The sequence below is a fragment of the Eschrichtius robustus genome, chromosome 6 (assembly GCF_028021215.1).
Source record: "Eschrichtius robustus isolate mEscRob2 chromosome 6, mEscRob2.pri, whole genome shotgun sequence".
NCBI classification, from domain to species: domain Eukaryota; kingdom Metazoa; phylum Chordata; class Mammalia; order Artiodactyla; family Eschrichtiidae; genus Eschrichtius; species Eschrichtius robustus.
The window spans coordinates 143241810-143313218 of NC_090829.1; the positions used below are offsets into that span (position 1 = coordinate 143241810).

Sequence of the window (71409 nt, forward strand, 5' to 3'; positions counted from 1 at the left end):
TCTATTCAGTGCAGTGTTTTTTTTAGCATTTTCGTACTTTTGAAATGGCCCCAAGCAGAGTGGGAAAGAGCTGTCTAGTGTGCTAAGTGCAGGAAGGCTGGGCTGTGCCCTATGGAGAAGCGTCCTTCAGGAGTGAGTTTTAGGGCTGTTGGCCATAAGTTCAATGTTAACGAACCAACAATATATACCCATAAGGTGTCTTTAAACAAACACGTACTGAACAAGGTTATGTGGTGATGGGTTGACAAAGACCAGTGGCTGGCAGGCACCTGCCCCTATTTGTCCCTTAGGAGCCATGATTCAATATTCACTAATTCAGGGTTCGCGATGACTTTGTACAACATAATTGCCACGAGTAACAAGAATCAACTGTATTTTTGAACGTTATCTAACAAAAACATGTGCTTTTCTTTTTTAATTACAAGTTTTTCCATAATTTTAACACAAATTGACATGATGAAGACAATGGCCATTTTCTCCAGTCACCTGTTACCTTTTGGGACCTGCTGGATTTGGAGAATTTGAAGAATGAGGATGGGTTCTTGTTCCAGGCAGGAAAACATTTACCCAATCTCTCTCTCCCACTTGTGGTCACAACGCCAGGGACGGAGATGCTTGCTAGTTAAGGAAGCAGCTCTGCCACCGTAAGCTCACGGGGATTTTAGGAAGACAGCTTTAGGGGAAGAGATGCTAGACTCATGTTTGGGAAGGCAGGTTCTGAAAACTCTTGGGACACTGGGCAGAGAGTTCTAGAAGAGAGTTGGGTCTCGGGGTCTGAATCTGGGAGAAGTGGGAGGTACAGGCGATGCCCACTCAGGAGCTCACCAGGGGTCCCCTCCTACAGGACAGGCCGGGGGGCTGGCAGGGCGACCAGAAGACCACATCCGCCCAGCACCCACCCCCTCCCCCCGGGCCTCAGACCCGCCCCCTCCCCCCCCACCTCAGACCCCCCCCCTCCCCCCCACCCCACCTCAGACCCACCCCCTCCCCCCGGCCTCAGACCCCCCTCCCACCCCCGCCTCAGACCCGCCCCACCACGCAGCAGCTGCTCCAACATCCCGGCCCTACAAGGTAACGCAGATTGGCTCGCGGTGGCCACACATCGCCAGAGCCTCAACACACGTTTGGAAAAAGAATGCATAATTTATTTGTACAATTTTTCACACTTGAATTTTACAGTTTAAAAAAGATACAAAACAGAAGACAAACAGCGGTCACATAAATTAAGAGAAGCACTAAAGAAGGAACGCCTTCTCACCATGACAATGCTTTTTAAAATCCGCCTCGGGGAGCAGGCACGTGAGGATGGTCCCTGCGGTTGCTGCTGCCCGAGCATCCTGCGAGTGGATCGTACAGCCTTCCGTTCCAAGGTTAAGTCCTAGCACAGAATCACTCAGTTTGTTCTTGGAAACACCAGTGTGTCTGAGGAGGGGCAGAACCTCACGGCCCTGCGTTTATGCTTCACACTTGGCAACTGAAACGTGACCTTCCCTCCAGGGAAACTTTAGGGGCTGGAAGGGGCCACAGGGAGTCCAACACACTCCTCTCTCTCCTTTGTCACAAGCACAGATGCTGTGCTTTAGCGTGTCATTTACAGAGCATTAAATTCGGAGCCAGGCACTTTGTAAAAGCAGCTCAAGTCCGCTGCTGTTCACACAGGCAAAGACAACAGTAGTTTCAGAGAGCCAAGTGTAGAGCTACTTAGAGGATCACGGCTCAGATTCCATGAGCACTGAGGTAGTAACATGTAGAAACTTTACAGGAAACAGTGTATCTTTAATCAGCATCCCTGATTGCCCTGGGTCACCTCAATTTCCATGTGATTAGCAGGACTTAAGAGGGTCAGCAGGCACCCCACTCGGGGTGGGGACCACAGTAGGGGGTGGGGCGTAGCACAGTCTCCGGGGAGAGGGACAGGATGGAGACATGGGGTAAGGCTGGTCTCCCTGGACAGAGCCCCACCCAACAGGCAGGGGCCCCCTGCCCCGGCAGTGCTCAGCACTGAACACATCTGCTCTGAGGGCTCCGTCTACACCCTCACCACCGCCCCCCCCCCAACAAGAAGGAAAAATGGTTTCAGTGCCCTGACAAGTGGCTATCAAGTCATCACCCATGAAGGGCTGGTCCCTTTATTTCCAGCCACCTTCCAGGGCTGCTAAGAAGGCACTAAAAAATGATCAGCAAAATCCCTCATGGGGAGACAGGCCCTGGGGCTACCCCAAGTGGCCCTCACTGGCTATGGCCCCAGAAGGTGGCCCCTGCAGGTTCTACCTGGCTTCCTCCCTTCCCATCTCAAGCCGTCCAACAGCTGAGAAGTCAGCAGCCCCATGTGCATCCAAGAGGGGCCCCTGGAGTGGGGCTTGGAAGGGAGGTCCCCGTGGGACAGACCCTTTCCCTCTTCTCTGCACTGACCCTGCGTGCCCACACCCAGCTGGGCCTCCCCTGTCGGACGAGGGGCCCGGGAGCGTGGGCCCAGGGTGGGGGAGGCCACGTGGCCTGCAGAGAACTGTGGAGCGTGCCAAAGGCAGATAGGTTCACTATTTAATAAAAACAAAAGGACCTGGGAGTCATTTCTAAAAATAATTATGCACGGCGATTAAAAATCAGCCCCTTCATTTTCTTGTGGAATGGTGTCAAGGACCCAGGCTGTATGGATTAGCTGTTTGCCTGTTCAAAAAGGAAAAAGAAACGATGTTATTTTCTTGAGACAAACAAAGGTAGAAAATTATTTTTTCCCCTAAATGAACGTGAGGCCCTTATACAGCAATGAGTAAGCTTAATAAGACAAAGGGATATTGTTTTTCTACAGCATGAAGGTCAAGGGGTTAGGCTGACAGTGGAGGACAGCATGTGCAAAGGCCCTGAGGCATAAGGGGGAACGGGGTGTGTAGGGATCCAATCATTCAGCACAGCTGGGACACAGGCCTCTCTGGGCAAACCGAGCGTGACCTTAGCCACTGAAAGACATCAAGTGTCTAATTAGTCCTGCTTTCTACCCCACTTTCTCTGCTGCTACCCAGCCCTCTCGCTCCCCGCTCTGGCCGTGCTGAGCCACCGGCAGTACCTTAACACACCTTGCCTGTTTGCTCTCTCATCCTGGAGGGACAGTCTCCCCTTGGCCTGGCTCACCTCCCTCAAGGGGTCCGGGCTGCCTTCTCCTCCCAGCCCCACCGCAGCCCCCCAGCTTCCCTCCACCACATAGCCCGCCGCGGGTCAGAGGGGGTCATCTATTTCCAGCACTCGGCCCTTTGTGGGGTGGGGACTGGATGGGCCCCATGGCCACTTGAAGGTGTTAGGTCCTACGGTTTCACTCTCGGGAGATGCAGGCTGGACCTTATTGGGCAATGCCCTCTGGTTCTGCACCTGGGTACCTTTGCAGACTTGAGAGGGGACAGAATAGAACTTTTTCTTCCACCAGGAGCCTACCCCTAGCAGGAGCCGAAATCTGGGAGTTCTGCCAGTCCCGAGGCCCGTGCGATGGACAGACACCTGGTCCTCACCCAGGAACCAGGCAGAGCCCAAGGGCTGGGCTCCGTTATGCATTGCAGGCCAGACCAGGAGCCTGAGGTGGCAGGGTCCCCGGGAGCCCCTGCGATCTTTCCCCTCCTCACCACCTCTCCTTGTACCGGAGAACCCCAGCTGCTCCCCTGCCCCAGGGCGTACTCGATAGCCCAGAAAAGGACAGGGCAGAGTCACGGCTGGCTGACCTGCCTCTCCCTGCTCTCTGCCCATCACCAGAAGTTTGATTCAGTGACGCCTGGGTGGGTAAACAGAACCACCTGAGCCAGAACTAAGCATGGTCAGCAGAGCACAAGGAAGCCCATCACAGTCAGCTCCGGACCCTGCAAAGCTGAACCCCAGACGTTTTCATCCAAACACCAGTGGTGGGCCCTGGACAGTGGGGGAGGGGATGCCACCTGGCACGGGGACCGCACCTCCTAGGCTTTGACACAGCGAGTCAGAGAACCCACTCAGGAGGACGGGAAAGTTACCCTCATTTGTTGATAAATCCAGTCTGTAAACACGGTCACGTTTCCGTACACTCCTGGTCGGTAAGCCTTAGCACAGCCAGACCCCCAGCTCGTGTCCCCGATCAGCCACCAGACGCTGCTCTTCAGAGTGACCAGAGGGCCTCCGCTGTCACCCTGGGGGACACAGCAGGTTGCAGAGCAGAAGTGAAACCACAAGCCGTACATCACAGAGGGCAAGGAGGTGGGGGTAATGGGAGGGTCTGCAGGTCTCCTCCAACGAGGTGATAGTAATATAATCCCCCAAAGAGACTGTACCAGCGACGGATTTTAGTCTGCATCAGTTAATAGTTACCAAATAAATGGCTGTCCATACTTTTAAATAGTCAAAATACTTATTTCTGTGGCACTGACACTTGGACCACACAGCGCCTTCCGGAGGAAGCAGCGGCGTGCATTGTTGGCGGTACCAGGGCTTTCGCACCGTCCATGGCCGTCACTTCCCACGGCCACCCCCCGGGCCCCAGGTCGGGGAGAAGGCGCTCCTCACGGGCCCCGTGGGAGCTACGCAAGGCCCAGAGGCCGAACACAAGCTGGTCATCACCTGGCAGGAGTCGACGGTTCCCTGCAGGTACCCCGCGCAGATCATGGCCGGCGTGATGAGATCGCCGTACACTTGCTTGCTGTCGCACCGCCAGGGCTCGATGAGCTGCACCATCGCCGCGTTCAGCCCATCCGAGGTTTTCCCTGCCACAGAGGACGGCCTGGCTTTCCCAGGGAGCCTGGACTCCCTCCCGGGGGCATGGAGAGACCCCCCACGTCCCTCCTCCCATACTGGCTCCTGGGGCACCGGGGTATCTTCCAGCTGCTGGGGCCTGTGTTTAAAGCGGCTCCAGATTTGGTTTTGGGGGCAGACTGCCCGCCTCTGGGGCTGGGGAGCCCCACCTGTGTCCTAGAGTCATGCTCTCCCGTCACCCCGCCACTTGGTTCCCTGGGATCAGTTTTCCTCCTCCATTGCTCCCTCTTCTCTGGACCGTTCCCAGGGCCACCCGAGGGGCCCTGTGTCTCCACCTCAAACACCTGGCCGTCCTCAACCCCACACGATCCTCCACTCTGACCACCCGCCCTCGGCTCCCGGCAGGCGGAAACTTCCTAGACGCTCGCTGGGACTTGCGCTCTCTGTCCCCCAGTTGCTACCTGGATGTCTTCTGGGCTCCGTGGGCTTACCGTGCGTGCTGAAGCAGTACCTCTCCTAGAGGGCTCCTCCACCCAAAGCCACACCACCCCGTCCTCCGGACTCGGGAAATGGTCCCACCACCCACCGGGGGGCTCAGGTCACAGCCGGAAGCCGCCTTCCCGTGACTCCTCACCCTCTCCCTGCTGACACGCCATCCATCAGCAGATCCGGTGGCTCTGTCCCAAACGTGCTCCCACACCACCCACCCTGGTCTGAGCCGCCTTCTTGTCTCGGAGGACACAGCACTGGTCCCCTCACCATGCTGTTCTGTCTGCCCTCACCCCTAACCCTTCCGTGACTCCCTACGCAGCTGTCAGATCAAGTCACTCCAGTATCCTCATCATAGCCTAGAAGGCCCTATGCGAGCTGGCCCCAGCCTGCCCCCTCACCCTGGCTCATCGTGCCCTGGCCACACTGGCCCTTCTGTTCCTAAGGCACTCTCGTCATGCAGATCTTGGCTCAGGTGTCCTCTCTTCCGAGAAGCCTTCCCTGACCACCGCTCGCTGTCGCAAACCTCCGCTGTTCGAAAGCACCTAGTTCAGTTATTCATTTCCTGTCTGAGCACATCCTGCCCCCACACATCCATAGGAGAATGTGAAGTTCCTGCGGGCAGAGATTTTTGTCTCATTTTGTTCACTGCTGCATTCCCAGCTCTTGGTAGGTGCTCCACAAATCGTGGCTGACTTTCCCTCTTGTCTTGGATGCTGGGAAACCTTGCTCACAATTGGAAGGCTCAACCCAGGAGCTTTCTTTAGACCAGATGCCAGGACACCCAGCGCCACCACCATCCTCCCCTACCCCCCCAAACCACCCCGCCCTTGAGCTATTCACCGTGCTTTAAAGGATCCCTTGTAGGTGTGCCCTAAACACTTTTGGAAGGATGTAAACAATATATAAATGTACGACTAAGCCCATCCAATGCTCCATAAGAATTCAACAGCAAGGATCCCTTCATTTGAAAAACGTTATCTGAGATGAAAGCAAATTATAACTGAAGGCAGCTGGGCCAGCCTGCGTCAGGAGGGTCTAGTGCCTCTTCCCTGTCTGTGGTGTCAGGGCAGGAGGACAGAGCCTCTGACGCCTGCAGCTGGCATTGCCAGTCACACAAGCCCATCCTCACGGAGTCCGTTATCACTCGGCCATCAAAGGCAGGCAGACTTCCGGGCGGCCTGTTAGCGACCATGGGATACAAACATAGCGGGCCGTGTGCCCCTCACATTTAGGTGGCCTTCACCCTTCAAAAAGCAGTTTCCGCACACTGTTCCATTTGGTCTTAATAAGGGCATGGGGTAGGTAGGGCAGCTAGGATTTTCCATCTAGCGCGTGCGGAAACAGGCAAAAAGACTGGGTGAACTGCCCAAAGTCGTCCAATCATTTAGTGGTGGAACCAGGATCAAAACCTAGACCTCCCGCTTCAGGACCCAGTGCTCTGCTCCTGAGACCCGCAGATCCCCTGCTGGGAGCCTCACCTTTCTCGTAGGTGGACCCCCACCCGGAAATCCAGCAGGACTGTGTCGGTTCCAGCATCATGCCGGGGTTGGGCAGACACACTGCTTTCACTCTGTCTGTTTCAAGAAGGGAAAACAACGTGAGCGGTTCCGGTCTAACTGAAGGCCTCGGGCGACAGTGTCTGCCTGGATCTTCCCTGGGCCTGGGACCACCAGCCTCCTGCCCAAGGAGACTTCTGGATTCCAGTGTGTCCTGGCATCCCCTTTCCTGTCCCTGCCAGGACCCTCCTTCTAACAGGCAAGACGTCCCCCTCTGGAAGTGAGGGTTTTGGAAGATTGAAGATCAACAGTCCTGTGATGCAAATAGTTGACACTGGACGTGGTAGGGCTGCATCAGACTAAATTGATAAGGATGAAGGTAAATGATTAGCAATTTATAATTAAACTCACAGCAGGTGCAATTGCAAACCAGCACCGAGTGAAGTCTGACCCACCAGATGCTGACTATGAAACAACTTTTCTAGACGTTCATGTGTGCTGATTAAGTCGTCACCGTGCCGAGGAGGGAAAAGTGCCACAGTGAATGCATCCCTCAGTGGCCAAAGGCACATTTTGGGGTGACTCGGCCTCTGCTGAGCCCTCTTCTAGCAGCCAACCCCTCCCCTGGCTCCACACACTACAACTCAGTGCAAATTCCCTCCTTCTGGTCATCACGGCACATTTTATTTCCAGTCACCCTCTCCTTAAGATGCGGTCAAAACTGTGCACATACGCTGGGCTGTAGGAACACAGCTACGCACCGTTAAAAGTCAGAGGCGTCTGCAGCTTCATAAGAGCGATGTCATTGTTCTTGGTCTGGGAATCGTAATTTGGGTGGGAAATCACTTTTGCTACTCGGTATCCGTTTCCATAGAACATGAAAGATTGTCTCAAAATTCCTGCAAAGGCCGTCCAAATCTTGGGATTGTTAAGAGGTCTGGAAGACAGAGATGAACACCACTCAGCATGTCAGAACCACAGACATGAAACGCTCATCTGACGGTCTTCAAAAGTCATCCGCCGGAGCCAAGGTCTCCAAGGTGGCGTGATCTGTCAAAAGCCCCAGGACAAGACTGGCCAGGTGGTCTCAGGCCCTTCCCCCTCCCCACCTCACACAGCCTCCCACTCCCCTCCTTTACCTCATCAGTGAATCCTATTCCTCCCGTGCTTCCGCGCCAGCCTGCAAACCCTCGCAATTCCAAGAACGCTTATTCCTGCGCCTAAGTGCCTTCCTGAGGTTTGAAACCCCATTTCTGCGTGGCTGGGTCTTACTGACTTTTACATGCTAGAGCATTTCCTGACACACAGTAGGTGCTTAATAAGTGTGTACTGATGAATAGACTCTGAGTCTAATAGCCGTCCAGGCATTACCTTTATCTGGGTGTTTCCCTTCTAAGAAAATCCTAAATCCTACAGCCCATGGAATAGGGTGGATGGAAGGAAGGGAACGCTCTTGGACAATAAACACTGCTTTCTTCAACCATACAACAGCCCTTGGAGCAGCACACCTGTCTTACAGGTGCAGATGCTACAGTCAGACACCTCGAGGGAACTGTCTGAAGCCACTCAGCCAGAGAATGGCCAAGCCAGGCCCAGCCTCACTCTAAAGAAAAATAGCTCTGATGAGTGACGCTTTTTCAAAATAGCCATGTGACCAAAAAACAAACAAACCAAAAAAACCCTCCATGTTTAAGAAAAAAAGGAGGGGCAACAGTATCTTCTACAAAAGCTAACACTATAAGTGATGGCTACCCTTGCCCCTCCCCCCCACCTGTATGGGCAGTGCTGTGGCCCAGGGTGTTTAATGGACCAGAGAGAACCTTCCGGCATGGCAGCGTGAGGTCTGAGTGTCTCTGAGTGCACCCTCTCTGGGGACGAGCACCCAGGGGAGACCAGGCCTCCCAAGAGGGCAGGGGCCTCAGGAAGGGTGGGACAGAGCTGAGAAGGCTGTGGGCTAGAAAGAGTTCTTTTTTTTTTTTTTTTTTATAAATTTATTTGTTTTATTTTTGGCTGTGTTGGGTCTTCGTTGCTGTGCACGGGCTTTCTCTAGTTGCGGTGAGCGGGGGCTACTCTTCGTTGCGGTGAACGGGCTTCTCATTGCGGTGGCTTCTCTTGTTGCAGAGCACGGGCTCTAGGCGTGCAGGCTTCAGTAGTTGCAGCACGCAGGCTCAGTAGTTGTGGCTCGCGGGCTCTAGAGCGCAGGCTCAGTAGTTGTGGAGCACAGGCTCAATTGCTCCGCGGCATGTGGGATCTTCCCGGACCAGGGCTCGAACCCGTGTTCCCTGCCTTGGCAGGCGGATCCTTAACCACTGCGCCACCAGGGAAGCCCCTAGAAGGAGTTCTGATCACAGCGTCACCCCAGCCCCACACGGCATCCCTGCGCGAGTAATGGACACACGCTGAAGGCATGGGCTTGGCCACGCGCTTCACGAGTCATTTGACCTTCCCAGCGAGGCAACGACCTGGGCGCCCTTAGAATCCCCACTTGCCCGCAAGGAAACCGGAACTCGAAGGAGTCGGAGACTTCACTCAAGGCCGCAGGGCCCAGAGCCTCCGCCTCTCGACCCCGGGACCCGCCCCCTCGGGACTTACTCCTCCACGCAGTGGGCGGCGGTCACGATCCACTCGGGGGTGATGATGGAGCCTCCGCAGACGTGAGTGCCCTGCACGTGCAGGCTGACCTGCCAGGGCCAGTCCCCCGGGGCAGCGCTCGACCCGCCCACGATCCGGCTCTGGCGTCTCGTCTTCCCCGAGACCCCGCACTCTGAGGGCGACAAGCACAGAGCAGCCGGCCAGTGAGCGAAGCAGGGCCGCCCCCTCCCGGCCCCCTGACGCCCGTCACACCGAGTGCCCAGACGGCCGCCAGGCCGAGGGTCCTGCCTGGCCGGCGGGTGATTGTTGTCTCCTCTTGCTGCTGTTTGTTGGGGGTCCGACTTTCAGAGAATGTGTCCTGGTCTCTTTGGGTTGGGGGGTGGGGTGAGAGGACAGCCCTCCAGCCCCCCCTCCCCCCCGGAAGCACCACTTCTGCTGGCACTGTGTGCCCCTGCTCCTTGGCACTCGTGCGATTCCATTGGCGTCTCCCGTACACCCAGGGGGTGGGGCCTGGATAACAAAGGCCCTGGCACCCCCTCGAATGCTCAGAGGCCCCAAGATTCCTGAACAGAGCTAAGCAGGCTTTTCTCATGTGTGCTGCTCTCAAGCTGCCAGGAGGTGGATGGCATAGCGTGCGCGGGAAGGCAGGGCAGGCACAATGCTTTCTCCGTACCTAAAGAAACTTGAGCCAGCCTGGGTGGGAAGGTACCAGCGGGACCACTGGGGCATGCGTCCACCTAGGGGCGTCTGCTAGCTTCACCTGTTCAAACTGAAAAGCCAAGCTTCAGGCCTGAGACCCGTATGGGAAGAGGGTGGGGCTGTCCCAGAGGAGGGAGCCCACGGACACTGTCCTGCATACCAGTAGGAGGTTTGGAAACTATAAATAATCCAAACACAGGGATGGGGACACCCACAGGCCTCCAGCTCCAGCGCGGGGATGCCCTAGAGTGAGGTCCCGTCAGTTTCTTGAGCTTGCCCGTCCTCATGGGACAGCTGCTTCTTGGACTTGAGGCTGAAGGCGTCTCAAGTGCATCAGGATTCAAGAAAGGAGCCCCTTGGGCCGAGTGCTGGGCATGTCCTGACCTGTTACCCCACCTCATCTCTCCACATACCCCAGAGACACAGGGAGATACGTTTCTATAAGTACCAAATGTTTCCTATTTTAGAAACACAAAAAGGAAAACCAAGAATCACTTACCTATGCAGCGTAAAGAAACCACTGTTTTTGAAGAACAGACATCACTACAAAAGAAGAGGGGAAAATTCTGGTCACTCTAACAAACGAGACACCTGATTCTCAAAATACTTAGAAATAAATATTTTCTTCCACTGTTCTCCCTCTCTGCCTCCCCAGACATAGAAGAGTCCACAGTTGAAGACTTGAATAAGGAAAGTAAATCTATATACATAGGGGACAGTAGTAAAGAGCAGACACAGAGTCAAAGTGCAGGGTTCATATCCAAGCTGTGTGACCTTGGACAAGCTTCCTAACCTCTCTGTGCCTCAGTTTCCCCATCTGCAGAATGGGCTAATATAGTACCAACTCATAGGGTGGTTGTGAAGATAAGCACACATCATATCAGCTGTTATTATTTTTCCTTGGGATTTAAAATCATCCTTTAATTTTGTAAGGAAGACGTTCGTAAACTTCCAGGTTCCTATAACTGCTTTACGTTTACTGCACAGGAAACTATACAGTCACTCATTTGCCTGGGAACAGAAGAAAAGTTACTCATTTGGGGGGCAGACATTCCAGGTTACATATGAAAAAGAAACAACCAATGCGTTCCACTGTACACTGAATTTTCCCCCAATATGCTGAGGAGAAGAGAAACAGCCCTGACACCCACATGTTCGAACCTGGCCATGTTCTCTTGAACATAAACAGTTCCCAGGGCATCAACATGGGGCCAGACCACTGTTACATGATGGAGCAGGATGCAGGCACGCCCACCGCACAATCCCATGAACCTGGTCCAAACCACACAGTGACCAACAGGCCCCTATGCTGGCTGACACGAGTGGCCGCACTTCTTTGCCAATCCCAGCCATAGCCTGGCTTCATGCCTGCCACCCACCTTCTAAAAAAAAAAAAAAAACCATTAAGGTACCAACTACAGAAATCACCCTCACTTCCGGACAGCATCCAATGCAGGGCAAAGCCCTGCTTCCTGGAACCTTCCCCAAAATGACTCAACACAAGCCCACATCCTGTAATAAGTCCCTTCTCACCCCGTTCCATGGAGACACCCACAGTTCCAGGACAAGGCATGTCCTGGTGGTCTCTGGCTGGGGGGCATTGGATGCCAAGAGAAGACACGTTCCCATTAAGAGAAGATGCTTTCTAAGGATCATGAGGTCATTCTCCTCTGCATTTTCCTCTGCACACTGTGCAGCCATCAGCATCAGGGCACGAAGCAGCCACTCAGACAAACCCTGCGAGGACTCAGGTATCAAAGAGCAACTTCTGAAAGCAAAGAGGAGAGAAGTTCTCCCACCGCATGCCAGGCAATGACCTTCTCTTCTTTCCTCCAAACCCTGCAGCCACCTTGTGAGTTACCGAGAGGTGGCAGCCTTCCCTCCCCTGCTCAGCCCTGATTCCACGTAACCAAAGACGATGAAGAGACAGTCGGGGGCATTTACAAAGAGCCCAGGCAGCTGTGTTTAGCTTCTCGGGAGGGCAAACCACAGCCTGCTGTTTTGATGCGCACACCTGGCCGTGTGCACCCTTTCTCCTGGGCTCACCCTCTCCCATTCCTGGGGACAGCCAGACCAGGCACCCCAGGCAGGAGTCAGCCCCCCTGGCCACCAGGAACGCAAAGCTGCTCCCAGCCTCCCAGGAGAGGAGGGGAAGTGTGACCCGTCCAACCTCCCCTAAATGCAGCATCTGGCACCTGGCCAGCAGGGGGGGTGACGGCCTGGCTGGCCACCTGGGGATGGGAGATAGGGACCTGGGAGCTGAGGAAGACTTAAGCAAGAAGGACACTGTGTATCTTTCACGTTAAGGAACATTCGGATAGTAAAAATGATCCTAGGAAGACTGCAACCATTTTAAACATATGCAACACAAAATGAGTAGCTCAAGCCCAGCCCTCTCCCCCACCCTCCTAACCAGTTAAGCCATCAGCCATGGGACCAGCTCAGGTTCATTTCCACCCACCAGACGCACTGTGACCCGCCCAGCGCTGCAAGTGGGCCTCCAGGTAGAGGAAACATTGGTGCACTGGACCAGCCGCTCGCTCCCAGGCCCACCCCTTGCACAGCATCCTCTGACACGATTGCCTGGGCTGGGGGACCAACCACCCCTGCTGCCTGGGGCTGAGGGGCTTCTTGGGAAGCAGGATTTCCAGTGTGAAACTGGCAGAGTCCTGGGCAAACCAGGATGAGTTGATCACCCCAGTGGGGACCCTGAGACATTCTTTTGGACTCCTAGACACACACCCTGACACACAGTAAGGTACATGTCTAATGTCCGGAGAGAGAAAAAAATCAGGAAAGAGGAATTTCAATTGTGCCATGTTACCCAATACCATGGAGGGCAGAGGGCAGAGGGCAGAGGGCACAAACAAGACGGCAAATAGACCTTAGCCACTTCCCTAGAATAAACCCAGAGCTGCTGAGAGGGACGGGTCCTACTTAAAGTCCAACCTCCTCCCCATGAGAAACTCAGACAAACCCACAGCTGCAGCAGAGAAATCAAACTCTGGACAATGATTCTCCCTGACGTCTCGTGCTCGTTCCCATTACACAGTTTTTGAAAGGAAAGAGGAAATCACCATGGCCAACAGGCACGTGAAAAGATGCTCAACATCACTAATTATTAGAGGAATGCAAATCAAAACTACAATGAGGTACCACCTCACACCAGTCAAAAAGGCCATCATCAAAAAGTCTACAAATAACAAATGCTGGAGAGGGTGTGGAGATAAGGGAACCCTCCTACACTGTTGGTGGGAAGGTAAATTGGTGCAGCCACTATGGAGAACAGTATGGAGGTTCCTTAAAATACTAAAAATAGAGTTACCGTATGATCCAGCAATCCCACTCCTGGACATATATCTGGACAAAACTACAATTCGATAACATACATGCACCCCAATGTGCATTGCAGCACTATTTACAATAGTCAAGACATGGAAACAACCTAAATATCCATTGACAGAGGAATGGATAAAGAAGATGTGTTACATGTATGCAAGGGAATATTACTCAGCCATAATAAAGAATGAAATAATGCCATTTACAGCAACATGGATGGACCCAGAGATTATCATACTAAGCAAAGTAAATCAGAAAGAGAAAGACAAATACCATATATCACTTATATGTGGAATCTAAAATATGACACAAATGACCTTATCTAAGAAACAAACTCACAGACGTAGAGAATAGACCTGTGATTGCCAAGTGGGGAGGGAGGTGGGGGAAGGATGGATTGGGAGTTTGGGATTAGCAGATGCAAACTAGTATATATAGGATGGATAAGCAATAAGGACCTACTGTATAGCACAGGGAACTATGTTCAATATCCTGTAATAAACCATAATGGAAAAAGAATATGAAAAAGAATGTATATATAACTGAATCAGTTTGCCATACAGCAGAAATTAACATAACATTGTAAATCAACTATACTTCAATGAAATAAATTTTAAAAAAGAAATCACCAAATTAAATACCTGTGGTAGAGTTTTTTATAGAGATCGATATTGTTGGCACTGACATTCAGCTTCATGAAGCTTGTGGCCCCGCTGTCATCCACTATTCCTTGGCTAGAAAAAAAACTATTCCTGAAGAAGACAGAAAATCTTATTTAAAATAATGGGGTTTTTTGTGAGCATTCGTAAATCCTACGTTATAGCTATATCAGTATATGACATTCTGGTTACGAGGAACACCTTAGCATTTGGGAAAACAAAAACACAACTTCCAGTCAAGTGACGCTGCGTTATAACCATCTTTCCATCCGATAAGCCTGAAGTGTCAGGGAAAAGTCCTCCATCAGTTGTGTTTCTAATCTAATCTGGATTAGGATAAAGAAGCAGTAAGAATAAGGATGTGTGAGTACATATAATGTAACAAAATTACACATGTTAAAATGCTCCCAGTGATAAAATACAGACCCTGAACCACGATGGGGCCTCACTACGTCATTCACAGTGACATACGCTGCTATTGGGGGCTGGCATTTTGAAGTATTTCACTAGCTAAGATGCCAACTTTCTTATCAAGCGGTAATTCATTTTGAAAACTGGCATAAAGGCAACACACTAGAATTGCACAGAAGTCACACGGTGACACCCCCAAGGAAGAGACGGTGGCAATGAAATTGCACAGCCTTTCCCCTGGGAGGCCAGACGGCTGCCACGCGTTGACAAGGATGGTCTGGCGTGTCCCTGGCTGGAATCCCGAGGAGGGGGCACTCCCACCCCCCTCTCCCACCTCCTCTGGTGGCTGCATGAGGAATGAATTCTCTAATGGATAAATCTGTTGATCAGCTCTCTTCTGTTCAAAGGCCTCCAGCAACTTCTGCACTCATGCAGTGAAGGTTATGCAGATCTATTCCCTCCGACCTTCCCTGCAGCCCTCCCCTCTCGCCTCCACCCAGGAGGTGAGTGGAGTCAAGGCTTCGACCCTGCCTGGGGGCTCCTTAGGAAATGAGCCACCCAAGGCCCTCGGCCAGCACCCTGGACCCTGGTGACCACAGCACTGGACAGCCTCGAGTAACCAGGAGCGGATGGAGGCCCCAGAGGCAGGCCTGGGGGGGTGCCATGGAGGGGGATGGGGCAGCGTGGTGCCCACAGTCCCCTGCCGGTTTCCCGGAGCAGCTTTGGAAAGGAGACAAAGGTTCGTGGTGCCCCTGTGTTGGCACTTCCAGGGAGGGGCAGAGGGAAGCACTGATCTTATGTTTCTGTGCCTGTCACCATCATCACGGAGGCCACGGGGCTCGGAACTCACGGGTAGCCCATGTCCTGGCACGCTGCTCTCCCGTAGTTGTCACTCCAGTCATCCTGGCACACGGGGTGCCAGGACTTCCTCTGAGCTGAGTACACCTGAAGGATGAAGTTGGGTCCGTAGAGACGAACTGCAGGAAGGGAGATTCTGGTGAGTCTCAAACCATCGTCCTGTCCGCCACATGAGCCCCACCTTCCCTGGGACACAGAGGCCCTGGGACCCAGAGGCAGGGCTGGGCTCCCTCTTCCCAAGGCACCAGCTACACATGAGGGATGCCGAGAATCCAGCCTTTCCCCGCAAAATATGCCCTAAAGAGCTGAAAACAGGTATTCAGACAGAAACGAACATTGTACACCAATGTTCGTGAAAGCATTATCCACAAGAGCCAAGAGGTGGAAACAACCCAAATGTCCATCTACTGATGAATGCACAAAATATGGTCCATCACATAATGGAGTATTATTTGTTCATGAAAGGGGATGAAACACTGACACAATACAACACCCATGACATTCTGCTGAGTGAAAGAGGCCAGACACAAAGGCTCACACACTGTATGATCCCATTTCTGTGAAACGTCTAGAGAAGGAAATCTATAGAGACTGAAAGTAGATTAGTGGTCGCTTAGGGCCTGGCATCTGGGGCTCATTCTGCTGTGGAATGACCAGCCTCGGTCTGATCATTTCCTACGGCTTCTGTGATGAGTGATTCCACACACCATGTGAGTGGATAAGCAAACTGTAGGACATCTAGACAATGGAATACGATTCAACACTAAAAAGAAATGAGCTATCAGGCCACGAAGAGACGTGGAGGAACCTTAAATGCACATCATTCAGTGAAAGAAGCATCTGAAAGGGCTCCATCCTGAAGGATTCCAATTCTAAGACACTTGGGGAAAGGCAAAACCGTGGAGACAGTAGGAAGATCAGTGGTTACTCGGGGATGGGGAGTAGGGGATAAAAAGGTAGAGCTCAGAGGATTTTTAGGGCAGTGAAACTACTCTGTGTGATACTGTAATGATGGATACATGTTAGACATTTGTCCAAACCTACTGTCCAGATGTATACATTGTACATTTATCTGCAATACCGGGTAAACTTTAATGTAAACTAAGGACTTTAGTCAATAATAATGTATCAATATCGACTTATCACTTACAATGCATGTACCACCCCAGTGCAAGATGTTACAAACAGGGGCGACTGTACGTGAAGGCAGGGGTGGAGGCGGGGAATGGGAACTCTGCTCGTTCTGCACATGTGAAACTGCTCAGGACTCCGTGCAAAGGAACACTGCGAGTGCAGCAGAGGGAAAGGGGAGGCTCACGTCCCAACAGAACAGTGACTTCCAGGATGTGTCATCAAGTCCTGAGGAGTCAGCTGGACGGTAACCATCGGGGAAATGGGCACATTAACAATGCAAACACATGTTTACTTTTTCGTACAAAAACTCTGTGCAAGGAGAAGCAAGATACTCTTATTAGTTGCCCCTAAGGAAAAAACATGATTGGCTGATGAACAGGCGTGTGTGTCTGTGTGTGTGTGTGTCTGTCGCATCCTTGTTTCCTGTGTGTCTTCTTTACTGCTCACACAGAACGTGTCACTCCTGACACGGCTGGTCACCAAATGTGTAGGGGGTTTTCTCCACACCGAGCAATTCTCCACGACACCAGCTGGGCATCCTACAGTTTAATTCTGACACTCTTTACCTGGAGATAGTGTGAGATCCCACAGGTTGAGGGCTCAGTCCCGCAAGACTGACCCCCCCCCCACTTCAGATACCAACCCCAAGTCCAGGTTGTCTCCTGTACTTCTGACCGACCAGCTAGAACTCAGAGGTTCCCACGACCCCCTCCTCAGGTTCAGTTAATTTGCTAGAGCAGCTCACAGAACTCAGGAAAACCGTTTACTTACTGTTTACCAGTTCATTATAAAGGATAGGATAAAGGACACAGATGCACATCCGGAGGAAGAGAAGCATAGGGCAAGGTATGTGGGGAGGGGCAGGAGCTTCCGTGCCCTCTCTGGGTGCGCTGGTCCCTTCAAATCTTCATGGGGTCACCAACCCGGAAGCTGCCCAACCCTGCGCTTTAGGGATTTTATGGAGGCTCCATCACGTAGGCATGCTCGATCATTAACTCCATTTTCAGCCTCTCCCCCTCGCAAGACAACGGGGTGCGGAGCTACAGTCTAAGCTTCTAACCGTGGCTTGTTCTTTGCCATGATCAGCCCCCATCCAGGAGCCATTCAGGAGCCCACCCAGAGTCACCTCGTTTGAACAAAAGACACTCCTATCATCCAGGAAATGACAAGGGTTTTAAGAGCTCTGTGTCAGGAACTGGGGTCAAGGACCCAATACTAGAACCAAAGATGTTCTTGGTGGTCTTATCACTTAGGAATCACCAGAGTTTCAGGAGCCCTGTGCCGGGAATCGGGGGCAGAGACCAATACATATTCTCTATTATCTCACAGCGTGTGAGTATATATTATGTGTGAATATGCGAGTGTGTGTGTGTGTGTGTGTGTGTGTGTTATGTGTGAGTGTGCAAGAGTGTAAGTGAAATGGGGGAGATGAGATTTTTCACTGCATACCCTTAGGGACTTCCTGAATTATGATCTATTTGAGTACATAAACTCTTAATGTATTTAAATAAATACAACTTCAGTATTAAGAAGAGAGAGAGAAAGTCTCTCCAGGTAACATGAGTTTGTCTTGCTAGAGTTTATCAACACATGCACGTGCACAGGTAGAAAAGCATCAAAGGTCATTCCGCCTGATAGCTAAACCACGTCTGCTCAACCTCAAAAACTCCCTACTTTACTTAAGAAAATGGTGACAAATACATTATCACCAAAATAAAGGCAAGGCACTCTGTCGACAGTTTACAGAGTGAGAGAGTCACTGCCAAGTGCAAACCCTCTCCGGGAAGGAACTGCAGGAGCTCGGCGCTTAGAGGCCAAGACACCAGCGTGGACACGTCTCCATGCAGGTGGAGCAGAGGCTGAGCTCCGGCCTAACGCCCAACCCTGAGGATGCCACGGCCAAGTCCACACTGCATCTCACACAGGTGCCCTGACCTGGAAACGGGATGTACGGGAGATCCATCCTCCCCCAGGATGGCTGCAGAAGGAAGGTAGAGGGGGGGTAGAGCCCGGCCTTTGTCTGGCATCACCTGCATTCAGAGTTAACAGCTCCCAGAGGACGCAGCAGGCTTTAGGCTCTGGGTATGGCCCTCAGTGGGTATTGGCACAAGCCTCGTCCTCAAGCATCATTTTCCCTGGCGTGACCACTTTACCACCCATGAAATAATTCATTGAAAATAATAAAGGCAGAAGAGGTGCCCACCCCATGACAACAGACATAGATCACTTGAAAGGCAGCTTGTTTAGAAAACGCAGAGCCCACTCCCAGCTTTATGTTTTAAACAGTTTGCCTGTTTTAGTGACTTCCTGTGGCAGCCGGGGCAGGCACGTTGGCCTGGCCCTGGGCTGTGGTCTCCCTTCCCCCATGCTGTGCGATGCTGGTGGAGGGCTGGCGCTCGCCCCCTCTGAGCCTGTCTCCTCATCTGAAAACCGGGCTTAGACGCAAGGCTCGGCCTCCAGGAAGGGACTCAGTTGTGGAACGCTCGACGTTCGGGACACGGGTCTGACACCGTCACGCCTGCCCTGCTGTGGCCCCTGTGGTGGGGCAGAGCGGTCCCCTCCCGAGGCGGCCGGCATGACCCCGCCACTCACCGCACCGGTTCTCGTCCTCGCCGCTGGGACAGTGCAGGATGCCGTCGCACCAGTGAGAGGGGCTGACGCAGGTCCCTGAGGAGCTGCATTCCATCCCCAAGCACTGGTCCTCCACTGGCAGAGAAATGGAAGGGAGATGTCCGTCAGGCTGAGAAACCAAGAAAATCTCCCAGCACCCAGGTGACAAGAGGGAGTGAGCTTTTCCTCCTTTAGTGTAAAAGGAGGGGATGAGTCCTTGCCAACAAGTACGTCACAGGAAGCGGGGCTGGCCGCAGGGATCCTGAACCCCTCGGGTCTGTCACTTTGGTCAGGGGAGGACCCCTAGCCTCGGATCTGGACAGCACCCGCCCTCTCTGCCACACAGGTGAGTCCTGTGATCCACAAACCCTGCCCCTGGCTGATGGAGGAGACCTGGCTGTGGGTACAGGAGGGGCCTGTGGCAGCCACTGCTGTACACTGAGACACAGGGACCAGGTGTGGCCCCGAGGTGCTGCACTCACTGTGCTCATGAGTGCCAGGTGCCACCTAGCACCCTGAAGCAAGGGGTAAACTCAATGTGCCTCTCCCATGTGTATCAATATCACACCCAAAGGGCATGGGATCTTGACAACCCACGGATTAGGAGGAAGCATGCAAACGAGACTGGCCGCTTCCGAGAAAGGTTATTCATGCATCACGTAACCAAACAGGAGGAAAGAGATGAGAAATTTCACCAGGGGCTGTCGGTGAGCCCCCAGCCCAGAGAGGAGGGCCACTAAAGGGCCGGCACACCACGACTCGGCCCTGGCCTGCACTTACAGAGCTCCCACAGCCGCACAGCAGCCAGGACTGCTCCCGCCAGCAGGGCCCCCAGGGTGAAGGTGACACACAGGACTTTCTTAGTCCCTGGAAGAAAAGAGTCGAGTAAACAACTTAGTCGCCAAGTTTCTTAGAAGTTAGACTCTCAAATGTATATGGTATATCCTATCAAGGAATAATAATTTCTTATACATTTAAAAATGTGACTTTTCTCTTTAAGAACGTATCCTGGGAGGTCTTACTTCTTCCACAGCACTGAACTTCAGGCTTTTTTGAGAACCGAAGCAGGAAGCCGTGATATGAAGCAACATACATTAAAATTAAGCTCTTCAAAAAGTATGGCCTGAAGGTAGTCAAATAAATGCTGAATGTAAAAAAATGGCTGAAAAAAGGAAACATACCTTGTTCCGGTGATTATAAGCATAAGCAAAATACTAATAATGCTCTTCAGACTATCATCTCCATGTCAGTGGTACCCAAGGCAGCAGGAAAAAAGCCTCTTCCTCAAGGTGGTTTAGGGAGGGACGGGACAGAGTCACACTGACTCATTTAACAGTCACTGGTCACATGTGGCTATTTGCGCTTCAATTAATTATCGTTAAATGATATTAAATCGTTCTGTAAATTCAACTACTCAGTGATCCCATGTGACCAGTGGCTACTGCACGGGACTGTGAAGAGGCCGGACATTCCATCACTGCAGGAAGTTCTACTGGGCAGCGCTGGCGTCACTCCTGGGTCTGGGGGCAGGAACTCTGGGCTCACATTTCAGCTAAGAATACAAGTCTTTGGAGAAGGTCACCAGCGCTCTCTAGTCAAAACAAACCAACACGCCATTGTTGGTCAGAGTGTAAGCCAAACGTCATGCCAAGGTTCAGAGGAAGGCACCCACCACCGCCGCCCTCAGCAGTTCCTGTGCAGAGAGCAGCCCCAGGCCCAGGGCTCCCTTGGGATAGGCGGAGAGGCGGAGGGAAGAGTCGGGGCGAAGGCTCTCACACAGAACCTCCAGCTCCTTAGTTCATACAGGAGGACACCCAGGCTGCAGAGGTGGAGTGCAGGGGGGCCTTGCGCCCCACCTGTGCACATTCTTGCTTCCAGAGGTCCACCAGACCGAGACATTCAGCTTCTGGAGTTGATAGACCAGAGCTGACCCATGTGATCAGGGCTCAAAGCCTCGCCTCTCATTTTGTTACCATGTTCTGCAAATTCCACAGTCTGTGCTCAAACCGGCTTAGAAATCACCGGGGAGCCTGTTACCCAGAGATTCTGACTCAGCTCGGGGGAAGGAGGCATGAGTCTGCAGTGCCACAGGCTCAGGGGTGAGGTCACAGCCGCCGGTCTGAGGAGCTCCGCGTGCCGCCAGCCACATTATCAGGACTTGGTACGGTGGTTGTGTCTTACTGAAGGCAGGGCAGGGTCACCAAGGAAGCTCAGGGGAAATTCCAAATGGCCAGTTTGACCCATTAGTCAAGGACGATTTCATCCTTTAGGAGACTTCCCCATGTGTCATCTTACCCAAGATAAAATAACGTGCCTGGTGAGTTGAGGGATATTAAACTTAGGTATCCTGAACCTCTCGTTGAGAGGGTGGCAACCTGCCCAGCCCTCACTAGGAGCGTGGGCAGCGGGAGCCCCGGATCTCACCGTTGGTGGACAGGCATTTCAGAATCATTGTCTGGTCGATCAGACATGACTGGATGTTGGTTTGCAATTGTACAGATTGTGAGTGTCATTATAACTGACTAATCATTTACCTTCATTGTTATCAATGGTTGATGCAGCCCTATCGTGTCCAGGGTCAAGTGTTAGTATCACAGGATTGTTGACCGTCAGTCCTCCAAAACCCAAACATTAACATGTGTATGCATTGTGGTTCAATGTGAAACACCTATGACTCTTGCTAAAACAAATAGAGCCATTAAGATAAACATTTCCCTTGTATTCCTGCTGGGGTTCTCTTGAGTTTGTGCTGTTTAAGTAACTTGCAAAATACTGTCAAGGCTCTGACAGGCTACATGCTGCATGATTCCAACTCTACATTCTGGAAAAGGCAAAACTGTGGAGACAGTTAGATCAGTGGTTGCCAAGTGTTGGGGAAGAGAGGGAAGGATGAGCTAAGACCATGATAGGCTAAGACTAGAGGTCCTCAGCTGGGTACCATGGACATCTTGGCTGGGTCGTTCTTGGTCGGGGAGTGGTCATCCTATGCCCGGGAGCATGTTTAGCAGTGTCGCTGGCATCTACCCAGGAGATGCCAGGAGCACCCCCAGCCCAGTTATAACCGCCAGAACTGTCTCCAGACATTGCCAGATGTCCCTGGGGGTCAGAATCACCCCGATTAGCAGCCGCTGGTCTCAATCTACCAACCACCACCAGAGAGACATTAGTGCAGAGACAAGTGTTTCCTTGATCCGAGACAAATTAATGGAGGGAAAGAGAACCACACAGGAAAGGAGCAGGGGCAGAAAACACAGGAATGTTAGAGAGTAGCGGTGGGGAGAAGGAAGGATGGAGGAGCCATCTGTGAATTGTGAAGGAGGCAGAGGCAAGGACTGAGGCAGAAATCCAAGGGCGACGGCACTTGTGAAGAGCTGGAGCGGTCTGCGGAGGGGTGTCTTCAAAGGGTGCGGGTCTTATTCACTATCCCTTACTGCCATTATTTATGGCATGGTGGTGGCGCGTGGAAATTCACTCTGTCATTAATCTTTAACTGTGCAAGTTGTGTACATAGGTAGGCATGTCTCATGAATTAAAATAAAAACGTTATCAGTGAAAATGTTCCTTGGTCCAGCCACTGTACTAGCTCTGTGCTCATACTAGTACTGGCAGTACTACTCCTGCCTGGGCAGTTCTTACCACGTCAACTAGCCTGCATTAAAAGCTTGGGGAGGGGTGCGACAGGAAGGGGTCTAGAGGGAGAAGAGGTAAAATGCAATGCAAAGAAAGCAGATGAATGAGAGGGTAAGAAAGATATGGGATTAAGGTGATGGGCAGAGGACACACCACCTTCAGTCCCTCAACCCTCCTCCGTGGCCCAGTCAGGTCTGGCTACTCTTTCGAGCCAAGAGAAATGTTGAAGAGGCTTCTGTACAACAATTCCACCGGGCACTTCATTCACCAAACACAAAATACACAAGCTACTCTTAGAGCACCTTGAATGTGACTTGCAGTGCCCAGGGAATGGTACACAGAGAAAGGTGAAATCGTTTCTCCCTGCATTGGGGTTTACCATCTACTCAAGATGATTCAGCGATAAACCACGCAGACAAGAAGCAGTTCAGAGAAGCCCAGCTAGAAAGACCACCCTGGGTGGTACAGGCCAAGCCAGTACCAGAGCATTAGTGGGAGATGAAGGTCTTAGCAGCCGAGAGGCCCCCAAAGGCCCACAGGAGGCGAGACCCAGGCCCACAGCTTTGACACAGAGAGGTGGAGGGAAGAGGTATGCAGAGCCAGACCAGCCTGGCAGAGGAGAGCTGGCACCAGAGCCGGTGGGGCAGACGGGCCACCGGAGAAGGCAGACCCAAAACTCGGGCTCCATTAGAGGAAATAAATGCAAAAAGGGTCCTACTTGAGGTGCATGCTGTCCCCGACGGGGGTTTGGGCTGCATGAGGATGACGGGTGTCGAGGTGTGCGTCTCAACCCTCGGGGTGTACTGGGGCACCGCGGGCGGGTAGTACTGAGCCGGGTACCCCGCGTAGGCACGGTGGGCCATGGGCGGCTGTGGAGGGTAGAGGCTTTCGGGTTGGAATCCATGGTTCTCATAGTAAGGCCCGACACCTGGTGGTGATCCCTGAATGATTAAAAAGAAGATGAATGACACAGCATTGTAAAGCAACTATACCTCACTAAAAATTTTTTTAAAAAATTAAAAAGGAAGATGAATGATACGAAACATTAATTATCCTGAAGGTTAAATATACACCCCATCACACTCAGACAAGACATTGGGACAGCGCTGCAGATTCTTTTTTTTTTTAACATCTTTATTGGAGTATAATTGCTTTACAATGGTGTGTTAGTTTCTGCTGTATAACAAAATGAATCAGCTATACGTATACATATATCCCCATATCTTCTCCCTCTTGTGTCTCCCTCCCACCCTCCCTATCCCACCCCTCTAGGTGGTCACAGAGCACCGAGCTGATCTCCCCGTGCTATGCGGCTGCTTCCCACTAGCTATCTATTTTACATTTGGTAGTGTATATATGTCCATGCCACTCTCTCACTTCGTCCCAGCTTACCCTTCCCCCTCCCCATGGCCTCAAGTCCATTCTCTATGTCTGCGTCTTTATTCCTGTCCTGCCCCTAGGTTCTTCAGAACCTTTTTTTTTTTTTTTAGATTCCATATATATGTGTTAGCATACGGTATTTGTTTTTCTCTTTCTGACTTACTTCACTGTGTATGACAGACTCTAGGTCCATCCACCTGACTACAAATAACTCAATTTCATTTCTTTTTATGGCTGAGTAATATTCCATTGTATATATGTGCCACATCTTCTTTCTCCATTCATCTGTCGATGGACACTTAGGTTGCTTCCATGTCCTGGCTATTTTAAATAGAGCTGCAATGAACATTTTGGTACATGACTCTTTTTGAATTATGGTTTTCTCAGGGTATATGCCTAGTAGTGGGATTGCTGGGTCAGTGCTGCAGATTCTTTTAGGACATCTTTAATTATGCCAAACATTGAACTCACATAGAATGAAAACTCACCAGCGTTTCCAATTAAATGGCAATAGTTTTTGGGTTTGTTTGTTTGTTTACTATGCATCTTTTGAAATAAAGAAAAAAAAACAAATGGCTGACATTGAGACTGAGTAAAAAAATGTGTAGAAGTCTGGGAATGAGCCAATACCCTATCCCCTGAGAGTGGGGTACAAAGTTATGGGCTAGCAATGCCAGAATTATAATGAGAATAATAATAGCTGACATTCGAGAACTCACCTGCTTTGGGCATCTGTATTCATGCCCTCCTTGAAGCGTGACCATAACCCCCTAAGATGGTACAGCTGTGATGGATATACCCATTTTGCAGACAGGAACGTGAGTGACAGAGATTAAGAAATCTACCTGAAGGATTTACAATTGGGGGGGCGGCTAGCAGATCTGCTCCCACGAGCATCTTTCTAGGGCACGTGCGTTTATGTTGAGAGTGTGTGGAGTTCAGCAGCTCCGTCCCTGTGAGTGGAATTTCTGGGACACAGTGTGTACACACATAAACGTGGAAAGGGGGGCCCAGCTACTCCATTTCCCTCTCAGCTCCATCCTTTGGCTGGTTTCTATCTTCTTAGAATGCCCTCCCCTCCCCCTCTGCCTACTTAAAAATTGCCCTCTCCAGGCCCTGCCCCCCACTGGACACTCCGGACCCCCGCAGCCTGCCGCCTTGTCCTGCTTCAGCCCCCCTGAACCGCCCACTGGCTGGGCCACTCCAGGAGCCACACTTGCCCTCTTATCTGAGTGTCCACGTGCAACACTCCTCCCCACTCAGTAATTTCTCCCCTTGCTCCTTGTTGACTGAGAGCTCAGAGAGGACCAGTATTCTGAGCAGAGGCGACCTGATGCTGAGAATTTTAAACAGGGCCTCCAGGGCAGCGTGATTAGAAAGCAATGGGCCAAATGCGAGTTTAATAACTCACCAATGCGCTCCTTCCAAAGTCCAAAGATTACACTCGAAACCAGAGCAGTAACAGAAAGGGAATACGAAATGTAATCTCTCATCTAAATGGGGGAACCAGAGGCCAAAAAGCGGCGCAGGCATTTGGCCTCTATCTGAAGCATCTAAGAACATGCCGTCCTTCCCAGGAAAGGTGGGAGCCGGCACAGCAGTTTGGCCCAGTGAATTCCTGTGCTGTGGATTTAAAATTTAAAAAGGATCTAGTCTAAATAAATACATAATACTAAATAAAGGGGCAGGGGAAGCAAACGTCTATTTTCCAGATAGAAGAGAGAGAAAACTTTTGTCATTAACCAGTAGAATAACTACTAAATGCACTTATTCCCAGGTATGAGACGATGAGTGAGATGCGATGGGGAATAAAGATAGTGCATTTGTCTCCAAAGTGTGTGCGTTGGGGGGGGGGGGGCAGGGTCGCAGGGAGAGGGGCAGCGAGGCCAATGCCCCACGCAGCCATAGCCTGTCCCAGGCTACCAGGAAGCAAGGCTACTCTGTGCTCTGCTGGCTGGCGGTGTCCCAAGCGCTCTTTTCTCCCCAGGACTCACTCCCTCTCACCACTGTCCTGCCCTATCTGTCCCCACACCCTCACCCCTGTCCCTTGCCCAACCCCAATCTGAGCAGGAAGAGAAGAGGCCCAGGGGAGAATCACACATCCACACCCCCTCCAAGAGCTCTGAGATGCCCGGCTGTGCAGCTGTCACGTGGCTTCCCCCCCCCAACCCCTGCTCACCCCTCACCCCAAGAATGCCTTCACAGCACCCAGGGAGCAAAGGCAGTCCTGCAAGCAGCCCTGAAAACGCTGACCCACACACATAGCTGGAAATAACAGAAGGAACCGGGAACAGAGGAAAGGCCAGGAAGGTAATGATTAACCACTTACTGAGTTTAAAGCCATCCTGATTTTATCAGCAGCATCAGGTAAAGGGAGGTGTTTGGAACGTCCAAGCTGACCTAGAAGAAACAATGACAAGACTGTGCTATTTCCGTACTGGTGAGTTCGCAGACGATGAGTCGAGAATGGAGTAAAGGATCACCTCTCGCCAGAAGCACGGCGGTTCTGCCCGCTCACTTTCGCCTTCACCTCACCACCTCCTCCTGCCACTGTTTACCCTGAAGAAGACTGGGACCCACTTGCTTGTTAAGCTCAGGGCCTGCGGCACTCACCCAGCTCCCACCGGGAGGCCCAGACTTCCCCGACGTCACCTCCACCCCAAGGAGAATCCAGGAAAAGAGAAACATGCACAGGGACTTGTAGACCGTTAAGTCAGGTGGAGGTGAAGGAAGGCAAAAATCCAGGTCAGCTCCTGGCAGTGTCACACCCTGAGGTGTCCTTGGGCAACCGAACTCTCTGAATCTCGGACAGAAGTGGACGCAGCCATCACACTGGATTGCTCAAGTGAGGATTCAACGCGAGGGCGCAGGCAGACACCTCATGTGCCCAGGCCATGGCAGGTGTGATAAGATTCTGCAGAGCATCCACTGGGACGATGGAGCCGCCACCGACCCCACCGTGGAGCACGTGGTCTAGAGCTTAGACCCACGTGGGGGCCACACCTGACTTTTCAAATAATCCGCACGGAACCGCCCCAATCTTAATAAACAAATATATTGAGAAATTCCATAAAACACACCCATACCCACGTGCTACTCCACTCACTATCCCAAATCCAGAAAAGAAAGAAATTCAGAACTAACCACTTGGGTGGTTTCTAAGGATATCGGTAATGAAGAGAAAGCCCTGGGTCACCTTGTTTGCAGACGTTTGTGAACAGCAGTATCTAGAAAGACCATCAACGTAAAAAGTTTTATAGTAAAGGCTTATCTGATGTCACTCTTCCCATCATAAGCAAATAATGGCCTTTGTCCGCCACTCCTGGCTGCCCTGAATTGACCGAACAATACTCCAAGGAAAGCCCTTCACAATCACGCCTCCACAGGACCCCATCCACAGTGAGAAAGCTCTGGGTTTCAGAGCTGGCCAGATCAGATCTGATCATTTTTCATCTGTAAAGTGCCTGGCACACAGCAGATGCAGACAGCAAGATGACTAGACTCTGGATCCAAACCCCAGCTCAGTCACTCACTACCTGTGACCTGGGGCAACTCAGTTAATGTTTCTGGGCCTTGGTTTCCTTGTTTGCAAAAGGGGTTAACAGTAGCACCCACTACAGGTTGTTAGGGCCGTAAAATGAGTTGATAAAGAAGCTCTTAGTGCCTGGCACACAGGAAGTGCTACATACGCTTTTGTTAAATGAAAGTGAGCAGAAAGGGCTTCCCTGGGGGCGCAGTGGTTAAGAATCCGCCTGCCAATGCAGGGGACACGGGTTCAAGCCCTGGTCTGGAAGATCCCACATGCCACAGAGCAACTAAGCCTGTGCGCCACAGCTACTGAGCCCGTACTCTAGAGCCCGCGAGCCACAACTACTGAGCCCGTGCTCCGCAACAAGAGAAGTCACCGCAATGAGCAGCCCGCGCACCGCAACGAAGAGTAGCCCCCGCTCACCGCAACTAGAGAAAGCCCGCGCGCAGCAACGAAGACCCAACGCAGCCAAAAAATAAAATAAAATAAAATAAAATAAAGTGATCATAAAGCTGATAAATGTTGAACAGCCCACAGAGGCAGGATGGGCCTGATTGGTAGCATTTGCAGATTTGCAGATTTGCATCTGGAAAGGGTGCTCAAGATACCAACTCCACCAGCTCTGAAAATCCTATGGAGCCAAAGGCAACTGAGCCAGCTCCTGCCGGGCACTGCCTCTCTGACTCCAGAGCAAAATTATTCTTTGACTCATTACATTAAAAAAAGAAAACCCTGGGGACATATGTAAATGTATAGCTGATTCACTATGTTACAAAGCAGAAACTAACACACCATTGTAAAGCAATTATACTCCAATAAAGGTGTTAAAAAAAATATTAACTTGCTATAAATAAAAATATAAGTATGGCTGTTTAATCTCAGGAAACCTCGTTGAACAAGTCACAAGAAAGATGCACCAGATCATTTATTTACTCTTCATGCAAAGATAAAATAAAAGAACCCGTTTGTACTGATAGCTTTCAGATTTTTTTAAGATTTAAAAAAAGAGTCAACACTTTTCTGAGTATGAGGAAATAAACCTGAGCAATATACAGGAGGAAGAGATCACCATTCAGAATATATATGACGTTTAAGCCTTTAAGTGGGTGTGATTATCACATATTAATAACCTTTCATACATCTGCTCTGTAAAGAGAGAGGGTTCTGAGACTTGACAGCAGCACAATACCCTCTAGTCTAAGCAGGAAAAGCTCGCACCTTCCTCGGATTAGTTTCAGGCGAGTCCTGCCCCAGCGAACATTCTAACCCCTGGTTTCTCTGCCCTCGGTGACTGTCACTCCCTGTGCCTCTGAGCTATCTCGCCAGTTATAGGGTTGGTTGAAGTTTCAGGAAATGAAAATTTGATCCCACTGGCGGCTTTCCCAGTTTAAGAGCCCTCTGAAAGGAGTGATGAATCAGTGCCCGAAATCCACGCTCCCTATTCATTCAAGATCCCTAACAGCGGGAGACCAGGAAGCCAGGAGCTCCAGGGGCACCGGGAGCCGTGGCCGGGAATTGTCCCGTAAAAGCCCAGGACCCAGAAGCAATCGCAGCACAAGCCGGTCTCACCCAGCGATCCCACGGCCCACAAACCCTTAGAACCCGGAACACCAAGTGTGCCCAGGTCGGCTGCATGGACTTTGGAAGGAAAGACGAGAGTTGTGCCCCCTCTAACTCTCTGTGGCCAAAGACAAAGGAAGGGGGAAATGCCTCCCTCGGGAACTGGACCTGACGGGAGACGCACTGCTGTCCAAAAGGACCAGGAGATCACGTTCCGTGTGGTTCATCTTTGAAACAGGCAATTCCACGCCCACACAAGATAGTAAATCTCTTTAACTGGTTTCTGAAAGGAGAAAGACAACCCAGATGGTGAGACACAACACTGCTTCTCCAACGTTCCTTCCTGTCAGTTAAAGGACACAGATGATTGCCCGCGATTCCAGAAAGCCAGCCTCAATGAAGCACTTTTCCTTGAAGCGACAAAGAGCACGTGTGCCGAAGCTCGGTCTCCCTCTTTGTTCCCGGCGAGGTCCCGCTCCAACTTCACCCACCTGAGTCACACAACGGAGCACGGCTGTCCCGGGCCACCCCGGGCTCTCCTTTCAGAGGGCTGGCTCATGCCTCGAGTCACCTGCCCGGCCACCACTCAACAGAATGCTGCCGTGGAATCCTACCAGCTTCCCATGAAGTAATGAAGTTATTTCCAAACAAGAAGAGCCTCTCCTTACACTGTCGTGTCTTTCCTCTGGACCTCAGAACGCATTTGCTGGAGGTTTATTTTGAAAACTACCAAACCAACGCAAATGAGGTCAGCCTCATAGATACTGACCCCCATCCGGGGGTCAGGGGTTTTCCCTGTAATGAAGGCTCCACTGACTTTCCCCCGACACACCGTTCACACAGGGGCTCCTGCACTGGGCCCCGCCGGGTACCTTCGAGATGCTGGTGGTGTGATGAGGTGTGATGGGAGGAAGAAGCCCCACCTTCCTTGACCTCAGATCCAGTATCCTTTCTGCAAACTCCAGACACCAGCAGACACTCCCTATCCGATGATCCCTGACCAATGGAACCCCTTATGCCTCAACCACTGCATAAAATCACCTTACATGTAAAGATGTTTTTGTGTCCTGTTGGGGACAAAATGCGCTGTTAGAGGGAAGGTAACAGACCGTGGTGGATTTAAGTAACAGTTCAATATAAACAAGTATAAGACCATCAGAAAAATGGCACACACTGTGACTGACACAGGAATGAGAGAAAGAGGGAGAGGGAGAGAGAAAGCAGCTCAGAAGTACTGCCTGCATCATCCAAGTTTCTTTTTCTATGAATGCCTCATGGTGCAAACGAGATTACAAACTTTTTAGGGCAGGAATTGGTCCTTTTTTTTTTTTTTTCAAATCTAGCTTTGTACCATACAAAGAAAGCATTCTCATATATATATATATTTGCATCCCAAAGGCCAAATGAGTAGGATGAAATTTAAGAGAGAGAGAGTGCCGGAAAGCCTGCACCTGGACAAAAACAGCCTCCAAATTGAGGATGTGGGTGACCTCACAGGTCCAGGTGTACAGAGCTGACTGCATGCTGAATACGATGGGCAGGCCGGAGAGGTGTCCCAATCCCTCGGGGAGGGAGGAGGCCTCGACAAAGTGCAAAAGCCACTGTCTAAGGTTTGAAGAACTTGCCCGAGTCAATCTGTGAAATGGGCATAACACGTCAATGGGGTTTTTGCCAGGATTAAGTGTGTACGTGTCCTAGCACCGTGCCCTTCACATGATGAGCCCTCAGGAATAATATAATGATAGCAGCTAAGGGACTGCTGTGTGGAAAGGGGACTCGATTTTTTTCTGTGAAAATCCAAAGGAAGAATCCAGGATCAAAATGGTCAGAAATATCAGGAAGGCAGATTTAACTCAATCCAGGGAAACCAAGTTTCCAACAATGAGAAAGGTTCAATATCGACTGGGTTGCCTTGGAAGAAACAGTTCCTCAAACCAAAAAAAAAGTTTGATCCAACACTGGAAGGTCGTTTCTCCAGCACATTCTAGAACCAAATTAGGCTTCAGTTGTGAGGCCAGACATGACGATCTTTTATTCTTTTTGATGGGAAATGCAAAGGATAAACTCCAAATGCATCCCTAGAAAACACAGGCTCCATGTGCCCCATGTACAGATCAAGTCTCCAATGAGGCCAGGTGTGAGCCCTGCCAGGAGGGCCCCTCGGGAATCAAGGACCTTAAAGGGATTCTGACATGGGGTCACATACAAACAAGTAATCACAAAGCCTGGGCTTAGTCTCATCTTCCAGATCAGAGCTCACTAGAAAATACTTCTCTAACAAACGTCCACTGGAAGGCCACGCACGGTCTCTCTTCCCAGGCCTACCTGGTTGAGCTCCCAACGATTCTGTCCACTCTGCCCTTGCATGAGTTCCTAGACTTCAGCTGGTGCCTTTCAAACATTTCCTGCTTTCATATCACACTTCTGCACCCTCACCCCTCCTGCACCCTTCCCCACCCCACTGATGCCTGATGGTACACACAAACTAAATGCCTGCAGTTTCCACCCACAGCAAGTCCTTCCCTCCTTCTCCTCGACTTGCCTCTAACAGGAGCAAAAAGCATGTCCTTGGGTCACCTTCCCTCTTCAAAATCCACACTGTTTACAGTCCAAGGAACTGCCCACACCCTCACCAGAATATCAGCGTCTGCCGTTCTCCCTGGATGCCTGTAAGGCTGCCCGTGACATTTTCCACACTCCCAATTCCTCTTCTCCCAACCGCTGTGCAGTGACCAGGGCAAACCAAGTCCTAGGTCACCTCCCCTTCCTCCTGACCTCAAGCTCTGTCTCTGGGTTGTTCCCCGGAACTGCCTGTGTGATCAGCTGAGCCCTTTGCTACTCCATGTGCAGTTGGATGGTCAATGGCACAGGGGGCACCTGGAGTCCTCTCCCACACACCCAGGCCTACAGCCCTGGGGGGCTTGCAAGCCAGGGTTCCCCAAGATGGCCTATGTATAGGGCTCTCCACCCCCGAGCTAGGAAGGGGCTCACCAAGCCTGGCCCAATTCACATCTCAGCACTCAGGTGTGCGACACCCTTGCTCCCTATCCCCAGAGGCCACTTAGCTTGTCCTGGGGCCGGCCCAGCGGCAGGGGTCCCCTGGCAGGTGCCCAGGAAGAGCAGTAAAGGCTCAGCAATTGTGGGAAGCAGCAGCACCCCAGGAGACCCAGAGCTGTGAGAGCAGCAGAGGGCAGATGGGTATGTGGGACTTGAGTGCCCTTCTCCATCCCCCACTCAAGCAGGGCCAGTTTCCCCTCCTTAGGTAAGCGAGGCTGACCAGACACTATGTTGAGCCAGTCGCCTTTCCTTTCTACTTCCCTGCCTAAGGCTCAGGCATGACCCCTGGTTCCCGAGCCTGGAACTTTCTGGAGGGCTTAGAAAAAATAGATTTCCTATTCCTTCCTAGTCTGATGCAGCAGTTGAAACCAAGGCAATGACCCCAAATGGTTACAAAGCCCCCAGGACTCCTGCCCCAGGCTTAGGTGGAAAAGAGTGACAGACACCAGCCCGGAGCCCTGGCTTGCACATCCTGATAGACCCCCGTGCCCCAGGCCAGGCCCAGAGTCGCAGTCAGTATGCTTACAGGATGATGACGATGACAAGCGACATAATGTCCTTCGTGTGTCTAGGCTTCCTTGCCTGCAAGACATTTTCACCCTTGGCCCCATCACCCGGGGAGGTCAACCCTCTGCATTGCCCCAGGCTCTCCTGCCCGGCTCACCCCGGAAGCGGGCAGCACGGAGCCCAGGTGGGGCTGGGTCATGGGGACGCCAGCCTGGCTCGCGAGCAAGCCCCTCTCCCGCGAGGATTCCAGGCATCGCTCAGCTTCCCTGGAGCCAGGTGGCCTGCCTGCATCCCCAGTTCTCCCTACAGGTCATGGGGCCTGCAGCAAGTTAGTTCACCCCTCTGCCTCAGTTTCCTCTCACCTGAGTTAAATACGTCATAAAGAGCTTGGAATGATGCCTGGCTGGAAGAAAACGCCACATCCACATTTGCTGTTATTATGATAACACCAGTGCGGCCCAACTTTCTCCTACAATTAAGGCGACTGAGCCCAGGGTGCCAGGGGGCCAAGCTCCACGCCATCTCCTGGGCTCTGTAGGCTCCCGGCAACTACACAAACTTGCTAGAAGACCTACCTTGGAGGCATCAATAAGAAAGACGTTGCTGGGGACGCTGCTCACCAGGTGATATTTTTCGAAGCAGAGAGGGAGGTGTCCTCGGCCAGTCTCCAGGCAGAGGCCTCCACCGCAGCTCCCGGACTCCTGTGTTGAGTACTTGCTGGTGCTCCCCGGCCTTTCAACCTGACCTCGGGGGTCCAGCAAGCTTGGCCGGGGCGGGGGGACACAGGCCTGCCCCGCCTCTGGTAAAGCTGAGGAAGGCAAGCATCCCTTCAGAGATCCCCTGGGCCCCCCCAACCCCTCCACCTCACTCAGCAGCAGCAGAGCCTGCGCCCCCAGGTCCCTTGGTTGTGTCAGCCTTGCGCACACTCCCAGCCCCCATTCTCCTCCGGCTGCGGTGGGGTGTTGGCTCCATCCTCACTTCCTGGAGAGCCTTCTCCGACCTCCCAGGTTAAGTCAACAACCCTCCCCTCACGGCAGGTTTTCTAAACAGCTTGAAACTCTCCTTAGCAGCCTTTGTAATTTTCCGTCATTTGTTTGGCTCTCTGCAGCCCAGAGCTCCAGCAGACCCTGGACGCACTGGCGCCCCGGTGTGTCCCCTACCGTACTTGGCCCGGGGACTACCGCGAGGGCTTCGATCCGGGCGGGCTTCGCAGGCTGGAGGCAGAGCCCTGGGGAACCCCAGCCCGATAGGCAGACCTCGGGTCGCAATCCTTTCCCTCCCAAACGATCCACTGGGATTCCACCTGACAGGCCCGCCGCCGCCTGGGCGTCCGAAACGGAATTGAAACGGATTCGGGATTTGGGATCACCGCGCTGCGCCCTTCGGCGCGGCGGGCCCTTCGCAAAAGCCCGGGCTCAAGCCAGTGCCGGCCCCTCTGGGGCCTGGAAGCACGCAATTTGGGGCCATAAGGCAATTCTTCCGCAGGGCCCACGAAGCCGCGGTAAGGGCGCCCACTATCTGGCTGGCGCGCTCAGCCTCCCGGCCCCGGTCGGGGGTCCTGACGTGGACCGAAGCGCCCGGGTGCCTGGCCCTGTCCCTGGCGGGGAGCGTGCGCCTACAGACCAGGACCACTCCTCCCGGGGCAGGGGTGCCCGGTGTCCGGGCGGCCCAGCCCTGATCGTCGCCTCCGGGTCGCCGCAGTGGGCCTCGGGCTGTGGGCAGTGCCTTCCCGGGGCTACCGAGCCGTTAGCACCTCGCCCGGGGGCCCTGCGGGCCTGTCCCCGCCGCGCCGGTCATATCGCTCCCGGCATCTCAGAGAGTTTCCAGTTTCTCCCTACTTCGGGAGGGAGCCAAGAAGCAGGAGTTCAGGTAACACTACGGGGCTGCAGAGATTTTCCCGAAACAAAGAAGCGGAGGGACAAGCCTCCCTCTTCCTCGTCCCCAAAGGGAAAAGGCGCACCCCTCGTCCCCAGCTCGGGGCCCAGAAGCCAGGGGAGCAGCAGCCGACTTCAGCCGCGGGGACCCACCCCGAGGGACCCCGCGGCACTCTTGTCTCCTACGAACTGGCTAAGGACCCGCAGGGCAACCTGTCCCGGGCGAGTGATGCCAACGGGGCAGCCGGGGTCCTCTGACCCGCGCGCCAAGGCGTCCCAGGCGCGCGCAGCCCTCTTGACCTCACGCAGGTCGCTTTGCTCGGCTCAGCCCCGTGCGTCCCGCGGGCGGGAGGACGCACCTGCCGGGCAGGAGCTGCTCACACCTGACTTCACCCCCCGCCACTCCCACCCAGCGCGGGGGGCGGTTAGGTCGCTCCCCGGCGCCCAGGGTCTCCCTCGCACCCTGGACCCCCAGGAACCCACCGCGCGCGCCGCTTACCTGCGGAGCTCCGGGCCTGGCGCTTCCCGCCCCTCTGCCTTCCTCCTCCTCCTCCTTCTCCTCCGCCTCCGCCGGAGTTCGCGTCTTCCTCGGCCCAGCTCGGAGTCCCTGATCCTCCCCGGCTCTCGCTTTAATCAGGGAGGCGGTGTCCGAGTGCCCAGGGTGACACCCCCAAGCGCCGGTCCCGGGTCACCTCGGGCAGGGGGAGGGACGGACCGGAACGGCTGTCCCGGGCGAGGCTGGTCCGGGCGGGGGCGGCAGGAGGAGGAGTTTCTTCCTGGGAAAGCCCGGGACGCGCTCTCGGCGGGACCCAGAGGGAGCCCGGGGACGCTTTCGTCCCCAGCCGGCTTTTTAGGGTTGGGGAGGAGCGCATCTCCCTCCCCACTTCCTCTGGACCGAGCCTGTCGCCGGCGCTTCGCGCCCGAACACTCAAGTCTGGATTCAGGAGGGAGATTCTGGGGAGTGCTGACCGAGTCTCGTATGACCCGGCCGAGCCCTGGCGCTGGGGACCCGCTTGGCCTCTGTGCCCTCGGAGAGGACCCAGGAGTCTGCTCCCAAGGGCCGCTGGCCCGGACACTAGAGCCCAAGACGCAGCCCTCTTCACCAAGGACCCTCCCCAGTCCTCTTGGGCGGCTTTTCTCCGCCCTCAGGTCCCAACTCCCTCCTCCTCCCTCAGAACGTCCCCAAGAGTGGCTTGAGGTCTTCCCGCCCACCTAAGGCAAGAGACAGGGGGTGAGGAAAGAGGGTAAGATAAACCTTGCCTCCTTTTAAGAGGCTCTTTTCAATGCTGTTTGCAATACGCAAATTAACGTGGATTGCTTTAGAATCAGGTAGAAGCTGAAGAAAGCCCGATTCATTCCAAGTCACATGCTGCGTTGGCTCAGCGCTCCTTCCTGAGCAGGTGACCTGGGACTGGACTTTCCTAGTAAGTTCTTTTCACCCTCTCCTTTGGCTCCCATCCTTATATCCACAACAGGAGACCATCCTGCATATGCCCCAGCCCTTCCCATCTCTCTCCCATCACTGGTGTCCAGGTTGTCCAAGTAGAAGACCCTTGAGGACCGTCTCCAGCAGATAGGTCAGGTCAGGTGGTCTTCTGGTGGCGACTCACTTATTTCTGTTTTAAGCAGCGTAATTGGAGCCCTCTGGGAATGGCACCATTGCTCCAGCAAACCCCAAAGTCCACCTACACACCAGGCGGTATGTGCGTCTGTACCATCATCCCTCTTGTGGTTGTTTTCTCACTATTCATTTTCCCTTCTTTTGGCAACTTTCCCGAACTTTTGTTGGAGTTTACACATCTCCCAGGAGCAGATCACCGGCTTGGGGAGCCAACTCCACCCCACTGCTAGAGGGGAGCACGTGGCCAGTGTCTGGCTCAGCAGCTGAATACCATCCCTGCCCGAATTCGTGCTTCAGGGAGAACACACAACCCACTTTTGGCCAGTGAAACTTGGAAGAGAGGTTTTCTGAGGTTTGGGTTCAGGGTGGGGAAGCTGGTATTTTTTTACTCCTCTGCTGGAGCTTCCAGAGACCCTCTTCCTTGTGCTTGGAGGAAGAAGAAGCAAGTAGTCACAGGAACTGTTGATAGCCATCTTTCCATCACCAGGGAGCTAGTACCAGGATGAAGATAGCACCTCCACCAAAAAGCACAGCATACACTTCACACCAGTCAGAATGGCCATCATTAAAAAGTCTACAAATAACAAATGCTGGAGAGGGGGTGGAGAAAAAGGGAACCCTCCTACACTGTTGGTGGGAATGTAAATTGATACAGCCGCTATGGAGAAAAGTATGGCGGTTCCTTAAAAAACTAAAAATAGAGTTACTATATGATCCTGCAATCCCACTCCTGGGCATATCTCTGGAGAAAACTCTAATTTGAAAAGATATATGCTCCCCAATGTTTGTTGCAGCACTATTTACAATAGCCAAGACATGGAAGCAACCAAAATGTCCATTGACAGATGACTAGATAAAGAAGATGTGGTACATATATACAATGGAATATTACTCAGCCATAAAAAAGAATGAAATAATGCCATTTGCAGCAACATGGATGGACCTAGAGATTATCATATTAAGTGAAGTATGTCAGAGAGAGAAAGACAAATATACGATATCATTTATATGTGGAATCTAAAAAAATGGTACAAATGAACTTATTTACAAAACAGAAATAGATTTACAGACATAGCAAACAAACTTATGGTTACTAAAGGGGATAGTGGGGTGAGGGAGATATAAATTAAGAGTTTGGGATTAACATATATAGACTACTATATATAAAATAGATAAACAGCAAGGACCTACTGTATAGCACAATACTCAATATCATATAATAACCTATCATGGAAAAGAATATATATATAAGTGAATCACTTTGCTGTACACTTGAAACTAACAGAACTTTGTAAATTAACTGTACTTCAATTAAAAAAAAAAAAACCCACAGCATAGAGGTGACAAGAAACCCAATTCTTGATGACAGCATTGAACAACTGAAACCAACCAGCTCTGAAGCTAAGCACCCTTTACCATATCTTCCATGAACACAAGTGGAAGTCAGAATTCTCGACCAAGGGGAGTAGCCATAATACAATGAAAACAAAACAATATTATTATAGGTTAAAAATAAGTAGCAGAATTCTGTTCATGGCAATGTGCAGGCCAGATATCCTGAAATAATGCTCATACTACAAAATAACCAAAAGGGCTGGATAGAATATATATTTTTACTATGCTTTAAAATTACAGCTGATTTTGTGAGAAAACTTGGAAAATACTCAGAGACAAAAGTGAAGTGGGAGCAGATATGCAGGGAAGTCAGGGTCGTGGCAGGCATCCTGAAATCACCTAAACACCTCTAGTCCTGCAGAGTTTTGTGGGCAGGGGGTGGGGTGAATGACAAAGTCACAGGCCTCAGCAAGGTGGGAGGTTGCTAGGATACCACAATGTCAACACCCAAAAGCCCTACCCTCAGAAAAAGGATGATTAAAAAATAATTGTATCTACCCCACTGATGGGTGATGACCAATAAACTTGTCTATATCTTAGTCCTAGCTCCCAGCGGAGGGGGACTAATGCTCTCCTGAGAACTGATAACTACCAGCAAGCCCTCTTACGAGAATTTAAGTTTTGAACCCTAATTCCCACTTTCTTTGTAGTCAGAAAAACATCAAGTCAAGAATTTATTCAAAAGTGGCCCCAGATTGGCAATGCCCCAGGCACATGGCAGAAGCAAACTCATAGCCTCTCTAATGGAATGCCACTCGTGATGGATAATTTTATGTGTTGACTTGACTAGGCTAAAGGATGCCCAGGTAGTTGGTAAAATATTATTTCTGGGTGTGTTTGAGGGTGTTTCTGGAAGAAATTAGCATTTGAATCCATAGACTGAGTAAAGATCTATCCTCAACAATGCGGGTGGACCTCATCCATTTCTTTGAGGGCTTAAATAAAACTAAAAAGCAGAGGAAGGGCCAATTTGCTCTCTCTGTCCAATGTGGGACATCCATCTTCTGCTTTCCAACATCAGTGCTCCCGGTTCTTAGACCTTTGGACCCAAACTAAATTCTGCCACTGGCTTTCCTGGTTCTCCAGCTTGCAAACAGCATGTCATGAGACCTGTTTTCCATAATCAGGTGAGCTAATTTCTATAATAATAAACTCACACACATATACACACACACACATAACATATATCTCTTACTGGCTCCTTTTCCTCTGGAGAACCCTGACTAATACACTCCTCAACCCAGGAGAAACTCCCACACAGTCAATTAAAATGAGCTTAATTTAATTAAAAACAATTAAAATAAGACACCATGGAAAAAATCAGCAAGCATAACAAAAAGTGGAATCAGGCCAGAGATATTGGCGTTATTAGATACAAATGACAAAATAAATATGTTTGCTAGGTGAAAAAATAAAGCAGAGACTCTAAAAATGAATGAGAAGCAAGGATTGTTTAAAATTAACAGAATTAGGGGTAAAATACTAAATAGAACTTCTAGAAACAAACAAACAACAATGTAAATTTTCAATAGCTGAAGAGGGAATTGGTGACTTGGAATACAGACCTGAAGAAATTATCCAAAATTCACATAGAAGGACAAAATTATTTTTAAAAACATATGACAAAGAAGCTAAGTGGTATGGAGAACAGAGTAAGAAGATCTAAAATATGTCTGATTAGACCTCGAAAATGTGAAAATGGAGAGAACAAAGGTAAAAGCAATAATGATTAAATTTTTTTCCAAAATTGATATGTCATGAATCCTTAGATTATTGAAGCACAACAAATTCTGAGCAGAAAAAAGAGGAATCCAGAGTTAAATGTAATATAGTGAAACTGTAGAACTCTTAAAATAAAGAAAAGATCTAAAAAAACATCCTGAAGTGAAAGACCTAGCCCCCAGATGGAAGACAGAATATGGTGGAATAAAATATTCAAAGTGTTAGAAAAAAATGACTGTCAACCTAAAATGTTATATCCTGTAAAAATGTCCTTCAAGAAAGAGGGAAAAGGCATTTACAGACAAACCAAGACAGTGTTGACCACAACAAAGAAACTTGAAAAGGATGAAGTCCAGGAAGAAGAAAAATAATCCCAGAAGGCAAGTCTCACATGCAAAAGGAAATGGTGAGGCAAGAATAAGGTAAAAATGTAAATAAATCTAAACAAATATTGACACCCTAAAAAAGCACCGCTGATAATGGTTAATCTATATAGGTAAAGCAGTGACAGCAACAACAAAAAGTAAAACTAAAATATTGGAAAATGCTTTAATTCTGTTCCTCTAAGTGGGAGGAACAGAATTACAGCATTGTAATAATTGTAATCTTCTGGAGGAGAATAAACACATTGCTTAACTTGAGACTTCTTTGAGTATGCTTGTTAAAAGGAAAATTGTAAAAGAACAAAAATAGAATGTATGTTGACCTAGTCCAAACCCAAAGAAGAAAAAAGTGAGATAAGGAAGAAAACACTACGTGAAATTTAACAAAATAAAGCAAAGAAAGATGAGGGGAGGAAGAGGAGTAAAATCAAACCCAGAAAAAAATAAGACAAATAGAAAGCATAAAATACAAACCTAAAAATATATACAAATACATCAGTAATCATAATACATGTAAATACTCCCAACTGTCCAGTTAATATGAATAGATTTTTTGAAAGATATAGATTATCAGATTGTCTAATTTTTAAAGACAGAAACATGCAATTTATGAGACCTATGTAGAATGAACATATGTAAAAGAAAACTGGCTTGGCTAATTTAATAATGGACAAAACAGACTTTTGAATAAAAGGCTTTATTGAGAATAAGGAGAGTCACTTAGTAATGGTAAAAGAAACAAATCACTTGAGAAATATAACAGTTGTGAACTTGCCTATACCTAACAACATAGTCTCCAAAAAATGTACAACGAAAAATTTATAGAACTGCAAGATCTTTTCAAATCCACCATCATCTCTCTTAGTCATGATAGGTCAACCAAACAAACAAACAAATAAAAATTCAGTAAAGATAAAGAAGATTTGAACAATGCAATGAGCAAACTTTATTAATGGACATATACAGATGCCTACACCAAATAATTAGCCAGAGGATTTTCCAGGTTAATTCTTAGAAAGAGTTAAGAAACACAATATTCCAGTCTTTCAAGTATTTTTTCCAAGGAATAGGGATTTAGAAAATACTCTCCAGCTCATCAGTGCCTAAGCCAGCAAAGAAAGTTCAAGAAAAATTATAAGCCAATCTAATTCATGAATATAAAAGTGAAAATCCTTTTAAAAATTAGGAAAATGAATCCAACAATGTATCAAAAAAGATTATGACTCAATTGGGTTTGTCCTAGGAATGTAATACTGATTTCACGTTAGAAAAGCTATTAGTGTAATTCAACACAATAACACATTAAAACAGAAAAATCATAAAACCATCTTAATATATACAGAAAGAGCATTCAATAAAATTTAAAATGGATTCATGACAAAAGTCCTTTGCAAAGATAAATAAAAGGAAGGTTTCTTACCTGATAAAGGAGATTTGGGGAGAAATGAAGCAGGAATGAAAGGTTTCCCACACTTGTTGCTGGTCAGCTGGCTCACCTCCTGCATGAGGCAGTGGCCAGGCTCTTCCCCCGACCCTTCCACTTCTGGGACTCCTGGCCACATGTGTTTACCTCTGTGATGATGAGCCCCACCTCAGCTTCTGCAGGACACCCCTGTCAAGGTCAGGGGCAACAGTCTAACCTTGTGGGCTACAGCTTGTCCTTGCCCTCCCCCATTTTACACCTGTTGTGGACAGAATTATGAACCCCAAATTCATACACTGAAGCCCCAACCCAATGTGACTGTATTTGGAGATAGAACTTTCAGGTAATCAAGGTTTAATGAGGTCATAGGTAGATTGGTGACTGATAGGATTGATGGCCTTATAGAAAGAAGATCTCCTTCTCTCTCTCTCTCACTCTGTACACACCGAGGAAAGGCCATGTGAAGACACAGCAAGAAGGCGGCTGTCTGCAAACCAGGAAGAGGGTCCTCACCAGGATCCAAACAGGCCGGCACCCTGATCTTGGACTTCCAGCCTCCAGAGCTGTGAGGAACAAATGTCTGCTGTTTAAGCCACCCAATCTGTGATATTTTTTTATGGTGGCCTGAGCAGAGTGATATGAGATCACTCAGTGCCCTGTGGTCTGTGAGCTTCAACATCAGATGAGAACACAAGAACCAGACAGAGACTGGTTAGACAACTTCCTCAAGCACAAGGTCAAATCCTCTAACCAACCCCTTTTGGGGGTTGTTATCACTGTAGAACAGACATATCTTTGTAGATATATCATTGTAGAATGTGGAACACAAATTAAAACTTAGCTCCAACATGGAGGGAGCTTGAGGACATTATGCTGAGTGAAAGAAACCAGATACAAAAACACAAATACTGTGGGATTCTGCTTATATGAGGTTCCTAGAGGAGTCAAGTGCATAGAAACAGAAAGTAGATGGTGTGTGGCAGGAGCTGGGGGCGGGGAATGGGGAGTTAGTGTTTAATGGGGACTGAGTTTCAGTTGAGGAAGGTGGAAAATTCTGGAGATGGATGGTGGTGATGGTTGCACAACGCTGGGAATGCGCTTAATGCCATTGAACTGTGCACCTAAAGATGGTTAAAACGGTAAATTTCATGTAATGTATATTTTACCACAAAAACAAACACATACCAGATTGGCAAAAATTAAAATTACTCGCTACCATGTATGGCCCAAACTGAGTCAGCTGGAGGGGAGGGGAAGATAAAGGAGGAGGGTGTAACTGGTGAACACACTTTGAAAAACTTCAGAGTTCTGCAGTAACGTTGAAGTTGTTTAAAACTTTCACCCAGCAATTTCACCCCCAAGTTTGTGCCCTGAAGAATTCTTGCAAAGTGCCCAGAACCTTCTACAGGAATGTTTACAGAAGCACTATTTCTATTGCAAAAGCCTGGAAACAACCTAAATACTGTCAGGAAACTCCTGTCAGTCCCTTCTAATGGGAAAAGAAATAAGTATGTATTGATCTATTCAGATGATGCAATTAGAATGGGCAAACTACAACTGTACCCATTACCATGGATAAATCTCACAACATGTGGAGCAAAAAAGCAAGTTGCAGGAGGACAACATACAGAGGATTCCATTTATATAAAGTTCTAAACATTCAATATTAAATAACGTTTTTAGAGGTATATACATACATGACAAAACTGTGGAAAAGAGAAAGAAATGGATAAACACCCAATTCAGTATTGTGGTTTTCCCCCAGTGGAAATGGATAGGGTTCAATGGGGGGGAGATGCAAACTGGGGGGACTGGACATAATGCATAATGTATCAGTGATAACATGTTTCTTAACCTGGATGGTGACTACCTAGTAGGTAAAACATAAAGGTTCCCTTTATGTTTTCTTTATAGCTTTTTGCATTATATATATGCTATTGTATGCATGGAATATTTCACAATTGGTTTTAAAATGTGTGTAACTGAACATGACTCCCCTGATGGGAATGATGGAGCTAGTCATGATCTGTCAGTAATAAGACCATCTCTGGGCCCACACTGCTTAAGATGGAGATGATAATTCTGTGTTGTGGTGTTTGTTTATCTGTTTGTTTTTGGCTGCGCTGCACGGCACGTGGGATCTTAATTCCCCGACCAGGGATTGAACTCGCTTCCCCTGCAGTAGAAGTGCAGAGTCTTAAGCACTGGACCACCGGGGAAGTCCTGTGCTGTGGTTTTGGTACTCACCAGCTCCAAGAGTCCCATGGGTACCCAGACTCAGAAGGAGCAAAAAAGAATCGAGTCTATTGAAATATAGGGATGCAGGACACAGAGAATTTATTCCAAGCCAAAATGATGGGGAGGACTGTTCAGAAGACACATGAAGCCATCCCTGGGCGAGCTCAGGACCTTTGGCCTGTCCTTCTGAAGTGGATGAGGCCCCTTATCCAAACACCACTGCTGGAAAAGCATCTCCCATGGTTGCTTGGTACCGTCTCCGTGCTTTCAGCAAGTTCTTTGGGTGAATTCAGATCCCACTTGTTCAAACAAGGAAAAAGTTTTCAATGTTTGTTGTTTTTCGTGGCTGGAGCCAGTTGTAAGGCTTTGCTCCAAGGCTCAGCGTGTCCTGGGTCTCTGGCCCTGTAAAAATAACAATTACCTTTCGTTAAACATTTACTGTGCCAGTCACCACACTGGAGTTTACGCTGCCTCACTGTGAGACAGGTACATTGATTTCCCCATTTTACAGCTGAGGACCCTGGGGCTCAGGGCAGGGGGCGGGGGCTGAGACCTGACCTGCCTTCCACACACAGGTGGGGCTGAGACTAGAACTGGGTCTATGGGCTCAGCCATCGCTTGGGTGGCTGCATCAGACAGGGGCCGGGGCTCCTGGCACGAGGATGTGGGAGGGGCCAGTGTTCCCAGTCTGTCCCAAGTCCTACTGGCCCCCTTTGCCCCAGAACCCAGGGAGAGACAACTGCAAGGGCACAGGGTGTGCCAGGGGCGTGGGGAGAACCCACAGCAGCTGGCAGTGAGTGAGGAACAGCCCACCCTACCTCCTGCTTCCCTCTGCCGGCCTCCTCCAGTGCCCTGGGTCCCATGCATGTGAACTTGGCCCTCCCCACCCAGCTGCTCTCACCTCCACGGGAGACACCCCGCACCCAGGGACCTAGGACCGGGCAATGGCAGATGTGCACTCACTCAGGTCAGCAGGCCTCCTTGAGCCTGGCTCTGGGGGCTAAGTTCCAACTTTGTCCCCCACACACCAGATTCATAATGATGGACAGAAAACAGGACAATGGCAATAAAAAATGCCACTTGGAAAAGGGGAGGAGGAGAGCAGCATCTGGTGGCCCCCTGGCCGTCCCTTACCCCCTTCCAGTGGGGAGGACCGGGACTCCCTGCCCTGCTGTCGTCCTGAGAGGTGCTGGTGGCCCCCAGCTCTGCCCTGGAGTGACTTCCTTTTGCAATTCCGGGCGGAGGCTTTATGGCTTTTCCATGCTGCATGGGACATCTCTGGAGATGCAGGTTCCAGGTCTGTGGCCAGCTTGCTGGGTTTTGGTTTCCATCAACCAGTTCTGGTCAGACGGGCTCCTCACAGCTAGACCCAGGCCTGGTCCTTGGCCCTGACTGGCCGGTGGCCTGGTGCAGACAACAAAGGGTGCTGGGGAGGGACCCCACTCCCTCCCGGGGCCTCCCCTGTGCCGACCAGGCCAGGGGCATGCGCCACGCTCTGGCTTTTTCCATGATTCTGTGACTTTTTTTCTCGCTTGATATTCTTTCTCTTCTCAAGAATATGAACTCTTGAGCTGATAGGTTTATTCTCCCGTGACTGTCCCCTCTCACAGCGATGAAGAGACAGCCCTGTAACCCTCTAACTGCAGTGCTTCTGAGAGCACCGGCTCTTCCATGACATCCTGTGCGGCTCCCGCTGCGTCCCGCCCAAACGCCCACCTCCGGCCCTGACGCACCAGATTCCCAGACCCAGGACCCCCCTCTCCCAGGAGGGCGTCTGCACAATGACCGCTGAGTAGGAGGTCTCTGCTCCCCAAGGGGTGGCCCAGACCTCTGTGGTGACGGCACCACAGCTCAGCCCATCCCCTGTCCAACTCTGCTTCCTTCACTCCCAAAACACTGACCCCAGTAACACTCCTCAAGAAACTTCCCGCCTCCCGGGGAACCTGGCACAGGACAGAAGTCACTCAACCTCTCAGTGCCTCAGTGGAAAAGCCATAGAGAGGAAGTTTGGTTAAAATGAATAGCGGCATGTAAAAGGTTTAGAAAACGTATTACTCTTACCCCGTTGTTACTACTGGTAGTACTACTAGTAGTTCTCAGGACACAGCACCTCCCCCTAAAACATGACCTGCTACCCCTCTAGCAAAACCTCTCCCCTGACTCGGACCCACATCATCAAGGCGACGTGTTCCTGACTCTCGAGATGGTACCCATGCACCTAAGAACCATAAATTAAGGGTATTCACTTCCTACGTATGTGAATTCATCCATTTCTAATTAATCCACTCTGCAATTAACCCCTTGATGGAGGAACCATCAACCTCAGCCTGGTGAGTTTCAAGCTCTGTCTCTTGTCAAACCACATTTCTACCTCGGAGCACCAAAGACTGTTATCATCAGACCCCCCAATACCTACCCTCTGTCAAGAGGCCAGTGGATTGTGTTTCTATGCCTTAGTGAGTGAAAGACTTTTTTCATTAGGTCAAGACTAATATTTTCATCATATCGTTGAATGCCAACATTTTCAGACAACAAATGGCAGCAGAACTGCAGGTGAAGTGCAAATGCGAGCTTATATACAGGTGCCTCCCATGCCCTTTAAAGCGTTTTAGTAGATGCCCCACTACTCTCACAATAACAATTTATTGTTAAATAAACTTTCCTAAAGGTCAGGCAGCAGAGTTATATTTCAAGTCCACATCTTGAGCTTTTTGAAAACCGCAGAGTTGAATGAAATGTTATATACGGCCAGGTGCTGAGGCGTAAAGGGCCACTTTTCGGGGGAGGTCGTGGTCACAGATCCTTTCCTTTCAAGCTTCGTGCTTTCCAGAAGACCAAGGCCAGCAGCTCTGCTGGCCAGCTCGTCCCTCGGGGACTGTCCAGGGGCTGGGAGTTCCCAACCAGGACCAGGACTAAGGCCAGGCTGGCAGTCTTGGCAAGATGGGGGAGGAGGGGGCCAGTGAGTGGCTCCAGTGGGGGACAGACACAGCATAAAGAAGCTGCTTCTCCCCAGCCCCGGCAGGGAGGCCTGTAACCACTGCACATGCTTGGAGAGGACCAAGTCCTGTGGGCGCATAGGGACTAAGGTGGGACAATCCCGGCAGGTCCGAACTCTCTCCTTTGTCCACGTCTGCTTGGGTCCATTTTGGAGCGTGGACAAGATTTCATTGGAAATGTGCTGCTTTGAAAACATTGGGCTGGGTCAGACCTCGGAGACCTCACAGACCCATTCGAAGAGCTTGGTTGGACCTCAGTGCAGGGCCATCCTTCGAGGGCTTAAGAGGGGAGATGAGATGGATTTGCTGCCCTGGTTTCTTCTCCCTGCCCTTCCCCCACAGGTATACAGCAGGAGGGGGGAGGTGCTTGTGGGGGAGGGGTGCTCAGTGAGGTCAGACACCCAGGAGACTCTTCTGATAAGCTTCATTTACATAGCAAGTAATATTCCACCCCTCCTACGTTTCTTAGCATTTTGTTAAAATTGTTTTCTAAATGAGCGATACTGTTTTCATTATTCTTCGCAGAATGCACATTACAGTCAAGAGAAATTAAAATGTGCTCATTACCAAATGCAATATATTTGCAGAAAGGTTGCTCTGATGAAATGGACCCCGCTGAACCCCTATGTGAGCCCTGAATCTTCACCCTGCTGACAAAGAGTGGTGTCGATGATCGGGATAATTTTTTTCCTTGCAAAAGAGAAAACTTAGAAATGTTATTCCATTCATAGTAAGTTCTTAAAGACCTAAAACTCAGAGGTTTTGTTTTTCACAAGTATTTCTCATTATAAAACATGCTTGATTTTTTCATGCTTGTACCTGATTTCTCTTTTCTGGCTCATATGCATTCAAATAACCTTTTGGAAAAAGATTCAGCCTGGCTGGTGATGCTGCAGATGCTCTTTCTGGCACTCATGCTTAAATGCCCCTTCAGACTTTGAGGAGACATTCGGGATCCCCAAGCTTTGATAGCCAGACCTTGGCACTGGCTGAATGTACCACCCCTAGTACGTTCTCTCCGCTAAAAACCCCTCCTGCTCTGGGTCAGGAAGGCAACTTCGGGAGCTGCATCTGTTTTCTGGGTTCTTTCTTCCTGTTAATGGCTGGCCCAAAGTTTCATAAAACCCTTCAATCTCTTTCTCTCCAGAGAGACACAATGTCCAGCCGTGAGTCTATGCAGAATGTGAGAGAGGCGGCTGCTCTGTTGGGATGGGGGCCAGGTGCTGCCAAGCGGAACAGGAGCAACCCCGGGGTGGCCCGCAGCTTGCAGGGACCTCCTGGCCCTCCTTCCACTTCCCCAGGCAGGAGGCTGCTCTCCGTGTGGTTACCCCCGCTCAGGAAACGAACTGCAACTGATCAATACGCTGCCCAGTTCATCTGCACTCACATGCCTCTAGTTCAGTTCATTTGAGATGTGTGACCCACTGAGCACAATTTCGATATCTATGCACATATATGTACACATATGTATGTGTGCATAAACCCATACATGTGCATACACGTATAAATACACAGTATGTATATGTAATGCGTGTGTATATTTTTTTAAAGATCCAAATACACAGATATTCCTTTTCTCACTGGTTTTTAGAAATTGTAGCTGCTTCAGTGACTCTGTCCTTTAAAATACAAACACTGAAAGCACCCATGCCCACGCCCAGACCTCCCTGTCTCTGCATCAACAAGATTTTACTTCCACTGGCTTCATAGCATGACTGCTACTCCAGGAGGCCCAGGCACATGACTTGCTCATTCATTCCAGAAACCTCCAAAAGGCCCACTGGTTGGTTTTTTTTTTTTTTTCCTGTTTATTTTATTTTATTTATTTATTTTTTAATTTTCAATTTAATTTTATTTTTTTATACAGCAGGTTCTTATTAGTCATCAATTTTATGCACATCAGTGTATACATGTCAATCCCAGTCTCCCCATTCATTCCACCCCCACCCCCACCCCTCCACGGCTTTCCCCTCTTGGTGTCCATACGTCTGTTCTCTACATCTGTGTCTCTATTTCTGCCCTGCAAACCAGTTCATCTGTACCATTTTCCTAGGTTCCACATATATGCATTAATATACGATGTTTGTTTTTCTCTTTCTGACTTACTTCATTCTGTATGACAGTCTCTAGATCCATCCACGTCTCTACAAATGACCCAATTTCATTCCTTTTTATGGCTGAGTAATGTTCCATTGTATGTATGTACCACATCTTCTTTATCCATTCGTCTGTTGATGGGCATTTAGGTTGCTTCCATGACCTGGCTATTGTAAATAGTGCTGCAATGAACATTGGGGTGCATGTGTCTTTTTGAATTACGGTTTTCTCTGGGTATATGCCCAGGAGTAGGATTGCTGGGTCATATGGCAATTCTATTTTTAGTTTTTTAAGAAACCTCCATACTGTTCTCCATAGTGGCTGTATCAATTTACATTCCCACCAACAGTGCAAGAGTGTTCCCTTTTCCCCACACCCTCTCCAGCATTTGTTGTTTGTAGATTTTCTGATGATGCCTATTCTAACTGGTGTGAGGTGATACCTCATGATAGTTTTGATTTGCATTTCTCTAATAATTACGGATGTTGAGCAGCTTTTCATGTGCTTCTTGGCCATCTGTATGTCTTCTTTGGAGAAATGCCTATTTAGGTCTTCTGCCCATTTTTGGATTGGGTTGTTTGTTTTTTTGATATTTAGCTGCATGAGCTGCTTGTATATTTTGGAGATTAATCCTTTGTCAGTTGCTTCATTTGCAAATATTTTCTCCCATTCTGAGGGTTGTCTTTTCATCTTGTTTATGGTTTCCTTTGCTGTGCAAAAGCTTTTAAGTTTCATTAGGTCCCATTTATTTTTGTTTTTATTTCCATTTCTCTAGGAGGTGGGTCAAAAAGGATCTTGCTGTGATTTATGACATAGAGTGTTCTATGATTTCCTCTAAGAGTTTGATAGTGTCTGGCCTTATATTTAGGTCTTTAATCCATTTTGAGTTTATTTTTGTGTATGGTGTTAGGGAGTGTTCTAATTTCATTCTCTTACATGTAGCTGTCCAGTTTTCCCAGCCCCACTTATTGAAGAGGCTATCTTTTCTCCATTGTATATTTTGCCTCCTTTATCAAAGATAACATGACCATATGTGCATGGGTTTATCTCTGGGCTTTCTATCCTGTTCCATTGATCTATATTTCTGTTTTTGTGCCAGTACCATACTGTCTTGATTACTGTAGCTTTGTAGTATAGTCTGAAATCAGGGAGTCTAATTCCTCCAGTTCCGTTTCTTTCCCTCAAGACTGCTTTGGTTATTTGGGGTCTTTTGTGTCTCCATACAAATTTTAAGATTTTTTGTTCTAGTTCTGTAAAAAATGCCACTCATAATTTGATAGGGATTGCATTGAATCTGTAGATTGCTTTGGGTAGTATAGCCATTTTCACAATATTCATTCTTCCAATCCAAGAACATGGTATATCTCTCCATCTGTTTGTGTCATCTTTTATTTCTTTCATCAGTGTCTTATAGTTTTCTGAATACAGGTCTTTTACCGCTGTAGGTAGGTTTATCCCTAGGTATTTTGTTCATTTTGTTGCAATGGTGAATGGGAATGTTCCCTTAATTTCTCTTTCTGATCTTTCGTTGTTGGTGTATAGGAATGCAAGAGATTTCTGTGCATTAATTTTGTATCCTGCAACTTTACCAAATGCACTGATTAGCTCTAGTAGTTTTCTAGTGGCATCTTTAGGATTCTCTATGTATAGTATCATGTCATCTGCAAACAGTGGCAGTTTTACTTCTTCTTTTCCAATTTGTATTCCTTTTATTTCTTTTTCTTCTCTGATTGCCATGGTTAGGACTTCCAAAACTTTGTTGAATAGTATTGGTGAGAGTGGACATCCTTGTCTTGTTCCTGATCTTAGAGGAAATGGTTTCAGTTTTTCACCATTGAGAATGATGTTTGCTGTGGATTTGTCATATATGGCCTTTATTATGTTGAGGTAGGTTCCTTTTATGCCCACTTTCTGGAGAGTTTTTATCATAAATCGGTGTTGAATTTTTTCAAAAGCTTTTTCTGCATCTATTGAGATGATCATATGGTTTTTATTCTTCTGTTTATTAATATGGTGTATCACATTGATTGATTTGCATATATTGAAGAATCCTTGTATCCCTGGGATAAATCCCACTTGATCGTGGTGTATGATACTTTTATTATATTGTTGGATTCTGTTTGCTAGTATTTTGTTGAGGATTTTTGCATCTATATTCATCAGTGATATTGGTCTGTAATTTTCTATTTTTGTAGTATTTTTGTCTGGTTTTGGTATTAGGGTGATGGTGGCCTCATAGAATGAGTTTGGGAGTGTTCCTTCCTCTGCAATTTTTTGGAAGAGTTTGAGAAAGATGGGTGGTAGCTCTTCTCTAAATGTTTGATAGAATTCACCTGTGAAGCCATCTGGTCCTGAACTTTGTATGTTGGAAGATTTTTAATCACAGTTTCAATTTCAGTGCTTGTGATTGGTCTGTTCATATTATCTATTTCTTCCTGGTTCAGTCTTGGAAGGTTATACCTTTCTAAGAATTTGTCCATTTCGGCCCACCAACTCTTCAATGGAAAGTATCAACAGTTTGTGCCCTAAGGTTCTTTGAACCCCTGCCTCAAATTCCTTGCCTGGCTGTTCCCACCAATCCGGCTCTGGTAGCATGATCCACACCCAACCCTAATCATACCTGTCCCCACCCCCAGACCCCCACCCCCTAAGAGCCCCCAGTTTCCAGTCCAGAGCAGATCCCACCTGCCCCCCTCTCCCACACAGGCGAACTCTGCCTTTCCACCATGACTAGCGAGCTGGGCTTTGTCTCGGAGGGTGAGGGCTATCAAGGGAGCCTGCACCTGACAGTAATGGGCCAATTTTCTGTAGATGGACAGTGATAAATTACTCAATAGAGCTAATAAAGAAAATTAAACAACAGTCATGTTCCCGGCTATAAAAGTCTTTCAGTCCTGGGTACAAAATATCTGCTGTAAAACAATAAATCACTGTGCATTAAAGATGGAAGAGAACAACAATCTCTTTTCTCCTTTACTATGTCCTTCAAAAAGGATGGCTCCCAGTCCTCTCCAGTCCCCCCCCAGGAGGTGCCCTGGTGGGGACTGGAGATGGCCCCCCAGTGAACTCTGGGTGCTGGGATGGGAATGAAAGCACTACCTACCCAAAGGATAAGGAAGAGGATGTCCAGAGCCACGCAGGGTGGAGCATTCCACGCCTCCAGGGACCCCTGAGGTCAGAGCGCTGAGGTTCCAGCTCCCTCTGCCTCTAACTCCTTCTGTAATCTCACAGGCAAATTGCTTAACTAGTTCCTTTATCCACAAAATAGGCATAATAACATAAATATTTCTGTTAAATTAACCAGTGAATAAGGAGAGACTTTGCAAATTGAAAAGAGCTAGGCAAATCCAAGATTTCATCTTTTCCAAGGAGTGGAGAATTCAGACAACTCTCAAACTGCTGTAGGTCTGGAAAGGGCTGGAGAGAGGCATCCATACCTAGGGTGTCGTGTGTGGATGTGCAGGTTGTGGACTGCACAACTCCAGGGGGTGCCGGTCACATCTGTAGTCATGAGGGATGCGTATCTTTAACACGACAGTTTCCAGCAGATGTCAGAAAGTGTCTTGTGGAAAGAGTGACTTATTCTAATTCACGTGAAAGTGCTGAACAAGCTAGTGGTGAGGTTGCCTGTCCCCGCAGCATCTTGTAAGTAGGAGGAATGGACCCTCCGGCAGTATTCTCCTCTCCATGATTTGCAAAGTTAAATCACTGTTTTTGTGTCCTAATTTCTCTTTGACTTAACTATATGGCTAGAGGCCAGACGTAAAAGTGTCAATCACTTTAAAAATGTGTCAAGGCACTTTAGATTGATCTAGAACAAAGCTCTTAATTGTTTGTAGTGGCCAAGCCAGGTATGACATGTCTTCCCAGAAACACAACATTCTAAAACCATTTTGAACCAACAGTTTAAAATCAGGAAACGTCACATAAATCCAGCTTTTCAGCTTCTCTTTAAGACTTGAAAGTTCTGGGTGAGTGGGCCCACACCTTTTAGATGGAACAGGGGTGGTCCCAGGAGCCCCGTGCCTGTCTACTTAAAGAAAAAAACACAGCACGTATGAGTTGTGAGTTTAAGTTTTATTCAGGGACTTTCTGTGGACTATAGCCCGGTAGACAGCCTTATAGCAGCTCTGAGGAAACTGTTCCCAGGAGGTTGGGGAGAAGCTGATTTATGCATGATTTTTGGCTGGGAAACACCTGCCAGCAGGCATACATCCTGGTCAAAGATTACTTACTGCTGGTCACAAAGAACAAATATCTCGAGTTAATGATGTCAGTGCTTTTCTATGCATGAAAGATGCAAGAATCTGGGGTCACTGACATTCTTTTGAAACATGCGTGTAACTATCTAGGGGGGCCTCCTTGTCCACAGCACAGGGTACCTCCTCCCGTCATTGCCCTCATTTCTGACTGGGCACTGCCGCGGGTTACGACTTCATCCTTGTAGAAGCGGGTGCCTGACAGAGCTCTTTGCTCTCCTTTGTTTACGTGGGCATCTGCCTGGCTGGCCTTGGCACGAAACACACTTGGAACCACTGTACGATCTGTTCCAGAAGCTCTGGAGCACAGTCAGTGCTGGAGGCCCAGCAACGTGTTCTGGGTCCCTGTCTCCCTGGAAGGTTGGGACCAGAAGCTGCGGACAAGCAACCCAAACACCTCCGCCTTCCTCGGTGCTCCCTCTCCACTCCTCACATGCTTACGTAGAGACCGTGGGGGAACCAGCGGAGGGTCCCCCCGCCCACGCCTGCCTCTGCTCTTGGGGGCCCCCAAGTGTACTGAACCCCTGCCGTGAGCCAGGCCTGCGCTGGGGGCTCTGGGAGAGCGAGTCTTCATGCAGCTTCTGCTACACCAGAAAAGGCAGAAACTCATAGACAATAAACACGGAGTGTCAGATGGGGCTAAGAGCGAAAAAGAAAAATTCAGCCAGGGCAAGGGGGCAGAGAGGGGGCTCCTTCTCATTTGGGAGGCCCCGAAATGAGGCTGGAGGGAAACAGGTGCCCCTGTGTAGGGGAAGAGTTTTCCAGGCAGAGGCCCAGGGGTGCAGTCCTAGGCTGTGTGGGAGAAGAAACAGGAACCGTAAAAAACACGTAAGAGAGGAGAGCTGGGGGCACTGGGAACGGGGCAGGCTCTGGGAGCCCTCGGGACCTCGCGAAGGATGTGGGGCTGTATTCTGAGTTGGATGGGAGCAGAGAAATGCCAGGGCCTGGTTGACCTGTGGAAGGGGCACTCTGCTCTCCGCTGTGTTCAGAGCGAATTACCGGGGAGCCACGCGGATAAGGGAGGTCCATGGAGAAGGCGCGTTCAGTGAGGCCAAGAGTGTCCTGGCAGCTGGGATGGTGATGGAGCTGACGGGAGCGGCCTTAGCGATTGCGTGTGGTCTGAGAGGCAAGCGGGGGCTCAGAGAGGACCCCCAAGGGCTTTCATCTGAACAACTGGGGCACTGGAGGGGCCATTTACTGAGATGGGGAAGCAGATTTGGGGATGATTAAGAACGTGGTCTTGGGCAGATTGAGTTTGAGATGCTGTTATGGGCTGAATTGTGTCTGTCCCCAGTTCGTATGGTGAAGCCCTAACCCCCAGGACCTCAGAATACCCTGCATTTGGAGGTAGGGCCTTTAAGAGGTGATTCAGTTAAGATGAGGCATGTAGGGTGGGCCCTAATCCTATCTGACTGATGTCCTTACAGGAAGGAAAATTTGGACACACAGGTAACAGGGATGTGTGCAGACAGGGAAGAACATGTGAGGACACAGCCACCCACAAGCCAAGGAGAGAGGCTCAGGAGAAACCAAACCTGCCGACACCTTGATCTTGGGCTTCTGGCCTCCAGAACTGTGAGGAAAAAACTGTGTTGTTTCAGCCCCCCAGTGTGTGGTGTTTAGTTACAGTGACCCTAGGAAACTAACACGGTTGCCAGTTGAGCCTCTAAGTGGAGATGTTGACTTTGCGTTGGACTTGAGGGAAAGGAGACCCAAAGTTGGAGTCACCCGCAGAGGATGCTACTGAGAGCTGGGGGTCTGAACAGGCCCCCTGGAAGGGAGTGTCCCCCACGGATGGAGCTGGTCGGGGGTAACCCAGGGAAGGAAGATGAGAGGACACAGCCCATGATCGGGGTCGGGAGGGACCAAGGGGCGAGAGGGCCTGGGAGGCTGAAAGAAGAAGGTGTTCCGAGCAGAAGGGGAAAGCTGGCCTGTGATGTAAGCAAGGACCAGACTGGAGCCTGGCTTGATCCCAGGACCACCGTGAGGGCGATTCCAGCGGTGATACATCTGGTTACTGGGGAGTCGAGAGAGAGTGGAAGGGGAGGAGAAGACACTTCATGCCCTTTGGAGGCGCAAGCTTAAGGTCCTTCCAAGAATGGAGGATTTTCTTCTATATTATTTATAGAAGGAAAACCCAGCCTAGGAATGGGCATTGCTATCAGCTCTCCCTGTGGGCGTGGACCCCACATCACACACGGTCCTGTCTGTGCCTGGTGAAAAGATGTCAGTGTCAGATCTGGTCCTTCTGGAAAGGACTGTCTGCTCCCAAGGAGAACTGCTGTGCTGCCCCCCACGCCCTCGGTTTCCAGGAAGCTCGGAAACACATTTGCTGTGTTCACCTCTGTAGTCAGTATGCTTTGCTTCCTCTTTGTCCTTCTGTCCTGCTTGTTGACTTTAGTCACCTTATTGTTTTGGTCTTATTCTTTTCTGCAATCTTGCATCAGACTCTTCTGACAGGTGGCATATAAATCAATTCTAGTAAATAACACACCTGCCCAGTCCTTTCAGCCCTCCTTGTAGGGATTCCCAGTCCTGGATCTTTTTTTCAAGATATGTTTCATTATCACAACGGCTACATTAAATTCTCAAATTTTCAAACCACATGAATCCACGAATTTCAATATAAAAATTTTAAAGTAGATACCATGCAGTCCCGTAAAAAAAAAGCACAAATGTAAAGAATAACAACTGCTGGTAGCTGTCTCCTTGGGCTCTGCGGTGCCCAGATGAGGCCCCATTTGGGGAAAAGGCAAAACCAGAAAAACTACAGCACTTGCTACTCAGGATGCCCGACTGTGTCACCGTCTTACCTGGAAACCCACATCCCCTGTGGAGAAGGTGACCAGCGGTCTATACAAGAGGAAGTTGAAACAATTGATCTCCACCTAGAAAAGGGCACGGCATACACACCAAACACAAAACCCCAGCCCTCTCCTCTCCTTCTTAGCAAAGTCTCTCCTCCCTTCATTTTACAGCCTTTTAAAAGGATGCTCTCTAAATAATTCTTCTAAGGATTTAGGCTTTTGAACTAAAAGAACCAGAAAGACCCACTTCTGTCCATCTGCCACCTCCATCTCCAGGAAATAATGTCCACAGCCAGCTCTAGCCGAATGAGGGGGAAAAGGGGAGGTGTAAGAAAAATATATGAGTTAAAATCTCAACATGTGTAATCTTGAAAAGCTACTGAAATCCTCTAAGCCTCAGTTATCATCAGTGATATGGGACCAGTAGCGCCTGCCTCCATGGGGTTATTGGAAAGGTTAAAGGACACAAGCTGTGTAGCAGCCTTGGCACTATGTTTGCTGGATTCTGCACAAGTGCAGACTGTTATTACTGTACGTGGACAGCATCTGACAATTCTTTCGCTGTGTTCTCCAGGGTCCAGTTCACCCAAGAAAATGGAGAGGCAAGGAAAGGGTCTTGCTATCTTTAGGGAATAAAGGTGGTGACAGTTTGATGCAGAACCGAAGGACTGCTGCAGTAGCTGATAGCTTGTTGGTCACAACATTCTTTTTTTACTGGTATGGCAGGTGACATTCTTCATCCACAAATCCTAACCCCCAATGTGATGGTATTAGGAGGTGGGGACTTTGGGGTGATTAGGTCCTAAGGATGGAGCCCTCATGAATGGGATCAGCGTCTTTATGAAAGAGATCCCAGGGAGCTGCCTTGCCCCTTTGGCCGTGTGAGGATGCAGTGAGAAGTCGGCCATCTGTGGACCAGGAAGGAGGCCCTGACCACACACCGAACATGCATGCAACTTGATCTTGGTGTCCTCAGTTCCAGCCTCCAGAACTGTGAGAGATGTCTGCTGTTTGAGCCACCTGGTCTCTGGTATCTATGATATAGAAGCCTGAATAGACTAATAGGTTTAATTATTTTTTAGGCTTGGAGGGTCTACCATGTGCTGTATATACATCAGTGGTGCCTCCTGAGTGTGAATAAGGAGTTAGGCGTCACTAGCCCTGCTTGAGAGATGAGGCCCAGCGTTGTAGCATCTTGTTCAGAGTCGCAAGGTGGTCGAGGCTGGGGCGGGGAAGGGGCTGCGTGTCCTTAAACGTAGCTGTGTCGTCAGGCTCAGCACCCACGTTGCCGGGGGGCTGCGGTCAAGGTGGCTGCCAGGACTGCACCATACCTGGAGATGGAGGCAGCAAAGTCAGGCCCAGGCCTGAGCCCTAGAGGCTGTACACCCAGCCCCAGGGGGTCTAGCACGGCGGGCAGGCAGGTTCTAACATTTCCAAGTTTACTTCTAGGCCACAGAGCAAGTGTTGGCCAGGTTGTTAGATGAAGTGTGGTTCCCTGTCCTATCAGGGAGCCGGGTTGACAGCTGGGAGATGGGATAGGGAGCTGGGGGGCTGGTAGAAATGGGGACTCAGCAAGAGACTGAAGCGAGTCCTGACCCTCCTTCTGCCGGGCCTGCGTGGCCTGGTCCATAGCCGGGGTGCTTGCATGGGGGGCCTAGACCACCCCCAGGACCGGCTCTCTCCCTCCCCCAGCAGATCTGGCGGCTGTACTCCTTGCCGAATGGTTCACCTTCTCTGCTTCTCCCCTTTCTCACCAGGTGCACCAGGAAACATTTCCCCTCTTCCCACTGGCCCATCACCCAGAGGCCAGCCTACCTGGTTTTTCCAGTTGGACCAGAAACACCCACAGAGGCAATTAAGCCCTGGGGCCTGTGGGCTTCTTTCTCTGGGCCCGGAGGAGAGAACGGTTCCTTGAGCACATCTCTGCTGTTGCTGGAAATTTCAGACGACTTCCCTCACTGGACATACATGCATCCAGGCCAGGACTGGAGTTTCCAGGAAATCTGGGTTCGGGTTCCAGGCCCCCAGGGTCCAGCGGGATGGCTGCCGGCCGGCGACCGTGTCCAGCTCTGTAATGCAGGGACTTGGGGGTGTGCCCGTCCTTACTGCGTCAACGGTCCAGGAAATTATGGATCTGAAGGTGGCTTGAAAAGAGAAGAAAGAGCAAAGCTATTGCAGAGAACCAAACAAAACCTCATTTCAAACCGACCGGGACGGGCAACCGGGCAAGTGGGAAGCCCGGTTTTCTGTGGCACTGGCTTGTCAGCAAACCGCCTGTTTGCAAAGACCTGGGAACCCAGCGCTACTGGAGGAAGGGGATGCATATTTGCAAGAGGCCCTACTAGGACCAGACCCACTGCTGGAGCTTATCTGATTTGGAAAGGCCCTCTTGAAGGAGTAAAATACAAAATTATAAATCCCAAAGCAGGTCAAGATCAGATATCTATTTAAAATGAGAATCCACATTGCAGAGATAGCCATCAAAGGAACTAAAATCAGTGATAGAACAATCCAAATCCAGGAGTAGAAGGAGGAGTAACAGAGGTGTCAGAATAGGCAAAATCCTTGCCGATTGGAACAGGGAAACATGAACGTCAATAAATAGTGATATTTTTGTAATTTGAAGATAATCACAAAATACGGCTCACAGAAATATTTTAAAGTAATTGCATTTCCTGTAAGAATCTGTTCTGTAACTAAGGGACTGGGAGAGGTGGTTACTCTTTTCTCATTCCTTTTGTGCTGCTCCGTTTTTATACTACATGTCATGAATTCATTTTTTTTAAGTGTAATAAAACATGAATAGAGCAGAAGTGTTTGTGGATAGGGTTAAAATGTTTAATTTCAAAAAAAATAAAATAAAATGAGAAACCACAATAAATGGCAAATGCTAACAAGCTAACAGTACCACGATAGTACAAAGTCAGAAAAATAACCTAAGGGTTTTATTAATTCTAGAATAACGCTTAAACTACATTTTGGCGGGGAGCGTACTCTTTGCTTACTTGTTATGACAACAATTTAAAAATAGCATTTCTGTGCAGAGGATGGAGGAACCCCGTGCCTTTCCTTAGCAGGGCAGCTTCTGGCTCCATAGGTCTAGACCCTTTGCTCTGCTCCACTTCCCACAAAGGTAGGGTGCTGGGCACCACAGGACGTACTGTGCTCGTACGATGGGGAGACGCCTGTCCAGCGTCCTTGCGCCCCAGCTCGCCCTGTGGGCGGTAGGAGCACTCCTGGAAGCCATTCCCACACCTCCCAGTTAACAGCGAATTACCTACACACGATGGCAGACAACTTAAAAATTACTCATCTCAACTGCAATGTATCCCCGACTCAGCTTCCCCTGAGCAGCCATCCAAATATGTCCATGGCAGCTGCAGCATCACTGAGAGAACTGGCGTGGAGGCAAGTGTGAGCAGAGACAGCTGTCCTCACGATGGCAGGTATAACATCTCACTTGTGCGATGTTTGCAAAAGTGCTATGCTTACGTGAACACCACACTCCCAGGGCCCCAAGGCTTTCACCTCATTAGCGTCCAGGTAAACCCCACTCTGTGCTCCAAGGTGAAGTTCTGGTACCAAGCCCTGCCTCTTTGCAGGGCTGTGAAGCGCTCAGCTTTTGCCAGAGGACAGATGCCCAGCCAGCACAGGTCTGCTGGGAAGGCCTTCTTCACCTGGATGCTCCAAGCCCTTCCAGCCTCTGTTTCTGCAGGTGATGGGGATCCGACACGTAGCCCAGACCCGCCATCAGCCGGCAGCAAGTCTCTGGGCCTTGATTTGTCTGCAGCCTCATGTGATTAGTTTAGAAGAAAGGTACTCAAGTGCATTGCTCTCCTGATGAGTGGGAAGGACCAGTCTAGTGCCTCCAGGGTTCTTGGCCTGACCCATTGGAAGGATGCGGTTGTCAGCTACTGAGCTGAAAAGGGGCAAGTCTGTGGGGAGGTGATGGTACAGGTCTGGACAAGTTAAATGTGCGATGCTCACTTGACACCTAAATGGAGATATCACAGAGGGAACTGAGAACTCGAGGCTGGAGCTGGGGCGAGAGGGCGGGGCGGGAGGAGAGATATGGGAATCATTTGTACAGAAGTGGAGACAGCAATGTCTAAAGCCTGTGGCTGTGTGCGGTCACCAAGGGGAGGAAGCCAGAGAAAGGAGCTCTGGGTGGAGGCCTGGGGGCAGCAGAGATCCTGGAAAGGGGCGGGAGGAGGACCGGGCAAGGTGGGGCTCTGGGCTGGGCTGTGGCCTCCCCCAGATTCCCATGTCGAAGCCCTACCCCCTCACTGCCGCCCTCACCCCACCATACCACTGAGCGTGACTATATTTGGAGAAAGGGTCTTTAAAGAAATGACTCAGGTAAAATGAGACCCTCGGGGTGGGCCCTAATCCAGTCTGACTGGTGTCCTTCCAATAAGAGGAGAGGAGGACTCGGAAAGCCCTCGGGGGTGCACGTGCACATGGGAAAGGCCACGTGGTGGAAAATTTTCCCTTCTTCCCTTCTAAATTCTTTGGTCTGATAATTAAATTGATGTAAGACAGAAGAACAGGAGAAAAACACATTTAATTTGTACGTATGGGATCCGCATAAAAATACGAGACCCAGAGGCCTTCCCGCAATTGAGGCTGATACACCGCCCTGAGCTAAGGAACGGGACGGGGGCCTAGGCTCCAAAGGGGAGGAGGGTCACTCACAGGAGGCTAAGAAGAGCAGAGGTTTGGTCATTAGATGTTTGACCTTCCATGCAGGTAAGTCTGTCAGATAAACAATTATCTCTGATAAGAGCCTTCTTTCTGGGCCAGGCCCTCTATCTAAATTCTTTCAGGCAGTTAAGGGAGAGGTAAAAGTTTTATATAAGTCAGCTGGGTCTTGATTGCCTTCAGCTCAAAAGAATCCACAGGCTAAAGAGGCACATTTTGGGGTGGCATGTTCTGCTCCCCTTCAACCATGTGAGAACACAGTGAGAAGACGGCCCTCTACAAGCCAAGGAGAGAGGCTGCAGGAGAAACCAGCCCTGCCCACACCTTGATCTCTGACTTCCAGCCCCCAGAACAATGAGAAAGTAAATTTCTGTTGTTTAAGCTGCACAGTTTGCAGTACTATGATATACTACTCCGGGTGGGGTCACGGAAACCCAGGAGAAAGTGTGCACCAGAGGGAGTGATCAGTCATGATCATTGGATCCAGTGCCACCGAGGATCAAGTCAGATGAGGGCCCACAACATCCCTCCTTCCCAATTTGTGTTTTGAAATTTTTTTCTGATAATAAATGAGCAGATAAATGTTTGCAAATAGTTTAAATGTTGCAGAAATATATATAAAGAGGAAAATAGAACCTCCCCCAGAGTCTGGTACCTTGAGACTTTTTTGTTGCCTCAAAACATATAGCAATAAAGGATGACATAAGTAAAGAGGAAACAAAAAGGAATACACAGAAAAACCCCTTTTGTGGGGGCACGCAACGTAAATACAAAGTACTCAGTGGCCAGTGGGTGTTTTGGCCACAGGCTGAATGACAAGAACGCTTCCCCTGAGGCCACCAGAGGCCTGGGAGACGGCCGGCGGGTGGGAGGCATCCAGAGAGATGAAGAGCCAGACTCGGACTCAGGGATTGAAGCACAGGCTGGAATAACTCTGTACCCCTCCGCGCTGGGGTGCTGTCAGGAAACTGGTCCTGGGAGGCCTGGGCCCCCAGTGAGGACAGGACAGGGCCCTTGAGTGCCAGGGTTGGACCTGGCTCTGGATGGAGAGCAGGGGGCCAGGAGGAAGGAGCCACAGGAATCCACGGCATCGGGACAGGTGAGCTCGCCTCAAAGGGGCTGGACACCCAAACTCCATCATAAATGCCAGTGCTGGGAGACATGCAAGAAATTGATCTTTGGAACATGAATTCTCTCCTGGCAAATTAATTTTACAGAAGATGTGAGTCCTCTCCGATCTGTAACTGGAGGAGGAACTTGTGTTTTTCTGTTTGGATTTCGTGGTGTCCTGGAGGACCTCTTTTGTGCATGGGAAAAACTACCCACAACTGCCTTTTTAAAAGATTTAATATTTGATTTATCAGTAGTGACAAGTTTTAAAACTTGTTTTTTTTCCTTAGGCTTTGAAGTTCACCTTATCTTATTCTACTTACAAAACTGGAGAATTTTGATAAGCCTTAGTGGAGGAAGGGTGCTTCAAAAACTGTTTATTCAATGTCCTTAAACATTTTGAACTGCATTTCTTATTTTTAAATATTTATATTTTTGTTTCAAATACTTTAGTTATCTCACAAACAAAACTTGTTGAAGCACCCAAGTAATTTTAACAATCTAAGGTTATAAATACAGTGACTTGTCAGCCATCTTCCAATATTTAATAATGTTTTTAAAAACTTAGTAAGAGTCTATCTTTCAAGTTGATATCAAAATCTGCATCAATTACTCAAAAACACATTAGATTGGAATCACAAGTCCAGTTTGTTATATTCTCAAGTAGGTCAAATTCTCTTAACTGTTACAAATATATTAAACCCTAAGATTGCCCCGGCTATTCCTTCACTTGATACACATAGGCTGGACTTTCACTGTCTCTAGTGCCCAGGGCCTTGGTCGGGGCTCTTGCACTTGAAGAGCCTGAAGCTTAAGCTGGATTCATTTCATGGTAAATTCAGCTCTGACCTCTGCTCCTCTTTCATGCCTTCCTTAGGGTTAAAAATCACTTACCTAGAATCTTATTCTGCCACAAAAGGGAAGAATGAAGCAGTGACACCTGCTACAATGTGGGTGAACCTGACAACGTTATGCCAGGTGAAAGAAGCCAGTTCCAAAAGTCACATGTCGTATGATTCCATTTGTACAAAATGTCCAGAACAGGCAAGACAGAGACAGCAGACTTATTAGAAGTTGCCCAGGGTCACAGTGGGGGATGGGATGGGGATATACGACAGGGGACAGTGTTTCTTTCGGAGGTGATGAAAATGTTCAAAAATTGATTGTCATGACGGCTGCACAACTCTGTGAATATACTAAATATCTATTGAATATATACTCTTCAATATACACCATTGAATCGTACATTTTAAATGGATGACTTGTATGGTATGTGAATTCTATTTCAAAAAAGCTACTAAAAAAGTCAGTTACCTACCAATTAAAAAATTTGATATGCAGAGCAAGTTGGGATGACCCACCCAGGCACCGAGGTCCCTGACTGACCAGAGCCTGTTGGTGGGGACCCTCACCCCGGCTGTGACACCCGAGTGGCCTCCAAGCCCTGAGCACTCGAAGGAAGGTAAAGGCTGATGCAGGATATGGCAGTGATGCTTCCGAATTTTAAGGATAATGGGAAATCCTGAAGGCTGCCAGAGAGAACAAGCAGATTACCAATAAAAGGACAAAAATTAGCAGACAGCAAACTCTTCATCACCAGTAATAGACCCCAGAGGAATGACAATCTTCAAAACATTGAGCAAGAATCACTGTCACGCTAGCACCTTGTACTCAGCAATGGTATAATCAAGAGTGAGAGTGAAAATACAGATATTTTTAGACAAGGAAAGGTTAATGGAGTTTCCCACTCACCATTTTTCATTAAAAAAAAAAAAAATTAGCATAAGAACTTGAGTGAGAAGTAAATCGAAACTCAGGGAAGGCAGGTGATTCAAGAAATAATGAAGAACACAGAAACTGACAAAACAGCAGGAAATTAAATGTTCTATTGACAGAAAGTGCAGCAGGCAGAAAGATGGCACTCCCAAATATGTCCATGCCTTAATCCCCAGAACCTGGGACTCTTCAACGTTGTATGGCAGAAGGGGCGTTGCAGATGTGATTAAAATAAGGACCTTGAGATGGGGAGTTATCCAGGTGGACCCAACCTAATCGTGAACGAACCTTTCCAGTGCAGGTAAGAGATAGCTGTGACTACTGAAGGAGGATCAGAGAGATAGAGGGTAGCTGGCTTTGAAGATAGAGAACAGGGCCACACATGCCACGAAGCTGGAAAAGGCAAGAAAACAGATTCCCACGTAGAATCTCCAGAACGGAGCATAGCCCCCTGCTGACACCTTGGTTTTACCTCAGATGCACGTCTGACTTCTGACCTCCAGAGCTCTAAGATAATAAATCTGTATTATTTAACCAACCAAGTTTGTGGTCATTTGTTAGAGCCGCAATAGAGAAGAAAACTAATACAGAGAGACGTATGTGTGGGCACACACACACACACACACACACACACACAGCCCTTTGTTGTGTGTTTAAAATAGGTTAACCAGTAGGTGACAATAGTGATCATTAGAGGTTGGGTGTCAGAGTGCCCATGTCTCCTGCAGGAAGGAAATAGAATTGTTGGTTTTCTTTATGTTTTAAAGAAAATGTGTAGTCAATTGTGCATGTTAAAAAAGAAGACCATCACTAAAGGACTACTGGTTACACCAGTTTGGGCCCATTCAGGGAACCGCAGACAGACCAAAGCAACAGAACAGAACTCGAAGGAAGGAACCGTCCCACACATTGGTGGGGAACCGATACAGGCTAGAGGCATCCTGACAACAGCGCGGGTGGAGGGACCATTCCCTCGTCAGCCCCAGGACTGGCCTGGGGAGGCAGTGGGTTTTGAGAGTTGGGACCACCTGACCTGAGGCAGAGGAAAGCTGATGTGCCGACTGCCTGCCCACCCTCAACACTCCCCACCCTTAAGAACGAGTTCATTCTGGAGTGACAGGTATGGCTCTGTCAACTGGAAAAAATGCACAACCTGAAAGTTGAGAATTATGTTTTATGTGGTGGACATTCTGAGGACTTAAGCCCGGGACACAGCATCTCAGATGGCTCTGAGGGACGGCTCCGAAGAAGTCAGGGAGAAGCCAGGATGTACGGGGTTTCTGCAGCAAAGACCGGGCAGTCGGAACATCAAAAGGTTGCTGTTAATAAAAGAAAGCCAGACATCTCAAGTCAAGGAATTTACTTGTATGGGAAGACACAAGAGTCCGGGCTCACTGAAATCAATCCTTTGACGTGCACCTCAGCTATCTGGGGCCAGTACCCTGTGCTTTCTCATCCTGCGTCTCCTCAGGGGGCACCGTCAGGGGTGACTGCAGCAACTGACTGCTGGATGGGGGACATCTTGTTTCCATCCTGATTTCCCTCAGAGCTCACCATCAGGGCGACTGCGTGTGATGGCTTGATGGCTGCAACATCCTTTGTTTACTGACATGACAGGCAATATTTTTTCACTCACAGCTCTACAGAAATAGCTGCAGTTAGAACTTGGTCCGCTGCTGACACCTGGCCTGAAGGGTTGTTGGCTTGGAGGCCATCAGGGGCCCAGGGCTGGGCAGAGTGTGGCGGTGAGGTGGGGGACACCTGTCTCCATATCTGGGGTGCCTGAAGGCCCGGGTAGCAGTGGGCAGGGATGGTACTCGTCTGGACACATTTACTGAGCGGCTTCCCCTTCCAGCGGCCAGGTCCCAATCTGAGACCTAGTTAAGTGTCTGCTCAGCCTAGGTCCTGCCTTTATGAGGTTCATGGAATCTCAATTTTACCAAGGAAAGATGCTCAAAGATGTTAATTAGCTTGAGTTGCCTCACGCTTTATAAGTGGCTGGGCTGGGATTTGAACCGAGGGCTCTGTAGGTCAGGAAACACATCCCCCAACGCACCCCCCTTTAAGTTGCAGCTGACTCTTGTGTTGGAAACAGAAGTTGTAGCCAGCAGAGAGAGGACCCTTCAGATGCATCTCCCAGGTCACTGCCGAGAAGACAAAGCAGCTAAGAGGCCGTCTCAGAAGTCGGGGAGGATTTAAGGGAGGGGAGGGCTCTGGGGAAAGGAACTGTATTTGAATGCAGACGTCCTTTGTTGCTTTCAAAGAAGAAAGGCAGCTCAGAGCAGGCTGTCCCCGTGGGGCTGGAAGAAGTCCAGGAAAAGGCTCAGGAGATGAGCTCCCGAGCCAGGGGCAGCGGAGAGTCCTGATGGCTGCTAGGCAAGGATGGTGTCAGGGTTATCATTGTCTAATCCTCACCCTCCAAACTTGCCTCCACACTCAAATTGCTCTGCTGAGAGGCAGCTGAAAACAAGCCCCCTCCCACCTCCTGACCTTGCCCTTTCCCTAAGTCGGAAGAAGTGAGGGGTGTAGTTTCCAGGTTGGCTTTAAACCCGGGCAGATGAGGGCCTTGAGTGGGTCGTCAAGGAGAGATCATTGAAAGCGTGCTAAAAATTATTTCACACCCAGAGGGGGCCCCTCGCGTGTGCCAGGCACTGTTGGAGGCCCCACCGACATAGCCCACGAACACCCCCAGGGCTGGACAGCACTGGGCCCACCTGGCAGGTGGGGAGACCGGGAGAGGGGTGTCAGGTCTAGTGAGCCTGGCTTCCTGGCTTACATCATGCGATTCTGGCCAAGCGCTCGGAAGGACTTCAAAGATGGGCAGTGTGGCTGGACCAGCCCTTTGTTCCCAGCTTCTTACTGAGATCAGCAAGCTTCTCAGCCCTGACATTTATACACCAAAGAGCAGAAATCCAGCTGGTGCCCGACTTCTCACTCACCTGGAAACATAAGCAAGGTGGGAAAACTGGAGCAGCCCGTTGCCTGTATTCCCACGACAAGCCGAGTTCCTTGCTCACCAGGCTGGGCAGCACCCAGTTCCGCGGAGCTGGGGAGGGAGTGTCTCGTAGGGGGAACAAGGTCGGGATTTTTCGTGAGTTGGAAGTCTGGCTGGCTGGCGGGAGAGAGGTTGGATTAGAATTGGGCCGGATGGTAGGGTAGGTGGACACAGACAGGAGAGGATTTTGAGGTGAGGGGTTTGAAAGAATCTTGTGCTGTCTGCGGATACCTGCCATTGTAGTGTTGATGGGCCTCTGGGGCATTTCCTGTAAGGAAAGATCGAACCATCTGCCTGGGAGCAGATGCCAGGAGTGGTACCATCATGCTACGAAGACAGCGGGTTGGTAACGTTTCCCTAGAAGGAGCTGTGTGTGCGTGTGTTTCCATTCTCAAATCACACGATCTCATTAATAGTTCCAACAAATGGTTTATTAAACATAGAAGTTACAATCGCATCAAAATTGATACTATATACTCACATTGCCATCATCAGCTATGCATTAAGCATTGTGACAAAAACTCACAATTCAAGAGCCTTTTTGACACTCAGTGCCCTATGCCTCAGGTAATTTAAAAATTACATTTTCTTCCAAGGAAGCCCGACAGGTTAATCCAAAAAGCCATAAATACACATTGTCAAATCAAAAACAAATTGAATCCAGGCTTAGTAAGGAGAGACAGTATCTGAAAGGCTATTGCAAGGGAGGAAAAGGGCCTCTTGCAAAAGGAGAGCCACTCTGAGCAAAGACTTGCATCTCATGATGCGAAAGGGGGTTTCTTCCCTAGAGTAAAGCGAACAAAACAAGAAAAGAACGGGGCCCAGGGAAGTGAGATGAATGGAAGACAGGGGTTCTGGTGGAGGAGAGGCTGCCTGGGGCACAGGCCAAAATTCAGGAGGCTGGAAGGAGAGAAGCTTCGCTCTGGGTAACCAGCGTTTTGTTCCGTGATCAGTGGGAATGACCACTTGAGCTGATCATTTATGAGGCAAAGAATGCGAACACGGAGGGTCTGCACACAGCCTCGTCACAGGTAAACAAGGGGGCCTCTGGGAGCCTTCTTAAGTCTTATGAAGAAGGGGGGGTGGCCCTTGCTGTGAGCCATTTACTGGAACACAGGAAGGTCAGGGGATGTCTAAACCTTCAGGTAAAATTCAGCATTATCAATATTGAACCGATTATTTTGGGATTAAATCGGGAGGGCGGAAGGGTGGAAATGCAAGTTCAGGGAGGAAAAAAATCCACGTGAAATTCCTGATTGTAAAAGAAGGACTGGTTCCTGTACTTTCTAAGTGGCCAGTGGTGGCGGTCAGATCTGTAAGTTATTTAGATTCTATTGGATACCTTTTAAAGATGATAAAAAATTGTATTTAAAATGTCAGGGCTTCCCTGGTGGCGCAGTGGTTGAGAGTCTGCCTGCTGATGCAGGGGACACGGGTTCAAGCCCTGGTCTGGGAAGATTCCACATGCCACGGAGCAACTAAGCCCGTGAGCCACAATTGCTGAGCCTGCGCGTCTGGAGCCTGTGCTCTGCAACAAGAGAGGCCGCGATAGAGAGAGGCCTGCGCACCGCAATGAAGAGTGGCCCCCGCTTGCTGCAACTAGAGAAAGCCCTCGCACAGAAACGAAGACCCAACACAGCCATAAATAAATAAATAAAATTTAAAAAATAAAATAAAATGTCAATATTCACAATATTCTGGATTCCATATTTCACTAATTAGATGTAAGATAGAAGTGTTTAGATAGCAGCTTAGGAAGTGCAAGGAGGCACCTGGTCTTTCAAAAATATTCTAGAAGTCAGAGAAGTAAAAATTGAAGACCACCCCCAAGAATGGGTGGGAGTTGGGTCTTAAAGGTGACTCTCAAAGGCCACCTGTTGGGGGGGGGCAGGGTTGGCTCCCCACCGTCAAGGGGGGCCCCTCAGTCTAGGATAGGGGCTGGAGGAAGACCGGAGGGGTCTGTCGGTCTGGGGGTCAGCCCTCTGGCCTGCAGGCTGCTGGCGACTCTTCTGAACATACTGGCCTAGCATCCATCTTCCTTCCCCATCTCTGAAGGGAAGCGCGTCCCTAACTCTTTGGAGGCGGTACTCAGCTCTGGCCGCCCCTTGCACTCACCTGTGAGCCTCCAGGAAAACCAGGGATGCTCAGGCCACATTCAGGCCACTCAGGTCCGAATCAATGGGGGCAAGACCTGGGGCTCTGGAGGATTTTCTGCTGCCAGGAGATTCCCAGGTGAGCCCAGGTAGAATGCCTCTGCTTAAAGGCATCTGCTGTAGCAGGAGCAAAGTGTTTGAGAAAAAGGCGATGTGAGTTTTTGTTATTAAAGGGACCCCAGCCCCGAAGCCCCGGGTCTCCCCTCTCCTTTCAGATGCAGCCCCTTTGCTCGTCCTACGGGGATTCCTGTACCTCGCTCTGCCCTCTCTCTGCTCCCTACCTGTTGGCCCATCTGTCCTCCACATTCTCAAAACGCTGGTTACCGTCCTTGGGGACTGAAGTGGGCAGAAAGAAATAGCCATTTTTTGGTTCTTACCTGAAAAAGAGGTCTAATTGTGTTGACTTGGTTTTTGTGTAAAATAACGGGCTATTTACTTGTAGCCTATGAAATGAATTTTTAAAGATGACTGTCTTAAAGGCCCTGGATAAAATTAGCATGTTGTGGGACTTCCCTGGTGATCCAGTGGTTAGGACTCCACTCTTTCACTGCCGAGGGCGTGGGTTCAATCCCTGGTCGGGGAACTAAGATCCTGCAAACTGCGCGGCCAAAAAATTTTTTTTTAAAATTAGCATGTTGGTAATTAGCTAAAATCGCAAAAACGGTATTGATGCTATAGCCCTGGGTGTCTCCTGCTTCAACCTAAACTCAGGAAGCTCCCTCATGTCCTCGAAGATAGGGGACCCTGACCATTAAAGACATTTTCATGTGAGAAAATCCATAAAAGATTTAATGACCCAGATTAAACAGTCAAATCTTTCCCTAAAATATAAAATGTATTAATTTCATTACATACGTTAAAATATCAGGTATTATCTATATCAATTCCAAACGACCGTCTCGCTGATTTTCCGTGCTCCCATTCAATGAAGCCACATCATTCAAACTCCTTACTTGCCCCTTTGTCATCCAGTTTCTTTGCCACTTGTGAGTTAATAGTTTTCCAGGGTACATTATATGGTTTTCAGTTTTGTCTCATTTCTTTGAGCTAGGTGCTGTCAAGCAGGGTGCTGTCACTAGAAACTGTATCCCAAGCTGTAACTTTTTACAAAACATGAGAACATTGTTTCTGTTTCATCCTTTGTAGGTGAATTTACATAACATATTGCTTTTAATGTGGTCCTTACAAGGCTTACTTTACACCCTAGGTGCCTGAGTGTGAGGTCGTCCCTTCTGGAATAATTCAATCCCTGTTAAATGTCTTTTTTTCTTTATCTTTTGTGAGTGATTCAACAAGGTGGCTGCTCTAAACATCCCAACCAAACCCTGATCGAGGTCATTTCAGGCTATTGTGCTTTCAGGGAAAAGAAGCTTGCTTTCGTATTAAAAAAAAAAAAAAAAAAAAAGCTGCTGTTATATTTCACAATAAAAACATTAATTTAAAAAACAAGTATGAGTGCCTTATAATATGATAAACTTTATTAAAACTTAAATAGAAGGCAACCTAATTTTTACTGGGGGATGAGTTTTTTAGGGAAAACACTTTATTTAGGGATCTGTGCAGTGATTGTGATTTCTGAAGATTTCTCTTTCTTGGCATCGTTAGTGTTGTTTTGAGTTGGCTGTGGTTTTCAGTTGCTGCTATCATGCTGCCTGCTTATAAATGACTGTTTTGTTAGTTTGTTTTATTATCAGTTTAACTTGATTTGGGTTGTTTGGTTATTTAAAGAGAAATGAATCAATAGGATTCTTGGTCTAGAATTTTCTCATAACTAAACCCTGTGCCTTGGAGTTCACAGGTGTTACCCAAACCCTTCCTGATGAGCAGGTGTGGGTTGAGGTCTTGTGCCCAAGGAGCTGGTTGGAGCCGTAACAATGTGCTGCCTGTGAGTCCGCACAGAAGAAAGTGTCTGTAAAATTCTCTCTAGTTCAGTGTACTAACACTATTGGATTATTTGAAACTTTATAGAGCATTGGTTATAATATCAAGTAACGTATAGAAACTGACATTCTTTTCTAATTGAGGTGTAAATAGGGGGTTCCTATACAGTTCTAGGGCAAGTTGAATATTTATCTTTCTCCATCTTTGTTGTCATTTCCAACAAGTTTTTTCTACTGCAGAATGAAAATGGGCAGATGTTGGTAGACCTCTGGGTCTTTTGCTCTAATTAAGTTCAGATTGGGATCAAAAGAGATTGTGAGTTAGTTGATCTTTAAATTCTATTCTACTTTTGATTTCTAGGAGCCCAGGAGATCCATGCATGGCAGAGAGTACAGTTGTGAGTACATACACACATGCACATGTGTTCACACACATACACACATGCCCACACGCACATGCACGTACATGCTCATGACATCACATGGTCACACCCACATGTATATACATATGCATGGACTTGGCATCACACGTGTACATATGCTCAAACATGATCTCACACACACACACACACACACACCTGTCATCCTTTGTTTTCTTTTCAACAGTTTTATTCTCTAGGTCAAGTTTTCCCCAGGGAGAGTGGGTAAGCTTCAATTGTTTAAATTAAGCTTAAGCTTTATTAAGTTTCACATGCCCCATATATAAGCCCCCTTTTATCCTTGTATGGAATGATCTGAAACGATTCACGTGATTTCCCATCTCTCTTCTCATGAAGAAAAGTCCTTCACTGATCCATCTTGAAATAAAAACTGTCTCAAGATCAAGTTCCACAGAAAGGGACAGAGGGTGTGGTACCTGACACTTGGCACTCAGTCAGCCTTTCTCCCATCAAGCAATCCCTCAAGCCTCTGACGATGGTCCTCGGATTGTTGCCATGTTCACGCTGAGTTGTGGACATTGCAGGTTCAGAGGAGCCAGGCCCAGAGCAGTGCCTAATCCAGGCCACCGCCTCCCCACCCAGCGTGGATGTCCTCACGGGACACCAGATCTCATTCAAGCTTCAAGGCAACACCACTGTGATATTCATTCTGTTTCAGGTAAGGAGACTGAGGGCATTTTGCATCTTGGCTGTAATCTTGGATTTGGGGACTTATGAAGGGTTTAGGAACCATTGTTTTCAAATAGCAAGTATCTTCTGAACTGCGAAATTCTATAGACTGCCAGGCAACATGGCAAAGGGAGTTGTCATGGAAACACACCCTGAGATTCACCATGTCTCTGTCCTCTCCCAACTTAGCAGAGATGATGGTTGTCTCCTTGT

The 71409-nt window shown here is 49.2% G+C and overlaps 1 protein-coding gene across 3 annotated transcripts; it reads right to left on the reverse strand.

Annotated features, from left to right (window-relative positions):
• Positions 1–1123: 1123 nt before the first annotated feature.
• TMPRSS2 (transmembrane serine protease 2) lies at positions 1124–35117 on the reverse strand. 3 transcript variants are annotated; one of them, XM_068547111.1, is made up of 14 exons: positions 35031–35117; positions 26334–26404; positions 23343–23565; positions 19775–19861; positions 18977–19090; positions 15243–15369; positions 13964–14074; positions 10483–10526; positions 9285–9456; positions 7454–7629; positions 6675–6770; positions 4573–4715; positions 3993–4145; positions 1124–2667 (listed from the first exon to the last, which is right to left on the reverse strand). In XM_068547111.1, the coding sequence occupies exons 2-14, from the start codon at positions 26346–26348 to the stop codon at positions 2656–2658; spliced, it is 1473 nt and encodes a 490-aa protein (XP_068403212.1). In that variant the 5' UTR covers positions 26349–26404; positions 35031–35117; the 3' UTR covers positions 1124–2655. The 3 variants fall into 3 exon arrangements, with proteins under 3 accessions (XP_068403212.1, XP_068403213.1, XP_068403214.1); XM_068547112.1 differs by lacking the exon at positions 35031–35117 and adding an exon at positions 33233–33317; XM_068547113.1 differs by lacking the exon at positions 35031–35117 and adding an exon at positions 27957–27977.
• Between the last annotated feature and the right edge of the window lie 36292 nt (positions 35118–71409).

Excerpts from the sequence above, each read along its gene's own strand:
- TMPRSS2 (XM_068547111.1), bottom strand. Across the intron at positions 15,370-18,976 it reads CGAGGACGAGAACCGGTGCG|TTCGTCTCTACGGACCCAAC; the intron begins GTGAGTGGCGGG and ends CCCTTCCTGCAG. Across the intron at positions 9,457-10,482 it reads GGTTTCTTTACGCTGCATAG|AGTGCGGGGTCTCGGGGAAG; the intron begins GTAAGTGATTCT and ends TGTCGCCCTCAG.